The sequence below is a fragment of the Drosophila grimshawi genome, unplaced genomic scaffold (genome assembly GCF_018153295.1).
Source record: "Drosophila grimshawi isolate 15287-2541.00 unplaced genomic scaffold, ASM1815329v1 contig_311, whole genome shotgun sequence".
Taxonomy (NCBI): domain Eukaryota; kingdom Metazoa; phylum Arthropoda; class Insecta; order Diptera; family Drosophilidae; genus Drosophila; species Drosophila grimshawi.
In genome coordinates this window covers 3765513-3837601 of record NW_025063098.1, presented here as the reverse complement: position 1 = coordinate 3837601, position 72089 = coordinate 3765513, and the positions used below count along the sequence as shown (strand labels likewise).

Here is a 72089-nt window from a genome sequence, read left to right as displayed (position 1 = left end):
CAAATAGTTCAAAAATCTACTAATGCGTCCTCTCATTGAGTGATATAGTGCAAATGCCGTTTGTTAGGGCACATTGTCAATGGCAATGGTCGCCGCCTCTTGGCAGTCTAAGCCGCTTTCCAGTTAAGTTCATGAAAGCAAATGCAAAACTTGTTTATTCAGCAGCTAAGTCGCGGCTTGGTCTAAAGTATTATTTGTACTTTGTTGCACGAACAAAAGGCCAGTAGGAAGAGAGCGAGAGAGAGAATGGGGAATGGCATGTTGGACCAGTCATACATTACCTATTTAGACATCGCACTTAAATTTGTCACTCGAATGGGAAGCAGCTTTGATGAGGCTACGCCTTTGGCCGGCGCTGAGGATTCGGCTTCCATTTTGCTGCCATTCGCTCTCATTTAATATGCTAAAATATTGCAAGACGCATCCGCAAGTGCTAAGTCAAAGCACGGCGACCACAAAATGTTTGCCAACCGCAAAAGCGCGAACCGGATATAGAAATTGAGAGAGGGAGAGAGAGAGATAGAGTTGAATCTGGAAATGGTAATGGTAATGGTAATGGAATAGAGAATGGGGCAGCTAAGTAGACAGACCAACAGACAGCATTATAATCCTAAGTAAATAAGGCAGCACACAAATTTCAAGAGGTAGTTACTTTTGTTTTCTCAAAATGTAATTAAATTACGTAAAAGTTGAAAAGCTAGCGACTTTAAGATACGCTGTAGTTTATATGCTTTTACGGGATTATTTGATAGTCAATGAATAACATAAATAATTGAGTTTTGCCATTTTCAGAAATGTAAAAAGCAGCCTCAAAGCAAAAAACATTCTTAACTTATGAGCTTTTTCAATGGGTGTAGCAAAAGCGCCCACGAGTGTCAGTTTATTCAAATGCATATAAATTAAAATTGAAATATAAATGATAGTTCAGACAAAAAAAATAAAAATAAATACAAAATGTTGCAACTTTTTAAATTGTACAACATTTCTCATATGCACAACAGCTCATAAAAAATGCAACAAGAAATTCTCAAAAAAAAAGATAACAAATAATAATAATAATAATAAAATGCGAGCTGAAAACAAATTCAATCGCATTGCAGTCCACAGAAATGTATTTATTTATTTGTGTTTGTATTTTATTTATTTGCAACTTGTTCGCTTGTGTTAAATGCTTACTGCAAGCGTGTTTATTTTTTAAATTGCTCATCTTTTTTTTACGCATTCGGCATATAATTTAATTTTATTTACTACGCAAAAAAAAACATGGTCCACAATGTAGGCGCACGTAATAAATTTTCAATATTTTATACACATTTTTTTTTCTTTTCGCCTTTTTCCATTACGCGCATTTGCATTGATCAATTTTTTATTGCACATGCATCGTTGGCAACGGGGAGGGGTGTGGCAGTTGCCACACTTGCAAATTCGTTATCAATAAAAGTTATTTGTGTGCCACGTAATCTTGTTGCGGGCAGCTCGAGGGGAAATTACTATATGAAATAAGTAAAACAGACATCGCATTCTGCTACAAAACTGTAAAATAATAAATTAACATTATTTTATTTTTTGTTGTGGGTATATTAATTTTGTAGTGAAGTTTGACACGCATTGATTGCGTCAAAACCATCAAGTTTAAAGCACAACTGCCGATTAACTTCTGTATTTTTTGATGTGAACAAAACTGACTTTGTTTTAAAGGTCTCCCACTTGTTATATATTTAACTTTTTGCGTCAATCACTACCAAAAAGCCATCAATCGGTTCGGAAGATGAGATCCATAGATATAAATGTGACCCTTTCTGATATCGGACTGTTTGTCGTTCTATTAAATAGGAGATCGTAGAGTATGTAATTAGTCAGAGAATTTTAAAGTGCGTTAATATTTTGTAGACGGTTTTACACTAATGAGGATTGCAGAAAATCCAAACAGTGTTCTTCATATTCATACATCCTTGATGTTGTAAATTGTGTACAGCATATATTGACTTAATAAAAGATGTACCTCATATATTTCATATTTTTAAACTTGAATTGTTATGCAATACCACTCAACGGAATAGATTCGACACTTCAGCAATAATTAAATGTTTATATTTTTCCAACTTGAAGCTAATCTGATGAGTCAAAAAGATATGCATCATGTTTAGCGAATATAACCATAAAAGCAAAATTCGAATTTTCACGTAAAAGAATAAAGGTTTAAAGACATAAAGCTGAGACATAAGATTGCATATAGAAGCAATATTCGATAGCTTTAAAATGGAACAAATATTCATCTTGCTCATTCACTTATCTTTGTGGAAATGAACGAACTTTGTTATATAAATATTTAAAATGCAAGCTTATATTTATTTAATGCGATTTTAATGTAAACTTTTTCGTATTTAATTACTTTGCTATCTCTTATAGAATATTTGTAGACTCATACCATTCACATTCGCTAAAAAATAAGAAAGTTTCTGTTGCATATGCCATTTGAAACTGTAAATTACTTACACTCCACTGTAAATTACTTACACTCGAATGTAAACATATCTGGGAAAGCACTCGCATGCTTTTGCTCTTACTTCTGCTCCATTAAATATTTACAAAAAAGGGGCGACAAATCAAAGTGACTTCAGTGCAGATTGACAAACTAAGGCCCCGAGGCACTTTTACTGAATTTCGCCTTTCACAAATATTTGCATACCGCCACCGTTGCTTCAGTGTCGCAATGCCTGAATGACTGACTGGCTGACAACTGAAAGAGTTTTCAGTGCCAGTTGGCACTTAGGCACGATTTGCATTACTAACGGCCATTGATAAAGCAGAGATTGTAGATCGACAATTTCCATTCCATCATGCCATCATTGGGCCAAGTAGTAGCTATTGCCAAAGTCTCTTCAAATGGGTTGCCCATCCATTATTTTGTAATTATTTAAGTGCCATTCGTTTGCCAGGTGGTGGTGGGAGTAATGTGGGCGTGGCCCACACCCACCCACATTGAAAGGGTCTAAGCCGGGGCCAATAAGTGAAAAAATCAAAAAGCCATAAAAACTTTACACAATCGGAACGTGCGAAAGTTGCTTTTTGCCAACGCCAGCAGCAGAAAATCATGGAAACCATTTTACATTAAGCTTTGCCGACAGTCAAATACTCTTTAGGCAAAAAATGGGACAGCAAACAAAAATTAAAATCTTTTTCGGTTGAAATCTTTACCTTATAAGGAAGAAAAGTTGAGAATTTATTGCTTTAATCCTGACAGATAAAAGTTATCCTGTTGAAACTCTATTCAAATCGATAATATATAAGTAAATTAAGAAAATTGAAAACTGATTGCATTCAGCCTGACAGACAAAATCCATAGACTTCCGTTCGATAATATATATAGTACTATTATTAATTATTTTGCACATTTAATCGACCAGCTAAAATACTCTCCACAAAAGGGCACACAAAAAATGGCAGACAACAAAATCAAAGTGCGGCATGTGAACTTTTCCTTTTGCTTTCGATTCGTTTCTTTTCTTTTATCTTCTACTACGATACTACTAAGCGAAAATCAACTCGTAAAAAAAGGGAGCGTTGCAAATAAAAAAAGCGCAAGAAAATTACTTTCCGCTCTACAAATTTTGCCGAGGCTTCTTCTCTGTTCGGAGTCAAGCGTGTAAAGTAAGTAAAGTTGCGAATAAAAACCTTTTCCGGCTTTTCGTCTTCGATGACGGCCTTTGAGGCATTATGTACTGACAATTTTCATGATTATGCTGCTTATGCCACGAGTGTCCGTCCAGTTGCAACACTCCCCAAACCACCCGCCCTTACCCACCAGATGGCAGCTCTTTCAGGCGTCTAAACGCAGCTGTTAAGCCTTTTCCGTTTCCGTTTGCCTTTTTTATGTGTGTGAATGTGTATATGTTTATGTGAGTGTGCGGCTTACTTGGACTTGGCGCCTAGAGGGTCGACTTCTATTGATAGCCCATTGACAGCAGCACAAAATCCCCCAACACACACACACACACACACACCCACAATGCGGCTTGGGGCCACCAAAACGGAAATGAACATGGGATTTCATTCAATTTTTATTCCTACATGCTTAACACTGTGTGTGCACAATAGCGTATTTTCTGTTGCTTTTTGCCTAGGGACCAACTTATTTTCCTCACTTTTTTTTGGTTGTCGGTTGTATCAAGGTGTGACACATTGTTAACTATTGCTATTGCTCGCAGTTTGGCAATTTTCTGGTAATTACTGGTTGGTGTCTGAATGCTGTCTGTATGCTGTTCAGATATTAAATGGTCCAATAAAAGGAAATGTAGCTTAAAGGCAAAGCTTTTAGAATTAGGCCCAGTGAAAGTTATTGGATGTAACTAAAAGCTTCTAAGGTTATCTAAATGGTTACTATAATATATACTTACTTCGGGTTTAGCAATCGTCAATTAATTGTAACTAAACCATTTTGTTTTATGAATTTTATATCCCTTACTTACACTTAAGATTTTTAGCTTATTACTCCCATTTGATTTTATATAATTTCATTTGTAACTTTAATTTTAAACTTTTTTTTGTATAGTCTTCTTACGAAATTGTTGATGGCTTTGAGTCCGCATTAAATAAATAAATATTTAAGAAATAAATCTTTTTTTTTCATTATTTTTTTCGGAGGAAAATAGGGAACTTCAATTAATTTAAAATCAATTTCGTGTTAAATTTATAGACTATTTGATACAAAATCTATTTATAGGGAAAAGCACGGCCGTTAAACATTAGTTTTAGAAGAAATGTACTTGAAAAATATGCAAATTGAACACAGAGGTTATTGTCCATAGAGATCTATGAAGAAAAAGATATACTAGCTTAAAACAAAACTGGAATATTATGAGGGATCTGGCTTAAGCACAAATGTTCAAGTACCTAACTAAACAGCTTCAAGAACAAATGATGATGGCTCTAAAAATTAATGATCATTCGCTAAAATTGTAACTAACTGGCTACAAATTAGCAACACTTCCCCACCGCCCCTCGTTGCTGCTGGATCATAACGAGTGATAAGGAGAAATGAAATTAAGATGCCGCAAGTGCTTATTTCATTAATTTGGGAAATACGAACCGAAAGCGCCACATCAAATTGTCATAACTGGCAACTTATTGTGACACTTGCAATAAACAGAGAAAAGCAAAACTGGCAGCTGTGCTTTCCAAACAGTCTGTGTGTGTATGTGTGTGTGTGTGCTTGTGTGTGAATATTGAAGTTCGACTATTTCCAGTTAATTTACTGCGAACACAAAGCGCCCAATATGCAACATAAATAATGTTGAGCATTTGACATAAATAACTAAGGATGGCACACTTGCCAATGCTCCAATACACCCTCCAACCTCCAACCTCCTCCACCCGCTTTTGACACGCCCCATTCAGGAGTAGCTAGCACAGCTGCTGTTGCCGCCGCTGTCGCTGCCTGCAAAACGCTCTGTAACTGTTACAATTAATTAGAAACTAACAAAGTTCCACTTGCCAAGGCGCTAAACTTGTCCCAGCACCAGAACCGAAGACTGTCGCGCACATAAAGCGCTTTTAATTGATTTTTCCGTTACGTGCAATGGCAAATGGCAAATTGTCGTCCTGTGGCAGCCAACTTCGGTCAGCGCCAGCTCGGAGAGTGACACTACCTTGCTGTCGTGACACGCCAACTCACGAATTCACCCATCTGGAGAACAACACAACTGTGTTTTATTTATAAGCTATTTTTCATTTTTATTTCCATTTTTAATTTTCACTTTCCTAAGAACAACTTTTTTGTATATAATCCGACTGAATAAAGATATATATTTGTGTTTATATTATATTTGGTGTCACCTCTAGCCCGTGTCCAACAGCTGCTGCTTTCTTAGCCACTTCTCCCCCGTCTCAGTCACAGTCACAGCCCCCTTCAGTGGCACAGTGGGACTAGTGAGACTGGCAGCTTCTGTAATCGTTCATTCATTCATTCGAATTGTAGTTAATTAATAAATTATTCCATGCGATTGAGCTAACAATGGAAAACTTCAGCTACGTCTGTCGTATCTGGCAACTGGACTTTAATTAGCCCCTCCTGCCACCCTCTATGCTTCTTCTCCTGTGCACCCCTTCCACATTTTGCAGCTTTGTATCTTTTAGCAGCCACACTCGTATAAATTACCATTTTTTGCAATTAAACACATTTTGCTGTTAAATGTGAGAACGAAAATGTTTACGGCCAGCACATGTTGCGTATACGCAATGTGCTAAGCTCGACACTCGTAAATGGAGCGTGCTCGCGTATTCCTTACACTGTGCTTAAGAGATATAAATCGGAGCATTAACATCGTGCCCCTCTCTCTCTCTCTCTCTCACTCTATTTTAGTAGAACTCTGCTCTGTCCTGTTCCGCCCAATAAATTACATTTTCGTTTTATTTTACGTCCACTCTTGGCTTAGGGGACACTGACTCCCCCCACAACGCCCTCTCTTTCTGAATCTCTGCCTCTCTCTCTGCGTGGATCAGGTGTGCCGCACATATTGGGAATTTATTAAAAGCGTAAAATAGCTTCTCGAATTTTTCGCGATTTTGTGGCCCTGTTGAAATTAATTTTGTGGCTTGCAAATGTTGATGGAAGAAATTAAATGCAGAAATAATGCTTTTGTACAAAAATTAAATGGCCAGAGCAGAAATGCTTTATTTTACTGATGCTTTAATGGCTGCTTGTAAAATGTTCAATTTGTAATCAACAAATCCGACTAAGGTTGACCATAAAGGTCATGATAACAAATTATATGATTACATTTAATTTGGCATAACTTGTAGTGTATCTGATTTCAAAAGGCCTAAGTGGGCTATTTAATTGCAGGTAATTTGATACAACTTGAATATTGAATATTTTCATAGGTTTTCGACCTCTTAACACTCATCTCGGCAAGCAAAAGTCAAGCATAAATGAATTATAAATAAATTGTCATTCCATAGGCTTTAAAGGTCCACGCAACTAACTAATGCAAAAACAAAAATATAAATATACAACTATATAAGACATATTGCACAACAGTAAAGCACTCAGTGCGCACAAATTGCATAATACCAAAAGGCACCCAAATGAAAAATACAATTTTCATAAAAAATAATTGAATAATCAACCGCATACTGAAAATAAAATAGCAACAAGCAAAACGAAACAGAAATACAGGCGATTTCATTGCTCGAAAACCGGAGACGAAGTAAAAGGCATTAGCAGCAGATTAGTGTCCAATTCTGAAGTATCTTGGTGCATCGTACAGTATCCTTGCCACACAACTGACTGCATTCCCTTGCAACATCTTGCACTGCATGCTATTTGCTCTGGGACTCGGAGCCTAGAGTCATTAGCAATGTGACCCAGAAATGAACTGAGCCACATAAAATTTTATGCTGTTTGCCCTAATAAATTTAATTAAAAAATCAAATTGACTGAAAGAGCCGACCGAAAAGTCGACTAGACTGTAGTCACAGACACACACGAACATTTTTTCGAGTCTGTCCAGCTTGGAGTGTGTGTGTGTGTGTGCTCTAATGTCCTACAGACACTCATTTCAACTATCTGATTTCATTGCAGTGCATTTTATGCATAGTTGAAATCAAAAATTCACGCCCAAGAAAATTACAAAAAAACAACAAAAATAAAGCAGAAAAAAACGAAAAGGTTTTCAATTAATTTTTCAATCGCGTTTCTTTGCACGAGCCATAAAAATCAATTGCTAAACCCTTTTTCACTTTTTTTTTTGCTATTTTCTTCTTCGACTTTTATGAGCGAGTTACTTGCAGTTAATTAGAGAATAAAAAGTGCACGGCTAATCAACTGAAAGTTGTTCAACTCGCAACGTGCTGTCGATAAGCCAAAGTGAAGCGGAAATGAGAAAAAAAAACGTATAAGAAGAAGAAGAAGAAGAAGAGAAGTCATTGAGGGAGATAATCCCAAATGATTGCCTAGATGATGGCCTTTGTGCTCTTTACGAGGGTTGACCAGACTCCAACACTTCCGGTAAAAGGCAATCGATTAAGTAAAAGTGTGAAAATTAACTCTTGACGTTTCATTTCTTAAAGCACTCGTCAACGGTAAAATCTTATGCACTTAGCTTAAATATACTTGTGGAAACTTCTATGTATATATTATAGTATATTGTAGTTAATATTGTCAAACTGGATTTAGAAGGAAGTTCGCATCTTTTCCAAAAAGTTGTCAATGAATTCAATATCCTTGCAATTGAGACGCTTCGCTTGATAAACGCAATCCTCAAAGTTTTTCTCATCATTGAGGCGCTTATAGGCGCCAGCACGATAAAGCCAAGCGCGTACATATTTCGGATCCAATACCCTTAATATATAGTCACAGTCGATGATGGCGATCTTAAAGTTGCGCAGCCTGAAAACAAAAGAAATTGCTTAACTCAGGCTTGCCTTAAAATCGATTCACAAACTTGATATTGCAGCAGGCGCGATTGATATATAGAACGGGTGTATTGTTAATATATTCCAAGCCTTTGGTGTACATCTCGATTGCATTCTTGAACTGATTCCTGCGATAGGCTGCATTGCCAAGTCTGAAATAAGATAAAGTGCTGTAGCCAAGCGTGACCGACTAGGAAATACCATGATTTCATTAGCAGACTTGCTGAGTGTAGTATATTTTACTTAATAATAATAATTCGCATTTCCATTCCGATTTTAATAAAGATTTTACAGCTGATCAATAAGATTAACATAATATATATCAGTTTGAAATTTAAATTTTTACATTGTCGAAATTGTATAAAAGAAATTATTTTAAAATGTCGCGGCTTGTTCATGCAGAGAGACAAGCAGATATGACGAATTACGACTTCCATTTGTAATGGTTTCAGGGTTAAAGAAGTGAGAACGTTGTAGTTGGAAGTAATCTAATGCGAAATACTCTCATGTAATAATATCAGGAACAATAATACAAAAAACAGGGAAAGCGTGGTCACGAAATTTACCAATTTTGGAAGGAGGTTTAAGTAATCTACCTAACAAGTTTGGTAATTTTAAGCTCTACAATTTCGGGAGATATTGGCTTATCCGATTTTTGGAGGCGTGGCCATACAACTTTCTACCAATTCTTTCTTATATATTCGGTATCACATGTATATGGTATTAATAACATTTAACTTCAAGATACTCTGGGGTCGGAAATCGATATTTATCGATATTTTGTAATTTGAATAAGTTGATCAAAACAAAAAGCCTAGTCTCTGAGATCGACAGACTGAACAGATGGTCGGCAATAAATAAAAATATCAAATAATATAATATCAAATATATCTATATGGCTCTATCGGAAGATCTGTTCTTCTGCATTTTGAACAGTGCTTCGCATTGAATAAAGTATTCAGTTAATTTGTATCTAGCGAATGCTTTAACCAACCTGCGAAAATTGTTTGCGACTCGTTCGCGTTCAATGCGCGTCTTAACACGTTCCTCATCGCTCTGATCGAGTTGGCGCATGAATGTGAACTGATTGGTGTTCGATTTGACCTTGATCTTGGATTTCCTGAACGATGTTGAACCTACAGATAGCGATCGAGTCGTGATAAAATAATTGTCATCTGTAACGTCCGCACTGATGTCCACAGTCGGTTTCGCCTCCTTTTTTTTGCCGTCTCGTTTACCCCTAGAAAAGTGGACATGAATTTTCATAGACTGTGGGTTGCGCGGTCTCACTCCGACCTACTCATCCATTTTGTTGGCAGTAGCCATCATTTGCAGAAATTCCATGGCCTCGACCACCTTCGAGGGTTGCTTAAGAAATTGCTCATCATATTGCGGATGATGATTTGGGTTTGAGTCCATATTGTTGGTTTGCCCAGTTTTGGTTGTTGTTTTTAGTATATTTTTATATTTTGGAGAGTAGAGTTGTATAGATTGTTGTAATCGATGTGATGTGTTTTTTTTGTATAGTCTACTATATTCTAAATTCATATTAACTATGTTTTTCACAAGGTTACTTTTCTAAAAATGCACTTTTTTTTAGTTTACTTGATAATGGCAAAGAATATTTATATTGAACTGATGCAATTATTGTACTTTTTATATAGTACAAATTAAAATAACATTTCTATACACTCTGTTCAATTATTAACAAATATATATTATTATTTTCAATAACATTTTTTGGTCTCTATATCTCCATTATGATCAAAAGAGGAATAAAAACAATTTGTGCCATTTATATATTTAACACAGATAATTTAACTAAGGTAAATAATATTGAGTAAAAAATTCTATTGGAGTTTATCAGATTTATGCAGAAAGTATAATTAAAATCATGTTTAATCAAAACAATTTTTGCCATTTAATTATTTAACATAGATAATTTAACTAAGGTAAATAATATTGAGTAAAAATTTTATTGGAGCTTGTCAGATTTATGCAGAAAGTATAATTAAAATCATGTATAATAAAAACAATTTTTGCCATTTAATTATTTGACATAGATAATTTAACTAAGGTAAATAATATTGAGTAAAAAATTATATTGGAGCTTATCAGATTTATGCAGAAAGTATAATTAAAATCATTTTTGTTGCTGATCAATGCTATTTTCAATTAAACTTGATCAATTTGGCCTATGTTTTATAATTCTTCAATTGAATATCTCTTTAGCAGATTAATTTGCAATCATGAAACAGATGCGGTCTCCTTTTTGGTGCGAGTGATTTTTAATTTGAATTTAAAATGCATCAGTGCGCTGATTTTAATGCACACGATTAAAACAGCAAGTCAGGAAATTGCAAATTCATTTAAAATCCCAGAGAAAATCAGATGAGCGAAATCAATGAGCGATTTCAAATTGCAAATGACAAATTGTGGTGCCAGTCAACAAAAACGATGGCAATAGCAATAGCAACAACAAGAATACCAATACAAATTGTGCGAATTGCAAATATAAGAAACTCTGACGTCACAAACTAATGTGTACTTGTCAACAAGGGACACAAACCCCATACATAGATACATGCATGCAAATGTATGTGAGATGGCTGATGCTTAAAAGTTTTACACGCTAATCGCTAATTGCTTTCAAAGACTGTGTGTAGGGGTCGCGGATGCTGTTGTTTGGGTGGGGAGTGGTGACAATTTCACAGAGGCGTTGAGTATAGAGGGGACGGGTCGTACAGTTGTCACTGTAATTGTCGCTCTTTAAAGTGCGCAATTTGCAATGCAAATGTACGCATTAGTTTTTAGCGAGCACAGCAAACACCCAACTGATGGCGCCAGCTCGCGCAAAAATACTTTTACATCCCTGAGGGGATGAGCGGATCGAATGGTGGCAGCTTTTGCAAAGTGTTTGCCAACAGCTTAGCGAGCAATCAATTAAAATGTTTTATTGGCACTTTTCGCACCGCTAAAAGACAACACACACACAGCACTAAAATCCAGTTTGCAATTTTCGTGCCTGTTTTTTCCAATGGTTGTTGTCACACATTTCATGTTGACTGCACATTTCAGTTCTGTGTAAGGCTGATATTGGTGCACATGTGAAGAATGTGCTTACTTTTCATGCCTTTCGCACATTTATTTCGCTATTTCAACGTTCGTCTGTGCTTTCCATTTAGTAGTACAAGTTTTAGTCATCTGTTAAGATTGTCTTAACATTTATCTTCACTGGCTTGTTAAGTATACATCTAAGCTGAATTTAAGAACTAAAGTTTTACTCTTCAAAATCAGGACCTATTTGGGTCTATGGGTTGCGCATTAATAGACATTAACTCTATCCAAGCTAATCTTAACACCATCATGCGTAAAATCGTTAAGTAGCGGAGATAATCCGTGATAACCATGATAATCCACCTGACAGAACCTTTTGAAGTCGGTGGCTGACGGGATATTTTGTGGTCCAGCACCAGTTAAGAACTCTTCAAAATAAAGTTAAGTTCACCAGCCATTTATTCATACCGGATTCTACCAACGACTATAAACTAAAAAAAGATTTTGCATTGCTTAGAAATAGTTTTTCGTTTTCATTTAAAGATTTTATACCTAATTAAAGTTAATCGCTCCATTTATTTTGTCAAAATAAATAGATTAAAATGACTTAGATGAGTCGGCTGATATCACAAAATAAAACATAGATTTTTTAAAAATTTCCTGCTGGGTAACACAACAACAACAATAAGAAAATCAAACAAACAAATTGTCGCACAAAGTAAATGCAGCAATTAGTTGACTTAACTTCTGTGACACACAATTGGCAATTTATTAAGGCGCAAGAGAAGCATAGCGGCAAGAAAATTGAGTGTCCTTGCCAAAAAGGGATTTATGTATGGTTCATAGATTAAATACTAATTAACACTACGCAACACTAGCAAAGGCCAAACACACACACAAAGTAAAGCATTTGATTTATGCCAAATGAATGCTCAGACTCTCTCTCCCTCTCACTCTCTCTCTCTGTCTCTCTCAGTGATGTGTGTGTGTGTTTGCTGTAAGGATTAGAAGCAGACAGAAATGGAGAGAACCAAAAAAAAATACAACACAAAACATTTGCCTAACGGTTTTGTCTGGTCCATTGACCATTCTTTGGTTGGCTTCGGGCTTGGAAGGGATAAGGGGGGCTAGCCGCTGCCTCTGGTCAGCGCTGCGTATCTTTAGTTAAATGCCATAAATTGTGCTTAAATTATTGGGGTTGGTTAACGCTTACACACACACTCACACACATATACACACACACACACACACACACTCATACTTATGCACATTGCGTCATTTTCTCTTTCATTTTTGTGTATTTATTTTTTGTGCCTCATTTGTTTCACTTTAATATCCTCTTGACCATTTCACTGCAGTTTCAGCTTGCGTATCTGAGTATTCAAATTAAGGACAGCATAAAATTCATGCATGTGTGTATTAGTACACTGCGGCGAATTTGAGGTTAATCGCGTTAAAAGTTTGCTATTTATCAAGATATTGAGTCGAGGGCTTAAATTGTTTACCTTAGTTAAAGACTTTGAAGTCAGAGTTTGAAATTAATATTAACACTGGAATATTTTAAGTTTTTAGTTATACATATTTAACCATTATTTTAATTCCTTGAATCCATTAAAATGGTATTATAAATTATGCGACACGAGAAAGTATGTACATATTATATATATATATGTATATATTCTTGATTAGCACCAACAGTCGAGTCGATTTTGCCTCAATCGTATCTAAGAAAAACCCCTTCTCAGAGACTATAAGTGCTAGAGGCTTTATATGTATTATATAAGTTATCGTATACCATTTTAATTTCATAAATGCAAAATCGATTTTTGATAGCAATAAGAGACTCAATTATACACAAATAGCCGTCCAATTTATATTAAATTTACCTAGACGCATTATTATTTTAAAAAGCTGTATTCCGAATATCTCGAAACGATTATTTTTGGCAGTATTTTAAGTGTTACAAAAAATCTTTTATGCAAAAATGCACAAATCGCTCCGGTTTCTACTTAACTCTCTCTCGGCTGTCTGAGCCGACAAAAACTCGTTCGCACCCAGTATAGAAGGAATGTTGTGTGAGGGAATTGGACAAATCTCAGACCCTGCTAGACTTTCCGCTTTTGTAGCGCTGGCGTTGCATTGTTTTCTACGAGTTTTATATGTATGTATATGCTCAGAGTGCAGTCCTTTTGCTTCGGCTTCGGCATGGCGTTGAGTCTGTAAAATTTATGTGTCTGCGTGTCAGCAGCCCGCGCATAAAAAATGGCACCAGCATCAAAATCTGTCGGGCATAATCAAGCGAGACAATGCGCCAACAATGCCCATAAAGTGTTTTCAATGTCCCCAACTCCCCGATATCAAGGTAGATTGGTTTGAGTTCGTTGATTAACGCCAGCCATGACCCGTCTCTCCTGCGGAAAAGAATAGAGTATCTTCGGGTCGAACTGTGTTGTGATTGTCATTTAAATATTTGGATTTTATTTAATGTGTGCGTCGATTTTAAAGCCAGCTTAACGCTTAATACACCTATTAAAATAAGCTTTACAATCTTTTAAAAATTAATTGAAAAATGCTTAAATCATTGTTTGCGTCGATGTGGCGAGCATCACATTAATAAATCATTTATTTATTCAGTAATTTTATGAACTGCACATGTTAATGAATTATTCTAATCGTAAATCGCAAAATACTTTTTGTAAAATCAAAATGAATTCACTTTGTTATACAAAACAAATAAATATTTAAAAAGATATTGTATTATACTAACCAAATGCATTGCACCCGTTGATCTAATTATTTAAGTGAGTTATCGATATGTAAAATAACATTGATCAAATAAGGCACGCGAGAATCTACATTCAAATTATCGATAAATCGTATAGTTTTTATGATTGACTCTCTCCGATATCCCTATAGACTTTTCAGTACGGAGAATAGGGTAGATTATTGCTATAAAGTTTAGTTTAGTAACATCAGCAAACCCTTAACTCATTAACAATGTGAAAATATGTATATTGAAATTGGCAGAAGGAAGCATTTGCGATCCTATAAAGTTTATATATTCTGTGTATGGGTAACATGTGTGAGAAGGGCACAGTATAATAAAAACCAGGGATATTTTCACAAGTTGAGTTCTGTATTTAGACTGCATTTAAATTTGGAACCGCTTTTCAGGCTCTATATTTATGCTAACATTTTACCCTCATACCTTTGTCAAAAATTAATCAAATTTTAAAAACCATGGCTTTGTAATCATGGTTTTGACTTCTGGAACAATGCTACATTCAAAGTTGTGAACGCATTTCATTCCCATTATTATGTTTATGTAAACGATTTTTAGGCACGATTTTTATGTTAAATGAAACGCTTATTCAATAATAATCTCTGACCATAATGAAGACCTACCAATTACACAACAAAGTTTAATTAATTTTATCAATCAACCATTTCTCGATTATCGATATAAGTCGGATAGGAATAAACTAAACAATTTTAAAGACTTCCAACAGATATATAAAGTTGACAGATATATTATTGATAAACTATTACATTTAAATAAAATAAGATCAGATAAGAACCACAGATAATCAAAACGTATTTTCATATTGAACAAAATAATATCATTAAACCCACAATTAACTAACTAACTAATTAACTATGGACAATGCCTAGTCGAACTCTTTATTCCAATTCAGACCTTCTTCATATCCCTTTTCATTTAAAATCAGAACAAACGATCATTCCTCTTGCATTTTTGCGACTTGATTGAATTGATTCAATTCTATAACAATAAAACGGTAACAAACAAAACTTCTACAGGTCGAATTTAAAAAAAGCTGACCATTCTTAATATAATATGCATATTGAAATTTAATTAGAGAAATCATATCTGTACAATTCTTCCATTTGCTGATCTGAAGCATTTCAGCGCACTTGGAGTTCCTCCATTTTAAGCCCTTTAATCACAAGCACACACACACACACACATTTCCAATTGGACTTCGAGGGTGAGTGTGTGTGTGTGTGCGTGTGTGCATGCAAATATCCCCAATTAAGCAATAATAATAAGCATCATTAATAAATCATCACAAAAATGTGCGAGGCAAATAGTACAAAGAGTATCAATATGGAATTTTATTCAACGGATTGAAAGAAGCCGTTCTCTTTGTGTGTGGGTGTGTGTGTGTATGTGTGTGTGTGTGTATGTGTGTGTGCGCGTGTATGTGTGTATGTGTGTGTGTGTGTGTCTGTGGGCAGTGTATAGTGTAAATATGTGTATACATATATGGTTGCGTAATGTATTCGAGCATTGAGCTATCCAATTAACTTTTTAAAAATCAATGTATGCAATTTTATTTAATATTATCCAGCTATGAAAGGCTCAACTGGACTCATATATTCATTAATAAAGCAGGGAAAATATGCCAAATGGCACTTAAGTCGAGTTTTAACCTCTTTTACAAGCATTTGTACGACAGTCTACCTCCATACACAGATTAATCACTGTCCTACTTATAATCGTAAATTTTGTCTTTTATAAGAAAATGTATGCAACATTTTCAATTATGAGTGTGGTTGTTTTTAAGCACATGTGTAATATATACAATAAGGATTCTTACTGATTTTGACCGAGGCTGAGTTGCTTCATTCAACTTCAATGATCCAAATGAATTTTGTAATCGTTAAAAATGTAAGATATTAAATTAAATTGTTAGCCAAATGTACTTAATTATTAATGTTGAATATCTATTTTAAGTCCAGCTGCTGACCTTCGATGGTAGTCTTCCTATTGGGATCTGTGGCCATAATCACATATCGATGTTAACGATTGTGTTCAGAAGGATTCCAGCGCGTTTGTACATCACCCGAACTATCAAAATTTGAAATAGATTATCCAAACTCAGGGAGCCTTGGAGCTTCTAAAGCTGTTGGGACAAAAATGAGGGCCAAAAAAATTCTTTCTATTCCGGTGAACTTTGCACGTTTGCTCTGTCAACCCAGCTGATAAAATGGTATGCTGACAGGAATGCCCTCAAAGCCTACATTCTTCATTGTTACCATACCAACTCTAAATTTTCACAGAATCGAAGAAAATTTCATAAATTGGATGAATCAGATGAAAAGCAACCGTCATTTAAATGATAACTTTTTATAAATCTGAAATGCCATAAATTATCCATCTTGTCTAAATGTAAAATTATTATTTAGATAAATAGTTTTGAATGAAATTTTGACAAAATAGTTTTTGCTTTATTGAAAATAAATTATCTATAAAATACAATTATTTTTAATAGAATTTATGGCAAAATACTCTTTAGTTTTATTCAAATAAGTGATATTAATTATTATAAAAAGTAATGGCTAAAATAGTTTTATTCAATTTGAAAGACCGCACATTCGAAATGGTCCTTGTCAGTAATCTATCAAGCAATCTGCAGCTGCTGTGAAGTGCATTAAATTCATGTTGGTTACCAGAGTCAATTTCCAAAATTCAATTTAAGCCCTTTTGTCATAACTCATCCGTCATGGCAAGTTTCGACTCAAGTCGCGGAGTTTGCTTGGTTTGTGCAAAAGCAATTAAAACCTTCGTTTGCCCTGTTACTTGGCTGGTTTTCCAATCACTTGACGGTGCGACTAACGACTCTCTTCTCACCATCCCCCCGCGCCTCGTTTTGTCTTTCACTGGACTTGCACAGTTTAGGAAAGTTAAGCGATTTCTTTTCTTGCTATCTCTCTGTTTGTGTGTGTGTGTGTGTGTGTTTGTTGTGCTCTCGTAAATTTTGCTATGGACGTTTTTATGTGTGTTTGGCGGGCACTTCAAATAATTTTGTGCACTAAAAATTTATTGCAATTTTCAGTAATGAGAGTGCAGAGTTCAAAAACCAAAAGGAGGGGACTGGTATCTGTTCCTTAATGTTGTTAGTGTTTGCCTGGTGTGCGGTTTTTCGCTGTTGCTTGTTTGAACTTTGTGGCATTTCCGTTGCATTTCTTTTGTCTGTCTGTGTGTCTGTGTCTGTGTGTGTGTATGTGTATGCTCCCGTAAACGGAAGTTTTTAATGTTGGCCATTGCCGTGAGCCGTTTTTGTTCTCGCTTTTGGACTCCTTGTGGCCTCTTTGGTCGACCAGCATTGTTTTCTTCAAAGAGAGCAACATTAAATGTTTGCAATGGTATACCAAACATGTAGTTGCTGCTTAAAAGCCTTAAACTGGAAATTTACTTCAACTCTCATTGCTAACCACTATAAACTCCTCTTTCGCTTCAACCCCTTGTTGCCGGTTCCGCGGGCACAAAGCGCATTTCGTTGTTTTATTTTTGCTCGTTTTTGGAAGCAACTGCCCGCATTTTTGTTTGCCGCTCTTATGGCAAAAGCCTACCAGGCAGCCAGTTCGCGGCCGTGCAAGATAAACACTCACACACATGTACATGCACATATATAAACACACACATACACATACACACACACACACACACACACACATATACACACGCAAACCCAAACTGAAGTGCGTTTACGATTTACCCAAAATGAACGCCAGTCGTAAATCTTGCGCGTGAAAACATCAGTTTTGTTGTTGTAATTGCTTTGTTGTTACTGGTTCTGGCCGTGTAGTAAGTTTGATGCTGTTGCTATTGTATTACCCAGACTCCAAGCTCTCTCCTTAAATCCTCACCAAATTTAGGCATAAAAAGCCCAACGGTTTCTAAGTGAGGCACAATGTGTTTTTCGCATTAGGTTTGCATTGTGGATTTCCACTGCAATTGTTGAATGCTCTTCAAAATGTTGAATAAAGTATGTCCGAAAACTACTAGTAATAGTTTTTAAAACTGTAGTTATATGTTTAAGTACTATAACTATCAATAATATTAACCACTGAAATGGCTATAACGAAGTAATAAGTAAGTAAGTAACTGTCTTCATCTAGACATGGCATTTTTTCTGTCTATCCTGTCTGTCAAGGATTTGTGATCTCAGAGATTCTCAGAGCTAGAGACTAAGAGTTTTAAATATTTAAGCTTTGTATGCGTTACGTAGATGAGTTCTAGTTCCGAAAATATCGATTCAATTCCCAATAGAAATAACATCAACAATATATAACTGCTAATTCGAAGGCATAATTTTGATAACTGTAAAAATTTGATTGATTTATTTATTTATTGACTGATGATAGGCAATGACTTGGGTTCAGGGTATCTCGCAGTCGAGATCTCTCGAAACTTGAGCATTCTTATCTGCTTATAAATTATATAAGCAGAACACTTAATTTAAAATCAACTGTACTGGAAGTGAGTAGTACAGCTGAATTGCGTATTAAAGTACGCCTAGTTTAGTATATTAGCCATATTTAAATGGGCCTAGTCCATTATTTGCACTGATTGCCAAACTCTCGATTTTATCGGGCGCTTAGCCGCTGAGTGGATAGGAACGCTTGCTGTAGCTGTCAAATACATGCCTAGAAAAATACATGCTAGCCACTTGTGCTGGTTGCACCACAAACAGCTTAAAAATCAGACAGCAGTAGTCCCCATTTACGAGTGGGGGGAGTAGCTCCCTGCTCCCTTCAACCTCTCTAAAAAAAAAAAGAACTTAGAGTATGCCGGATATTGCCTAGCTGACCACTTTCTTTCTATCCTTTTTTTGAGTGTTTGTTTTTTTTTTATACTTTGCTTTTTGGCGGCTTTTGATGTTAGCTGTTTGTTTTGGTTTAATTTTTAATGTTCGCGTCTGGAGCAACCCTGGCGGCGGTAGTCCCCACCTCTGTCATGGGGGTGGGTGCGGTCGGGCACTTCTGCTGTGATATAGAAATTAATTGCGTGGATCGAGAGGCAACAACAGGTTGAGTGCGACAGTGTTGCCAAAATGTTGACGCACGCTAAGCCAGAGACAGAAACACACCCACACACACAGACGCACACACACCCACACACATACAGAAAACACATACGGAGATAGAACCGCAGAGCGACGCAAGTGAGAAACGCAAACACATTTGCCGGACTATCCGCCACATTTTGCATTGGTTTCTGTATTTGTCGCTGTATCTGTGTGTTTGAGCACTTCACGAGCTTTGTTTATTTGTCTATGCGAGCCGACCGTCTGTGGCTAACTGTCTGTGTTTGGATTTAGCCGTCTGCTAAAACAGAAAAAAAAAATCATCAAACCATTAAAGCAAATAAGTGAGAACAATCCCGACTGCGGCATACCCAGATAACTGCAGTTGGAAAGCAACCTTCTTGAGCGGCTTGACCACTTGATGAGATTCTCATTAATCTAATATTTAAATCTGATGACGCCAGTTGGAAAACTGAGGGTGATATAGGGGCTTTACAAGTTTTTAAAGTAGTTTCTTAGTAGTCTGCCATTAAATATAAGTAACTTTAGCACTAACATTGTGGTTCTGAAATTTATAAGCCGATCATGAAAGAACGTCACCACCAATCTTACCTTCAAATTTAATGATTCTAGCTTCAAAATTGTGGCATTTGAGTTGTATCTAAATATAATATCGGCTTACCAATTTTAACTTCCCATTTTTAATTTATACATAGATGCGGGCACAGACGAATATATATTCCAAGTTTTAAGTCTCTAGCTCAGGAGTGTGCGAACAGCGAGATAGACATTGGATAAAATCAATATACTCTTCTCTATTCATTATCAGTATACAAACAGATATGAGTGCATTGAGAAATGAAGACGAAACCCGAACCGAAAAGCAAATCTATTAAATCGTTTTTGTTTTCTGTTGATGCATAAAATTCTCAATGTGGCAGATCCGCAGAAAACTCAAACAGTTCGTCAAATGAGTTTCTAAATGTATTCTGATTTTATTTTGTAAATATCGAGCTAACAGTTAGATAAAAAATGAAACTTAATAACTAAAAATAAATTTTTCAAATTAATTATTTTCTAAATTATAAAGAAATCAAGTCGTGAACTATGAATTAGAATGAGCAACTTTAAGATTTGGCTGCAAATATGTTGGTATAGTGAAATGTAAAATATTGATAAGCTCTTTGATCGTATAAAATTATTTAAATACACACACATTCCTTTAATATTAAAGATAAAATGTGCGTTTAAAATCTTTAAGACATTAATAGTTTTGGCCACGTAGTATGCTAGATTTGCTGATGAACACAGCGAATCAGGGTATATTGGGAGTATAAACAAATATAAATCCAATCAGCACGAAGGTTTGTAATTTGTATACCACATGGAAATTGTATATCATGATGAATATTTTAATTATAATTTGGAGCAAAATGCCGAAGAATTAATATGTGGAAACACATTAAAAGCGAGTGCAATGGATGCCTCTCAATAAAGCATTTTAACTCATATTTCATGCGTTTTCAAATGCAATTAATGAAGTGCAGCATCAGCCACGTGCGAATTTGCAATAAGTTTTGCAATTTCAGTTTTTGATTGAATTTAGCGTTGCATCCTCAACTGGTTCCCTTTGATTGAGTGCGCAATTTGTTAATTCGATTTGTCTCAATTGCTGTCTCGCTCAAACGCATCCCCGCATCCTTGGCAGCTGTGCGGTAGTGCGAGCAGGTAGGCAATTTTAATCTGATTTAATTATTTAATTTGTTGCAAGTTATATGCGATTTTGAACATGAAATGAGCTGAAAGTCTGCATTGAGGTTTATTAAATATGCCAGACAGTGTACTTAATACCCTGCAACCATTAAAATGAGGTATAACAGCATATCGCAGATGTCACAGCCTAAACTTATCATCGATTGCAAAGTATTTATAGTTTTTTAAAAGGCCCCAAGTATCTGCGTCGATAAGAGATATTAATATCATATTTGAAGCTTCGATATTGCTACAGGGTATCAGTGCTCGATAACTCGATTCGCAATATTGTTCTATTTTGTTTTAGCTGTTTGTATTGTGGATAAATTAATAAAAAATCAATTGTTTATATTTATTTCACAATACATTTTTTTGTACATATTTTTGTTTTTATTTATTAATTATTCTCCTTTTTGTTTGTGGTTTCACTATTTATTTTTTTTATTTTTTTTTGCATTAATTTATTAACAATTTTGCGTTTAATGCTTGTTCAATTGACAGTGCATTAATTGATTTTCCTGTATATTTTAAGAATTTTTTAATGATAAAACAATATCTAATGGTGATTTAATTGAAATGCGCTTACACTGAATTGAACAAAATAGTATTATGCCATCAATTTGAAATTTACGCTACATCTGCTGGACAAATTTAAACTTGATTTCTACATTAAATAATAAATTAATTTGGTTTGGACTATTGTCCAAGCTGCTGCCAAGTCTCTGGGTATTTAGTTTCACTGAGACAGAGGACACAGGTGTAGGTAAGGGTCATTAGTACACAGGTGTAGGCACAGGTGAAAATAATGGGGATTAGTAAGTATACAGAAAAATATAGAAATATATGATTACTTCAAGGGTGCCATGACTTTGCCCCGGTTTCTATTTTATCGTCTTTTTAATTGCAACTAAATTGCTGAAATCTTTTATATTTTGGGCAAAAGAGTGGAACAGGCAGAATATAGCAAGCCCGATTCCATTAGGTATATATATTCTTGGTCAGCATGAAGTGTTGATATAGCTATCTCTGCCTGACTGTCTTTCTAAGGATTATAAGGTTTGTATACGCATATATTAAGCTAGGGACTTCAAAGTTTATTTAATTTAATCGATAACGATAACACGTTTCACGTATATCGATATAATTCAGTACAATTTATTGATTTCGTTTCATTCGTAGCAACAAATAGAAAGAGTTCAGGTTTTTGTCGATTTGCGTATATTTCTCAAGGCGTTGACTCCAGCTGCTCCTGCGTGCTGTCTACGCCTCTGACATTGGCGATTAATTTGCGCCCACGTCGCGTAAATATTTATACGCAATTTCATATGTCGAGGAGCTGGGCTGCATTTTCGGCATTTGCTCATTTGTGTAAGTCAACACAATTTCCATAATGCCCAATGCCATAAGCTGAGCACAGCACACCTATACACAAACCCCCCTTGACCTACCAGACCCATCACTCCCCATGCTCTTGATTTGGATTGCCCAGCTGGAGCATTTGGATTTGTTCGGGCTCTCTCTCCTCGCGCTGTTAGCCAGGTTATTTGTGCATTTTGATTTATGCATTTGGCCAGCAGCCTTCTTCTTCGCCATTGCGACGCAATTGGGCTTTGGTTTCTTGGCTAACACCCCTCTTACACCCGCCAACCGTCATTGCTTGCGGCAGTTGCAGTTGCATTATTCAAAAGCCGTGCAAAAGCAACCACCAAGCGTCGAGCTCACCCACGACCCGCACCCGTTGAGTGATTTAGCGTGCGCCTCGACCGTTAACCGCAATGCAATTGTAATTACCCGAACTGCTTCCGTTAGGCACCCTGCCCCCTACTCTATTTGCCACTCCCCTTCATTGTGCTGCAGCTCCGCCTCCATATCCACAGCTGCAGACGCGCCCTGCTGTTTTTTATACCCTATGCAGCAATGATCTGGGAGTCTATAATGACTTGGGACATCAATCGTAAATAGATAAGCACTGGTTCACATTCCATATTCACCCTCCCCCCTTATACATCAGCCCCTATCATGCCACTATAATGTAATAAGGATCGGAGACTGCACACAGAATTTGTAATATTTAATAATATTATTTTGAAAATGAATAACGTTTGACGTAATTGTGTTGAACACTTAGGGGCTGCGTATGGGGTAACTGCTAATCGAGCACTCTCGACTAGATTACCATTACTTGTATTCAGCTGTGCTTACTGGTCTCACAGCGCGCTGCAATTAGTTCCAAATCATAAACGAGGCTTCCGGTTGGTCAACGGCTGCTTCTGCTTCGGCTTGCATCCAAATCTCATTGCGTGTAAATTTAAAATTTTAATCGTTTTTGTGCACGCACTTCGACAACAACAACAATAATAAGAACAACAGCAAATGCGACAACAATAGCATTTTATGTTCAATTTTTGCAGAATGCATATTCAGATATACCATTTGATTGTTGGGAGGCGAAGCTAACCAAAAAGGGATGTTTAAATCGCAGCTGATAGCATTTAATGTTGTAAATTTATGAAAAACAGACTTGCTCACAGATTTTTGATTATATTCATTTATAAATTTATTTCTAATATCTGCTTAACAGAAAAGCATTTTAAAGCCACCCAAAAATTGCTTAGCAATTTTTACATAGAGGAAAAATCAATTAATAAATGAGTATTGAACCAAATAAAAATTGCCTCAACAAATATTTGAATAATTATTGCAAAACTAAACATTCATATTATTTTTTTTGCATGTATTAAAATTATAGTTAAGTAGATTTATTTACGACACATAAAATGTTGCAGTTTATTTGATGGCTGTTTGATTGGATCAGGCTGTAAGAAATGCCGACTGGATTTTTTCTTAAACACTGTATCTGGTTTCAAAAAAAAAAATTAAGATTGATAAGTTATTCTTACTACTACTACTTCTTACTAATATATATTATTTGTCTTATAAAATATAAAATTTAACAAAAATGTTGACTTGTTTCCTGAACTAAAGTTAATTGAACTTTTATAATATTTATGATGAATTCTTACCACGAAACATTTTGACCAATTTTCATGTAGCATTTTTTTTTAAATTATCGAAAGGTAATTTATTGCAAGCACAACCCACGGAGCCGACTCACAACCCACCTGATATAACTAGTGCCTTTTCTGTGCGAGTTCATGCCGTTGCGATTGGGTCTCTATCTGGGTGTTTGAGTGTGCGACTGAGTGCATATCGCATTCATAATTTATACGCATTGTCAGCAAGCGCATGTTGGCTGTACAGCCATGCAGCAGCCCTCCTCTTCTCCCAATACCCATCCACAACTCCATGACCACCCATTCTGCAGGCGTTGCATCAATTCACGCATTGCGCATTCAGTCGTTACATGCGATTGTTTTATGCCTGCCCCATGGAGCACTGTTGCATATTTAGCAATAATAAAATATTTAGTGGTATTGCAATAAATTTATTATCAACCAACACACAAACTCACACCCATACACACACACACAGAACAGGCAGGTTAAATATTATAAATGAGCGTATAAAAATTGCAGCCGCATTTGCTGAGATTTGGCTGCGCATACAGGGCGTATTAAAAATTTCTATGGAATCTGCATTATGCGACTTTCCATCCCCTGTACATGTATACACAGAGAAAAAATTAAGTTAAGTTCATTTATTGACCTGAAAGAAGCAAATTTTATTTGTCGTATTAAATCCTGTAAACAAACAAAAAATTATCCATTATTGTTGTAAAGAGCGTTCTCCAAAAGAGATATCTATGATAAATAAACATTTGTATAAGCTTATTTCATAGAAGATTAGTATTCCGTAGATACGTAAGAAAAGTGCTTTATTTTGAATATAACTTCAAGTAGGTTAAATTCAGCTTCAAGCCAATTTTACTCACAATTGAAAAAATACTACTTTAAAAATATTATGTATTAACTTAACTTGCTTTTATCAGTGTATACATATTTTTAAATATGTGTTTGCACAATAATCAAACAATGAGCAAAAATGTATTGCAGCCAGCTGCCCTCAGCCGCTGCCGACGACCAAAAGCACATTCTGCATTGGAAATGAATGCAGGCGCACACATATGATAAATTGCACACACCTTGCTTCCACACAAAATGGACGGTGTGTAGAGGTGTGTGGCGGGTGGTGGGTGGGAATCGGTTAAATCTCTGCACATTCCGGCTTGCCTTTTGTTGTATTACGCAAATATTTGGCAGGAATCTTAAACACTTCCAAGCAAAGTGCGGTTGAAAGACAAAAGACAAGAATTGTCGCATGTGGAAAGGATAAATTATGGTTGAATTTTGTGTTTAAAAATACATGCATATGATTAAATAATTGATATCCTGCGTAAATATTGAATAATTTATTTATTCACATATTTAACTCTTTTTTTTGTGCATAAATTACCGCTGAATGATAATCATAAAATACATTTTGTCGCTATCGGGATTCATGGGTATTGTATGATAAATGTGCTTAGGGTCGCGTTGAGTGTCAGTTGTGTGAATAAATGTTGAACTGATTTACAGTATTTATGGTCATTGCATGTGTATGTGTCAGTGTGTGTGTGCGTTTGTTATTTTTCTGTGTTTTGTGGCACTTAGTCAAATATATACAGATTCAACATTAAAGTTGTGTCTGCCAGTGCGTAACATGAACAAAATAATTAGATGACTATTGAAAATTATATAAAATTTACATTTCTAAACTCCATTAAGTTATTAATTTAGGTCTGCTTGAAATTATAGTTGTGATTTGTTAAATGTGAAAAATAAAAATCAAAATGTCACAAACTCATCAAACTGCACTCGTCAATCGGGAACTTTTCTCCTATTTGCTTCGAAAATTGTTTCCCACATTTTTGAGTTTATTCTCCTTGCAAGTTGCATATTTCTGTATTATCCAAGCATATAAAAATAAAGAGAATTTCCTTTAGTATTATATTAAAAGTTCCGACAACTTGAGTTCGAGCGTGTAAATTTTTTTCTTAAAGTTTTATTCTCATCAATTGCTGTCGACGCACACAAAGCCCGAACAGTTGTTGGGGAAAAGGACGCAGGAGAAGAAGAAACAGAAACAGAAACAGTACTTGAATACAGGATCATGGCCCTGGACTGCAACTAAGCAGCTCAAGTTGCTTGCATCCTTTTTGATGGAGGCAACATGTCCGGTCCGGCAGTCGGTCAGCTGCAGCACGCAGTTCCTTTTGTTAATGATACTCTTGCTGAACATCAGCAAAAAAGAGGTGGCAGCAGTGTGGAGCAGCAGCAACAGCACCATCAGCACCACCACCATCATCATCATCATCATCATCAAACGGATGCCAGTCACAGTCAGCGCCACATGGGTAAGCGGGGCAACCATTTTGTGGATTTATTGACATTCTGTGATGTTATTAAAGTTGATTGCCAGAGACTGTGCACGTTTTGGCTTAGACGAAGTGCAGGCCTCTCCAAGTGGGCAGCTGTGGTGGCGGGTGAGTGGATGTGGGTATTGGAGTCAGTTGTGACATCAACATGCAGCTCAGCTCCAACTGCAACATCGTGTGTGTGTGTGTGTGTGTGTGTGCGCATTGCAAACGGTTGGGGGCATTTTGCAGTGCGGTCAATTCGAAAGAAACAATGGCCAGGATAACACGAATTTTTGTGTCTTATGTGTGTGTGCGAGGTAAAATGGCAATATTCAAGGAGCCTACACGTACAGAAAAAAACTATGCATTATATCGCCCTAAATAAGAGAAATAACTTTTGTATTTTTTCATATAATATATAAAGTTATGAAATATACAGCATGTATTTTTGGATTTGATTTTTTTTTATATATACTTCGCATCCCGTCAGCTGTCGAGTTTGTTAAATGTAGGAATAGGATTGCATCGACAATTTGTTTCGACAATAAATATTGTTCTGAAAATTCAAAATGCAAGTAATACCCAGCTTTTTAAGAATTTTACACAATCTCTTTTTTTCTTGCTTTATTGCCTTATTTATTCATAGAATTCACAAGGTATAAAACGTAGTTTATAATTTTATGGGATTGGCAGTGCTTTGGCAGTTCACTCACCAAAACATGTATTTTAGCTAAGTGTATACAAGCCGGGTTGTTGTTTTTATTGTAGTTGTACGTTATCATCAAGTCTAATATGCGCATTATTGGTTTTGCTGCTTGGGCCCAGTTGCGGTGCAGCTTATGCCGTAATATGCCCTTCATGTTAATATGCTTGCCCTGTTGTCTGTCACATCCTTCCTGGCCAGAAAGTGCTCTTGCTCCACGCCCAGCATGCAAATATGAAATGCAAATTCTCAGGCACCATATTAAAAACTGACCCTCCCCCCTTTGTCGGCTTATCCATCAACCCACAATCCAGCCTTAATTCAATCCCTGTTGCTCTTGCGCTCACTGCTCGGATTTCTGTGCAAATGTAATAAAAATTTCGTAGCATACAAATCCTTTTGATCCGGATTTTTAATTTTGCATTTTATATATAATTTCTCTCTTGTCTTTTTTATTTTTTTTTTATTTTTTGAACACAACACATGGTGTATTTGGTATAAGTGCTCCAAGCTGCCAACGCAATTTTCTTTTGTGTTTTGGTAATTTTGTAAAAAAAAAATTGAAATTAATTTTCCAAGGGTGTTGTTTTCGTGTTAATTTCTGGGGTTTTTTAATCTCCGAAGTAATGCTTCAAGTCGATTTTAAACTATATTTTTTGTTTTATTTTTTAAATAGCAATAAATGAGTCTTAAAGCTTAATACATACAAAGGATTGTGGATTGCGGTAGGATGATTGTTGAAGCACAAGTGATTATTATTTATTTATTAAGGATAATTACTAAATCGGTTTTATTTCGTTTCCAATTGTCAAATAGTCAAATCAGTTATCAAAGGTGTTGATATTTTAATGACTATTTATGATTGGTACTTTCTAATAAGTTCATTTTCAATGTTAAATTTAATTTCTCAATTTTATGTTTTAATTTTAATTTTGTGTTTATTAAAACCTTTTTAAAAACTGTAGAATATTTGGAGTCCAAATTGAATAAACAAAATAAATATAAGCTACTTCATAACTTGATACACTTTTTTATACAGAAGGTAAATAACATATATTAGAACAGAGCAGAGGATATCTGCTAGTCGATCAGCGCACTTTTACTTGTCGTTCACTGTAATAAACGAGCTTTAAGTCGAGCTACAGTGAGTCAGGAGAACAAATGCCGTTGGCTTGAAACAAATTTCTGGAGATTTCCACTTTTCATATCGCACACACACACGTAAATGCACACACACACACACACACACATCGACACTCGCTTGTACAGTTTGTCAACATGAAAAGGTTAACAAGGTAAATAAAAAACGCTAAAGCAGAAGGTGGCAGCATGAAAAGAAAAGAAAACGCGCAAGAAAGATGGGCCACCAAAGACACAAAAGGCGCGCGCGGACAAAATGTTGCACACAATCTACAATGTAACAGGGATGGGGCAGCAGCGACGACCAAAAAGGTGGCAACTCTGCTGCAGACCAAATCTCAGCCAAGGCAGGCGCCAAGCTCTTTGTGTGTGAGTGTGTGTGTTTGTGTGTGAATAACAACATTTTAAACATGTTTACTTTTTATTTTGTTGCCAGCGCTAACGCTTATGCAATTTATTTTTGCATGTATATATCACACCCTATACACCACCCCACACCCTATACAACCAGCCCGTCTCCTGACTTCATCTTCATCGGTTTCAGCTCTCGCCTTTTTCTCCATTACAAAGCATGCCCAGCGGCTGGGGCAAGTATAATCTTTTGCTTGTCTTTCACCTTGGGAGGCAGCAGACACATCCATTTCCACACTTTGCAAAATATTACCAAGAATTTTCAAAATCATCAAAAGCCGCTTCCTTTCAGGGGTATGGGAAAGTGTTGTGTTTTTTCTTAGCATTTCTTTAAAGCAAGCTGTTCCGATTTGTATATTGCTTAGCAATATATTTCGTACAATTTAAATATAATTTGTATATTTTTATTTAATTTTTTTGTTTTTGCTCAGAGTGCAGACACCAGTTTTGTGCCTGATCTTAGACTATATGGAATCTCAAAATATTTAAGCCTTTTGAAAATTACCATCTTGAGAATTGAAGGAAAATACCGACTGCTTTGAATATATTTAAATATATATAATTTTAAAACCGTGTACATGTTTTTTTCTTTGAGCTTGAGTGATTTGCTTCAGGCTTGATTTAATTGATATATATAGAAGATTATGTAAACATATTTAATTATGCTATAAGAAAGTGCTCTGAATTTATTTGCCTTCTATTTTTTATTTGTCTATTTTTTATTCCATCCCAATAGGGTGAAAAGTCTAGTTAAACCTAACAAAGCTAACTTTAAGTCGTCCTTAACTTTAACCTGAACTTTGCATAGTTTGTGTGTTAAACAAAAGGAAAAGAAGAAAACGAAGAAGAATAAAGTATATGAAATTCTTGGCGCAGTATGCGTAAACTGGGCAGAGTTACAGCAAGCCAGAGATAGTTGGCCAACAGCTAGTATGCCCCCATTCGCGTGGCAGACACGCGTAAGCTGCTTGCTTATGCAGCTCAAGTTGCCTCGCTTGACACATTTCTCTGGAGACTTGGTGCTGGGGCAACTTGTCAACGCAGTCATCAATGTTGGCGTGATGGCATCAACGCCTGGCATTGCGCACTGTTCGCACAAGCATCCAACACGGCCATTTGCAGCGACATGTTGCATGCCGCAGAGTGCGCCCCATAACACGCAGAGTGCCGGATCTACTGGCAGCGACTGCTAACAAATATTAATGAGCCAACGCGTTGCCAGAAGTGGGGCAACATTAATACATAATCGCAATCAGTATTAACGATGGTCACAAAATAAATGCCATAAAGAAAAAAGAAATCGATTAAGAAATTATTATTGAAATCATTAACTAATACAATATTTATATATTTAATGTAAACTAAAAACAGTCCCAATTTAAATTTATAAAGTTACACATTAAATAGTATACATTTAACGGGGAGTAATCCAATTAAAAATTACAAAAAATAATAATAATTAAAATAAGAGATATAATAAATATTTGTTGCAAGAATTTAGGAAACTCAGAAAAAATCACTGAGATAAAAAATTTGTCAAGCGTTAGTAGCTATTTAGGAAACCATAATGGTAAGAAGACAAAGTGAAGGTACAATAAATACTGATGGAGAAAATAAAGAAAAGACGGAAAAATCTTTGAACCTATGGAGTAAAATAAGCTTAATATAATTATGTATGCTCCTAGGTTTCCCGGGGTTTCTGTGTTTTAAAGTCTTTCTTTTATCAGAATCGCATGGACTCGAACACCATATCATTTAGCTGCCATAATCGAAAAGACTCATTAGCTACTAGATAAATAATGAGGTTGTGATTTATATAGAAAGTCGTTGTTGCTTTTTAAATGAACTCTTTATTTGCATGCTTTCAGCGGTTTGGCACAATCCAATCCTCAACGCGACACGATTGACTCAATTGTTAATCTGCTTATTCTTTCAATTTTAGTTATCATGATTAGTTGTCATTGTACCCGTTGGCATATTTCAAATTGTTCTATGATTATTCCCCCTTTTTGAATGTCCTGCGTTGTGAGCGACGCACACACACACAAAAAGAAAAGACACAAACTTTGGCAACTGCAGCACGTGCTGGCCCGTGTATCATGCCCCCAAAAAAGCAGAAGAGTCACGTGTAAAAACTTTCTTAATTTAAAAGAAATTTTCCAACAAACTCAATTAAATAATTTCAGGCGCAAATAAAGATGTGCAAGAATCACCGAAGGCAGGGGACCAAATATATGTGACTTTCGTAATTTTTTATATACACTCTCTCTCTTTCTGTCTCTCTCTCTCTTTTTCTTTATCTTTATCTCTCGCAGTATGTCCCCACATTGTGTTCCGTCGCTCGCTTTCGCAAGATATTTTTAATGCCACAAAATTTTAATTGAGTTAATCCTAAAAACCACATGCTGGCTAACGAGCCATCTGCTTGTCGGGGATTCCCAACCAAGGCTAATTTGCTGCCAGCCACCCAGACACGCTGTGCACAGTGGGCAGAGTGAAAATATGGGGGCAAGTTGCATGCAGCCACATTAAACAGCTGCAGCAAATGATTATTACTGTTCACTAGATTAGCTAAGTTGGCTGTGCAACAATAGATGACCACAGCACCAATCAAATGGTGTACTTCAAATTGAATAAAACGAACGATTTTAACTCGAACAATTCTCAAAAAACAATATTAACGAGGAGAACTTTTTAATAAAACACTCAGTTCCTATCTGAATTGCACAAGGGCAGCAAACTAGTGAAAGTGATTAATTTCTTGATGGGCATCAAAAACACAATTGATGAATTAACGTGTCCCAAAATAAAACTAGACCATAACATATAGCTTTCATTGATAAAACTACAGTGCGGGGGTTACGGTTCTTCATTTCCTGGTTATGAAACGTTGCCAGAACTTACGCAATAAGAGCAAGTTTTCTTTGGAAAATGATGAGTCCTGAAGCAATAACACTTGTGCGTCAGAACGATATTAACCATGAGAAAACAACTACAGCAGCTAACTTCATTTTACTATTCACAAATTGTGGTTGTGGTTGGCTTGTTCACCACTCATAGTCTCACATAGTCTCTGATTCACCAGTTCTCTATGTAAATCGCAGTCTGTGCTTCATCAAGTTTGTATGTAACTCTCTCTGCCTTAGTTCTTTTGTAGTTTATCCAAGTTTATGTAGTTTATTCTAACTGGGTTGAACTACTTATAGGCAACGTGAATGGAAGCGCGCTCTAATTGATTTAGATCATGTGAGACTGAACTCGCTGCAACGAGAGTGGCTTCGAGGAGTGCATCGACAATGCTCGCAGACTGAACAGAGCTGAGGCCAAATATGTTGATTATTTTCTTCTAAAAATGCGTACAGATGTCTGACATTTATATATGTATATATGTAATAATAACATCTTCATTAACATTCTTAACAGAAACTTGTTGCTGTTGTCTCTCAGCTGTGTTCGAGAATTTTCTAATTTTATATTTAAGTAAGCCAGTAGATATTTTGCTGTTCGAACGTTGCCTTCTAGAAGAAGTTCTGCAAAAAGAATATAAAAATCAAATTCCCTTTAGGTCCTTAGGACTTTTGATGCTGATCAAGAGTATATATTTATAAACGCCTTGTCTGTTGCAAACATTTCCACAACTTCATACTACTTTTCTTCTTTTTTTTTTAGCCATTTTTAATGGCTGACGGGCATACAAAAAACAAGCCAAATAAAAACAACTTAAACAACTGTATGTGGCAAATGAAATTTGCAATTTTTGCATAAATTCAATAAAAATTCCAATTGTCATGGGAATATTTGCCAATACAATATGCTTGGTACTCGTTACTCGGTACCCAATGCTCGGCAATAATAGCACAAGCAGAGAGCAGAACTCGATGCCCGCTTTGCTTAACCAGGACTACCAGTGTTCACCTCCCCCTCTTCATTTGCCCCATCAACTGCAATGCTAGCCACGATAAGGGCCACTTATATGCTTCGTTTGGAGAACGCTGTCCCAATGCAGCTACCACAAAAGACTGACACTGCGGTTTGGTCCCGAGTGTGAGGGTAGCAAGTGTCTGTGTGTGTTGGTGGATGTATTTGGCTGGCTACCACAGAGTTTTCAATATGACGCCAACAGCATTTGCATTTGCTTTGGCCAAGCCTGGCAGTTCTACTTCATAATGAAATGCAGTTCCAATGCTCGGGTTACAAACTTTTCTCACAATTCGCCTGGCCGGAGTGGGGGATGGGCAGCGGTTAGGGGTTGACGGTGATGGTATGGCTTGTTGTCGTTACATTGTAAAGTGGCAAACAAACGTAACGGAAGTGCCACAGAAAAGGTTTACATAGTTTGTCAATTGTGTGCGGCCGCCGAGTCGACACCTAAGCCCAGAGCTGGCATGCCACGCGGCATGCCTCCACCCCAACTACCGCCAGAGCGGTAGTGGCTTTGGCCTGGAGGCCATCCGGCTTACAGCATTTCCCTTGACACTACTACACTACTGACATGCTGCATGGCTCTGGTCACACTGACTGCAACAATCTATTGGCATTGCATCTAAGAAATGCAAAAATCCTTGTGGGCTAAACTCTAATCAACAGCAACGCCCACGCTTGTAATCAATGCTGTAAACACTTATTTTTGTGGTTGCAACGTTGCAACTACAACCAATGCCTGTTGGTATGCAATTTGGTGGCACAGTCAAAGTTTGTCGCATGCCTCAACATTGTTCTGGTTGTCATTCCCCAGACTCTGGTGCTAGTCATCGTTGTTCTGGTTTTAGTTGTTATTTTTTTTTTTTTTTGTTAGTGTTGATGTTTTTGTTGTTGCTGTTGTTGGCTGTGCTTGGCGCTTTTTGCAATCAGATGAGGCTCATCCTTGCTATCGGATTTTGCGTGCTGCAACATTGCGGCATTTTATAGGTGTGGCAAAAATGGTAAGCCAGCAACTGGCACTTTTAACACAGTCCTGCGGTTGAGCGTGTGCCCCAACTGGAAATACATAGCTACCTTGTGTACTTGTGAGAACTTGTGGGAATAAACTGGCTGCTTTACAATCAGAACGAATGCGCGTCCAAGCCCATTTCAATATTACTTACTGTTCCTTTTGGTCCTTTGAATACAAGCCTGCTAATTTTGTGAACAACGGGTTCACTGATTGCTTTGTGACAAACAGAAAAGAAATGAAATGTATACATCAAATCGAATATATCAATATTCATTGCTAGCATTATATATATAAATAAATAAATGTTTTGATTTGATGTAAACATTTCAGGCTTTTTTTGTTTGTCGTATGTATATATTTGAATCATAGTTTTAATATTTATCCATCAATTTATTTGCTTTAATTTACAAATATACCTTATTTACGTACTTACAATTTAATATTTCATATTTTATTTTATTTACTTTATTTTATTTTTTATTTATGCATACATGTAAGATAGTTTGTGGGTGGAGGGGTTTTTGATGAAGGAGCATTGGGCTGAGTTCGGACAGGAGGAGCATCTGTGATCAGTGAAAGTTGAATACTATTTTAAAATATGTTCAATAAAAATGTTTGTGCTATGGTTCTATATAGACATAAATAGATTATTTGAGAGACTATTCAATTGCTGATACTAGCTTATAGTTTTTTTTCTATTTATTTTTCGTTGATATATATTTTTCGGATGAGTTTGTCTTTAGTAAAGAGCTTTGGCAAGCTTCAGTTGTTTATGGCTGTTTGATCAATTAAAAAAAAGAAGTATTTTTTGAGTTAAAAGAAAAACTAAGCAAGTAATGACGAAAGACTAAAGTTTTTCACTTCTGTTCATTTTACTTGATATCTTCTTCTCAATGTCGAAAAGCATTTTAATGAAATGGAAATCCAGCTGGCAATTGGTTGATGACAACCTCATCGCACATTACGTAAATCGAATTTCTTTTAGTATTTATTTGAGCTCGATTGAATGATCAGAAAGGCATTGCATTTGAAAACTTGTAATAGTTTTGGCAAAGTTATTTTCCTATATTATGTGAATATATATTAGCATAGTATAGCAAGAATTGTGTAATTATCCGCTTCTCACATTTGTCTCATTTTAAACTGTAATAAACTTAACAAAACATAAGTCTATGAACTTCTTGCCAGCTTCTTGACCATTTTTACGCTTACTTTTATGCGCTGAACTCCGGGGCCGAAAGGTCCTTTGGGAAATACTCCAGCTCAAACTGAAACTTTATAGCAGTAAGCCAGTGTCAACAAACATCTTCATAAATCAGGCTATGGTTGATCTCTGTTTACAAATACCCACCCATGTTGGCCCCCAGAGGTTTTCTCCAGAGGATCACCATAAACCCATTTTCAACACGCATTTAAACTATATTTTAGCATCGCATTTTCAGTCCAGTTGGTTGGTTTCTCAACCCATCCTGTCCCCAAGGCTGCTTGTAAGTTGTCCGGCGCTGTTAGTTTTCAGCTTGCGGTTCGTGGGTTCGCATCTCGGCAACGTCTTGGCCAAAAAAGTAATTTGCTCCTTATCTGTATTGCGGTTTAAACAGCCAGGCCAAGAACCAAACCAACCGCTTGGTTGACATTTGGGAGTTGCGTTCAGTCTTGCCTTTGTTGTAATATGTACTTTTAGTTTTATTTTTTATTTTCTTGTTTCTCAGCATCTCTTCTATTCATACCCTGTACTTACCAAATGGTTTTTTACGGGGGAACACTATAAGTCAACAGTCTAAACCATAGAAGCTATGGCCCTCAAGTTATGTGTCAGCTTCGGCATGACAAGGATATCGAATCCAGAAACTGTAAGCAATTCCGTGTCTATGACATAGCAATTTATTAATATGTCTTGCCAAAATATATACAAGATTTTAGCCAAATTAAGTCAGGTCGAATGCAGTAATTTCTACAGCAGTTTCTTTTTAGGACGTAACTTATAAGCTGTAAGATAGGATTTCGGGAAATTCTCTTCTGTAGATTGGAAAACTGTTCAACTCTATTCGATCGAGCTCAAATATATTCCCGAAAGTCTATTTATAATAGTGACTGTAAATTTAATTTTCGTGCAAAGGACGGAAAATATTTATTCTATTTTCTTTAATGTTATAGTTTTCGATTTAAACTATCAAATGTATCTTATAGTTTTGATGTTTAAAATAGCATAATTCCAAAATTGCTCATATCACATATTGAAAACAATTTCAAAGTTATCCAGAATCACAAAAAGACTCTGTTTGACACATAAAACCTAAAGCAATTAATATTCATTATATACTAAATGATATTTTTATTAAAGACTGTACATTTATTGATAGGGTATTGACTTGTCGAGACGACTGGAGGTATTTATTGTTGGGCGCATTCGGTACTCATTTTGGATTAGCCAAAATTGCACTAAACTTGGCAACTTAAGATTCTTGGGGAAAAGTTGTGTTGTGTTGTGTTTTTCACAATTCGCCAGAAATTGAGCGGAGCTGAGCTGAGCGCCAAGTTTTTCAATAGACGGTCGTTGAACAACATCACTTGACACTGACGCTGTCATTTTGTGGACGGGCAGCTCATTTAAAGTTGTGGCAATCCCGTTTTAATTAGCATACCAGTTGCTTGCACCCTCTCCCGTCTTGGCTCGCCTCAAGTTGACTGACCAGAAATCTATTGACACTTTTGTGCTTTATTAAATGTTTATTTGCTTTGTTGATTTCGATTTTCTCATCGAGTGCGCAACGAATTTGAAATGCAAACAACAACAAGAAAATCCAAGCGAAGGGCTTTTCTTGTGCGTGGCCAAATCGTGGATGAGGGGAGGGAGAGGGTGCTTGTGTGCCTCGCTGGGACTAGCTTAGGGCAAAGGACACAAGAACACAAACACTCAAGCAGAAAGCACAACTTAAGACAGGGCAAAAACTATGAGCACGCCTGCGAGCAATGAACGGTAAATAAGGCAAATCTATTTGGAAGAGAAAAGCAAACTTCGCCCTCTCTCTCTCTCTCTCTCTCTCTCACTCACAGTGTCCCATATATGCCCAGGTATCGGATAGTCAACGAGGGAAGTGATTGCGACGATGACTGGACAGGCAGGCAGACAGACAGACAGCAAACAGTCAAAGCAACGCGTCTGTCTCCGTTACTGTTACCGTTACTATTACAGTCACAGTCACTGTGACTGAATTAGCAATTGACTTTAGTATTTCGTTCCAAGAACTGCGGTTTGGCCATACACTGCAATAAGTATTGTAGTTGCTTCTTAGCTTACAATGTGACTCAACTGAGAAATTTATTGATTGAATGGGAGAAATACAATTCAACATTCAATTGATATTAAAATGGAAAAAATTATAATTTAAATCTTTATATTTTATTTAATATGTTATTTGATATAAGCATTTTTCTTGATTTTTGTAAATATCTCATTTCATATCTGATGCAAAAAATATGTATTTGAAAAATAAAACAATATGTAAATATAATAAACCAATATTATATTGTATACATTATATATTTAGACTCATTATATATATAGACTCAATTTTTTCAGTAGAAATGAATTTTCACATTCTATCAACTTGCTAACATAAAAAATTATTTCGTTTATTTATTCTAAATGAAATTAAATATGTATAAGTTAATTTGTTTATATTGGGTAAACAGCCAAACAATGCGAAAAGTAAATAAACTATTGCGTGTATTTCGCATTACTCGAAAGTTTTTCTATCGTGTACTTGCCCCTCCCTACAGCCACATGCAGCATACCTATTTCACATTTTCACACACACACACACACACACACACACTAACACAATAGCAGCAACTCAGGGGCTTGAAGAAATGTATTCACGTTGCTTTTTCATTATTCATGACAACTTGCTCTTGGCCGTCCTCGTTGCTAGATGTAACTGAGTCAAAGCAAACACCAGACACAAATACAGACAGACAAAAAAAAAACCAAAAAAAAACAAGTAGAATAAGAAAAAATAGGTGGCACACACACACACACTCTCACACACGCTCGGGCTGGTGGTGGGGGAAATAACAAAGATGACAATAAAAAGCAGTGAAACAATTTTTGCTCCCCACGCATAGGGAAAAAGTCAGAAAAACAGCGAGCGCAAAGGAAACTAATATTTTAAGAAAACAAGACACGGCCGGCAGTGGATAGAGGGGTGGATGGAGTGGGTGGATGGAGTGGGTGGGTGTTTATAACAACTCGCATATGTGAATGCGTGTGCCCAAACAAAAAAAATATATATAAATAAAAGACAGGCAACAGTTTTGCTCGTCGTGTGTGATGGGGAGAGGGTTTGGTAGCTTTGCGCAAGTGGCCGTCGTCAAATTCAAGTGACATATTTAGACAGCTAAGCGACTCCCAAGTGTGGCATCCACAGCACAAAGCAAAGGTGAAGTGGCATTGCCACAGCCGCAGCAGCCGGCAGCAATTTTGCAACCACCCAAAAAGTATGCAGCAGCTTTTTTGCTGTTGCTATTCTTGTATCCCTTTTTCTCTACTTCCGTATTTTTTTCTTCTTTTTTTTTTTTGTTATTGCCATGCAGCGCGGGGGTTTCGTATATCAGACAACCAGCAAAAAAATCAACAAAGTCAGGAGTGCCCCACTTGGAGATATCCTGTATGTTCCCATGCTTCTATTTCTTCTCCTCCACTGAATTGAATATTATAATTATTTTAATGTATTAATTTTTAATTAATTTTCATTCCACATTGTTGTCTTCAAGATGAGCAGGCTGATCAATCGAACATAAATAAACTAATAATACACAAAACTACGTTTCGAATTAAACATATACAAACTCATTTTGGGGTCATCTAGGACTTCGCGATAGCCTGTCCAAGTTTTAAAGGGTATGCTGTATATAATAAGCAGGGAGGCCAACCCCACACGACTACGACGACAGTTGCTTTTAATAATAAAATCATTGAGCATCAAAGCATAAAAATCAGTCAAGTGCAACATAAGCTTAAAGACCAATGTCGTATGGGGGATGCTGCTGGCTGGAATCGAAGGTAGCTAAGGTAGTTCCTCTCTCTCCCTCTCGCTCTCTCTCTCTCTCTCTCTCTCTCCAACTCTCTCTTTTGTACACGTGTGCGCTCGATATTGCAAGTGTATTTTGTTTCCCTATAATACTTCTTCTTCTTCTTGTTTATTGCCAAAAAATAAGAAAAAAAAGAAATGAATGTGATTTAATGTTATTTTTACAGCCAAATTAGTTGGCTTTTGATGTGCGTTTAACTTTTGTGGATGCTGCTTTAACTTTAAGTCGCTCCAAGAAGCCGAGCAAAATACAGGAAAGAAGAGCTGACTTTAAAATCGCCGCTGCTTAAATGCCCTCCCCTGCGAAGCCATCATATTTTCAACAAAATTGTTCAAAAAGTAGAGAGCAGGAAACATATACAATTTTTAAATCGAATTTGACATAAATTTGTGAAAATATATTGTTTTGAAAATATGGATTTTGCAAATTTACTTATTATTTCTGAAGTTTTTCGATCGATATTTCCAGTTGCAAGTTCAAATTTATTTTTGATAAACTTTTCGTTAGTTGTAACTTAAATCACAAATAAAAGCAGAATGTTGTATTTGTAAATGTAAATGTCTTTGCTCTAATTCAGTATCAGTGTATATAAACTGGCTTACAAGAAAACTATGAAATGAATTATGTAATATCTATTTAATTTTTAATACTGCCTCTGACAATTATAATTCCCTATTAGAAAGGGTATGCAAGCTGTGGGCAACCGTTTATTGGGCACGCGCTTTGTGCGTAACTTTTCTGCGGGCAGTGGTGGTGGCGGGGTAGGTTGGTGGCTGATGCCACAAAAGGTAGTGCATGCAGCCATAAAGAGATACCGCACCGCCAGTTGTGCCCGCTGCGTGCAGCCATAAAAACTCATAAACTGGATTCAAAGTGTGCGGTTAGTGAAGAGCACACATGTGTGCCAGCAGTGTGCCAGCAGTGTGCACACATGTGTATCTTAAAGATACATTGCCAGTTACTTTAAGCTGTGGCAAGGCAGCAAGTTTATGGCCACACTCATGCGATTGCCAACGGACGGCAAAAGTAAAGGCAAGTGCAATCATTTCAAGCTGCTGCATTCGTAATTACCTCAAGTACTCAAAGTACATGCTCGCAATTCATATGCCTAGCTCCTAATGTGGCAGATGTTGCCATCTAGTCGGCGACTTACATTCAAATGTTGATGATGCTTGAACATGAAACCAATTGATTCAGCTCAGGGAATTTATTTATTAGTTGCTAAAGCCGATGATCATATATATTTACGAATTTTATTCATATTTGGTAAATAGAAAAGATTTGTCCGCCTTCTTCGTTTGTTTCATTGAATTGCAATTCCTATGCTGAGAAACCATTGAGTGTCTGGTTGCAAATAATTTGATAACCAATTTGAATTCAAAGTACTGACAAATAAAATAACATATTTTCAAATGCTACTAAGCACAGACCACTTGACAGTAGGTACTTAAGTTAGTCTAATTTTAAAATGTACACAGCATCAATCATTCATAATATTTAATTGCATACCGAAAACCCTCTTTTGAAATGCCTTACAAACTTCACAACAATCTTATAATATCCGCTGTAAGGATAGACAAATATATACAATTTTATAAAGAGACTTGAGCTCTAAATTGACAGCTGACGGGAGTGATTAACTAACCGACTACATTACACATAAAATAAATATCTACATTTCTATTTGAAAGTTCAATTCATTTACTCTTGCATGAACAACGGAATCAAAACCCCAATTGTAATTGCCTCAAACAAATTGATTTATAATTAAAATTAAATGTTTCTCTAACAGAACAAAGAGACACCCCTCCCAATGGCAAATAGCCTCCAGTAACAAGCCATTTAGCAAAACTTAACGGGGAAGCAGGACGTAACCCTTTAAGCAGTTTTGAAGATTGTCAGTTGAGCTTCCTTCTTCGATCCGCTCTCGCAGTATTTAACAAACCGAGACAGAGGACATTGGAAACGTGACATCTTAATGTCAGTTTGCCTGCTAAAAAGAAGTGAATCGGAGACAAGGAGTTTCACAATTCAGCTGGGGGCCAACTCCATTCAAATCCTTTGTGCTCGTAGTCTCCCTCATAGTTTTTTGCCCCGCCTGTCTGTTTGTTTTTTTGGTTGTGTGGCTCGATTGACATCATTTGCTGTGTACTTGTGAGCTTGTTATTTTCAACAAATTGTTAATTATTTTCATTGCGCTTATTATGAAACTTTTAACCACCGCCCCTCATCTTTTCTTCACCGCGCCCTTCACGAGCTCTATTTCTGCGCTTGTTGTTCTTAAGGATTTTTGGCATTTAATTAAGCGCAATCAAATTGACATTTTCAAACAATTTAAACAAGCAAATAGACGTCGCAATTGCCTCCTTTGCTCCTTAAACAGACATAGAACACACCCCGGGCCCGCCCCACACTCCTCCATCACTCCACCTACCCTGTGAATGCCGCTTTCTCTTTGTTTATATTTTGGCGCATATTGAAACGGTTTTTTGGCCAGAGGCCAATCGCTGTTGCTCCTGAATAGCCCCATGGCCAAACAAAAAATCAATAAATGAGTGGACCTAAACAGACCCCTTGCCACCAGACCCCGCCCCACTCCCAACACTACCCAGCACATGCGTCTATTAATTATGTCTTTTGCCGTTTTGTCGCATTCAAAGGCGACGCAATTAAGTTGCCAGTGAGTTGGCGGCAGGGGAATTGTTGGTTTTGGGGATGGAGGGGCCTGTACGTAATATATACCGGGTATAGAGTCACATAATACGTATCAATGGACACCGATATGGACATGGCCAAGGACATGGGCATGGACATGGGCATGGACATGGACATGGACATGCTTCGTGTCCGTCTCCATTGCCCACTTTGCTACGTGACCGGCACAGTAATTCATATGAAAATTTAATTTGTTAGGCTGTACAAAAGTGAACAAACGGCTAACACTGCGATGGGCGAGAGGAGCAGTCGGTGGCGGTGGGGTCTCGTCGAGTCTGGGCAATGAAACCAAATGGCTTTTACGTTTTCCAACCGCATGTGAAAATAAATATTATTAGGTTGGCCAACAAATATACATACAATTTGGTTAGCTCCACACATATGTGCTCGACTGGAAGTTACTCTGTTTTAAAGTGTCTCTAATCTCCCTCCTATTTGTTATCCTTAACTGCAATGCAATTTATTTGCTGGTTTAAAATCATGCGTAAGTTTGTGCTTGCAAGGCTAAAGCTGAATGCTTTGCAAATGGTCTTAAGAAATTTTAGTTGTTATTGTTGGGGGCCCATCAATTTGTCAATTGACTATATACAAAAGTATAAAAAGAAATCACATCAAATAAACCTTATCTTAGATTATAAAGATTTCAGATAGAGCATCTATCATCATATTTATAATGATAAAGTCAGAGAAATTAAAGTCACCAACTTTTTCAGTTAGGAACAAGGTATACAAAACATGAAATATGAAAAAGTATTGCATATTTGGCACAAACAGGCCAAATGTGGTTTATGTTGTTTTTGCGTTCTCAACACGTGGCCAAAAGCCACAAAGTATGCAATGCACTTTTCCGGCTTTGCGATAATTTTTGTGATTTTGATTGCGTGGACCGCAATTGAAATGATATTTGGTTTTATCGCGGTCAGCACATTCATATATATATATAAATATGTAAATTAAAATTAATTATAGTAAATTTTATTCAAAGTATGCGTTGCTTTATTCAAATAAAGCTTGAGTTCAATTAAGCTAAGCTGAAGATAATTCCATTGCCTTCACTTGATTCTGGATGGAAATAGTCAAATGGTGTCAATCAGCCGCAATGCTATTCACGACTATTTGCAGCTTCGATCACGGGGAATTGCAATGCAAATTGGAAATGTAAGTGGTGCATTAAGCTCATTAGCTCAATAACGCAGAAAATGCCAAGCAGGCAGGCAAGAAGTCTGAAGACAAGTCAGCTGAACAGCTTAGCAAATAAAGACCATTGAAATAATTAGCAGGACAAGGCAGGACCCAGCAAATGCTGCACAATTTCCATGGGCAACGCCACCTGCCAGTTGCATGGTGATTCAGTGGTGGAGGTGGTGGTGGTGTTGGTGGTGTAGGTGTAGATGGTTTGGTTGTGCTGGCCAACTTTGGACAGCGTTTTAAATTTCATTAAATCTGCTCACTTCGTTTGCCAATGCAATCAACATTGCAAAGCGAAATGCAAAAGCTAAAAAAAAAAAAAAAATAACTCAAGAAATGGCAAAGAAAATGGGAAATGGAAGAAGGCCTTTTGGAAGCGCCGCATTTCATTTACAGCGCCTCAAGTGCTTGAAATCTACTTGGAGCCCGTTCAGCTCCTGTTCTATCCGGGTTTCCCCATTGGGGTTCTCCGGCAAGTGGCAGCGCTTAACCCTACGTAATTAACTCGGCTTGCACTTATTTTTCGTTCAGAGGTTTGTCTGCTCTTCTTGAAGAAAGAGCATTTATGATTTCTCTTACACTTTGATTGCATTAAAAAAAACTGTAATTCTCCAACTAATCGATCTGTGCAGATCAAAAGCTATTATTGATTAAGCCCTGCAGTCGTTAGCTGATATTCTTACTTTGATGTAAATTGTTGTATAATATATTTAATTTAACACAAAAAATTAATATTAATAAGGTTAAGCTTGAGTATGGATTGATTTTAAATTCTCAAATATCCGGTTTTTTTTTTATTTATTTAGTTATACATCTATCGAATATGGTTGATTACAGTAATGTTATGTTATTATTGTAATTATATGCAAGCTATTATGCCAATTAATTTGGAAATCACTTAAAAAAAATCTTTTTAGGAATAACCAAAAAGCGGCTAAGAACAATCAAAACATGCCCAGGGCATTTAAGCTTCGTTAGACGCTCTTTGTTTCTACCTCTATCTGTCTCGTTCTTGTTCTCGTTCTCTCGCTCTCACTCTCTTTTTATTTGCCTCTGGTTCTCCAGCATTTTTTTCTTAGTTTGATCCACTTTACGCCAGGATTTTAGTTTAATTTCTTGCAGTTTTTCCCAGTTTTTGTTTTTCAAAAACTAAATAGGTTGAGTTAGTGTTGTGCTTTCGCTTTTCTTTAATTTCTTTACGCTTTTTGCTACATTTTTTTCTAGGTCTCGTTTTTTTTCTACGTTCGTTTTTAGAGCTGCGCCCGCCGCTCGGCGGTCTAAGTGAAAAAGTAAACAGAAATCCATTAGCTCGGCAATCATTGGCGGCGCCGGCAGTGGCAAAGCCACTACTCTCTAAACCCAATGCCACCCACCGTTCCACTGACCGCATTGTGTGTGTGGGTTAGTGTGTGTGTGTGTGTGAGTGGAGTGCATAAGAGTGTCAGAGGCCAGATTGGCTTTTATAAATTGCTGCCATCAGCGCATTTGCTCCACTTTAGCACTCCTGTTTCGCTTTCCGGAGTTTTCGACAGAACGCGACTATCAATTTATGGTGGATTTATATTTGGATTTTGGAGCAAAGACAACATCGGCAAATATATTTAAATAAATAATAAAGTGAAATTTAGTGCTAAAATGGATTATTTGCAACTAATCGATATCAATCTTATAGCCCAGATCGATGGAAGCGCGTATGTGGTCCTTTAGATTGATATAACCGTTGCGTAGGGATTCTTGTGTTAGAAACTCCTTCACCCTGGCCTCGTTCTCACAGAACACCAAATTGTCCGTCAAGTCGATCAGATTCTGCAAATGCGCTGGAAATCTGTAGAGTATCAAAAGTGTCGAGCTGGACGCATCCGATTGGCGGCACAAATCTTTCGACAGCTTCGATATGCCCTGAGCCGCTGTATAATCGAGACCGGTTATCTTGTGGCCATCGATAACGACGGTGATCTTGAAATCGGCCCGAGTGCTGGCCTTCAGCACCAGACCTCGTAGATGATTGATGGCCGGAAAATAGATGCCATTGCCGGGCACCACAGAAATATACTGCATATCGTCCATTTCCTGTATCTTCACCACTATCTCCGGGCGTGCCCACAGGAACAGCAGATGCAGCGCCGTCACAATGATGCTGACAAACAGACCCACCTCCACGCCAAGCAGCACACACACACAGAAGCACAGCACCCAGATGCCAAAGTCCCGTTTCGATTCGCCCCACAGTCGCATCGGTAACTTAAAGTCCAGCAGTGTCATGATCGAGCAAATCAAAATCGCCGCCAATGTCGCCTCCGGTATATAATTGAAGAAGGGACTCAGATAGCTCAGCGCCAACAGCACAATGATGCCTGCATGAATGAAACTCCATCAAAGTCGAACTCTTTGCCAACAAATCACCAACTCATCTGCACCTACCCAGATACATGTTGGCCATTGGCGTCTTGAGGCCACAGGCCGTGCTGATCGCATAGCGCGTAAAGGCGCCCGATGAGGGCATCGCCTGCACACAGGATCCAAATGTGTTGCACAGTCCGAGCGCGAGCAGCTCGTGATTCGTATCCACCAGACCCTTGGGTGCTGCAGGAGAAGAGTAAACGGAATATGTTATCAAGAGTAGTCTTTATGCTTGTATTCTCCTGTAGGCAGTATTGGAATATATGAATTTATTCATCGCCAGGCAAGTCTACATAGCCAAGTCCGCCTATTCCTATGACCGAATTCTTAGTTTCTTATAAGCAAAACTTTATCACTTTTGATGAAACTTGGCATATATATTCGTGTCTTGGATATAGTCTGTACATAGGAAGGAGATGACAAGATCGGATTCCAATATCATGTATAATAATAATAATTGAATTGAAATGGTATCGCTTTACAACATATTTTAAAATCATCTCATTCCAAATATTTAATTCTTTTCACTTCGTTTTCTTCTGACTAACCCATAGGTTCCATTAATTATTAAATACAATCGCCTAACTATTACTATATTATCAAAATACTCAATATTTTCTAGAAATTTGCTAAGCATGATGATTGCTATGTGCCCTAACTATTGTAAGCTATTTTAAATGCTTTGACAACATCGTATGAACATTTTTAAATGAATGGTGGTATTTTAGGTAATAAATGTATATTAACTTAATAATTTGAATTGAATACTCACTCAGTTTTCCAATGGATATATTTGTCAGTATGCCCACAATGGGAATAACAATGATGCCCACCTTGAGCTCATTTAAGATCTCCCAGAAGCTATAGCTACGTTCTGGAGATTCTACAGTCATACTGGGTATTGTAAAATTTGGTAAGCTGGATAGGGCGTTATGGCTGAGGGCGTAGGGCACTGTCTCTGCGTAGCCAAGCCAAATGTAGGAGACAATGCCAGCGATGAGCACAATGAGCGTATTCCTCGACGTGGACAAATAGCGGCAGCAGGTGCGCAAAACCTTGCCGTGTTTATCATCGTGTGCCACTCTTTCCAGCAGCTAAAATGTAGAGCGATGACATTTAAATAAAACATTAGATACATATAAAGCAGTTGAGAAAGTCTGTACACACCTCCAGCAGCAGCAGAAATGTGATGGCACAACTGCCCATTATCAGATCAGCCATGTTGGCTTCACTGATCCGAGAGCTGAGAGTGCTGACTGAGTTGATGAGGCCCGGCACTAAGTACTTGATGCCCAACAGCACTTTGAGCTGGGACTCGATAACCAGCACCGCTGTTGCCGAGGAGAAGGCTTTGATCACCGGCATCGATATAAACTCAAAGATGAATCCTGCAATCAGGGTTTAGTTTATTTATTTACAATAACTAATCGGCAAATAATACTTTTTAATGTTTCACATTTTGCAGAAACTGTGAAACACATACAGAATTAAAATTCTTACACTTCTATATATATTACGCAGCCCAAAAATCTATTAAAATTTCTTCATAAATTACAATCGTGATTCGTGAATGTGAATCGTTTGCTTGTTAAATGAGTAATTAGCGCATTTGTTGGTTTTGGATGATAGGTGCCAATTGAGTGTTAATTGGAATCTTGACACTTATTGAACGAGATCAGGTTTGTTTATTTTCTCGAAATGGAATCAATGAACATTGGCAACTTTGTCTAACTTTGCTTTCAATTCGTAATCAAGTCACAAATTTCGACTTATCATTTTTTTTAATGGATATTATTGCGCTAAAACAGAGTTATCGATACCGTCCGCTAATTCAGCAACCCAATGAACAATTGCCAGCTCGTAACACTCCAACTGCATCTCAATTTGTTTGCATGCCACTTATCATGACTGGAACTGCTAATCAAAACTGTACACCCAAGTTCAGGGTGACTGACGATAATGAAGATGCTGTATACAATGGACATGCGCGTATTTTACACCCAGGCAGACAAAGACAGAGGCCAAGTTACCCACACATACTATGCATAGTATTTATATATCTAGTTGGGGCTATATGATATACAAATATGACATCAGACGCCGGATTATGTGGAGCATCCGCGTTCGAATGACAGCAATTATAAAACATCGCGCTTAAGTCAATTGACAGTGACAAAGAATTGAGATATAGGTATAGGTAAAGCTATAGGTACAAATGTAGATATTGATATAGATATGGACATAAAAATACTTACTGCGAAAAGGTATAAGAATAGTTATAGATATACGAGTATGTATAGACATGAATTGCTAAAAAAAACATTTAATCTGGGTATATCAATGGTTACTGTTACTCACCTAAGCGCATAGAGCCCATAATGATCTGCACAATGCCACTGAGAAATGTGAGCAAAATTGCGAATTCAATGGGTCGCCCAACGGTGAACTGCAGACTGACCAGCGCCACAAGACTAGTGGGTCCAATGATGACCTTGTCAATGGATCCGAATATCAAATAGATGAGTGGTCCAATAATCGCCGAGCAGAGGCCATAGTGACCGGGCAGGCCAGCCAGCAGGGCGCAGGCAATACTCTCGGGTATGATTGTGAGGCCCAGCGTGACGCCAGCTATAAGATCATCGATGCCATATTCCATGTTGTAGGCGGGCAGCCATTGAAACACAGGCACATGACGCAGCAGCGCTCGCTTCCACTTGCTAGGCGGCGGCGCCGTTTTGGTGGCATTGTCGTTGTCGTTGCTGTTCGGACAGGAGGCAGCCTTCGCATCCGTAGTGATGGGCAGCAAACGCACCTTGGTTGCCCGGTCAGTCAGCTCGGGGTCCACTTCCAGTTGCGGATACATAACTACGACTTAGACTACAACGAGGTACGGTCTATTTCCAGCGAGTCGCGGTTTGATAATGATTCCGATAGCCGCGAGCATGTCGCTGATCAGTGCTTACAATCTCAGAAAGCAGCTCGCAGAAAAATTATGACAGATCTCGGTTCAACAAAAGCCCCCCCAAAAACAACTTGTAGTCCGTTTTGTTTGCCTTACAGATCAGAGCGTCGTTCACAGCTCAATTGTGTCCAACAAATGCAGCCAGACTTAGAGATGGAGATAGTGTTATGTATATATGTATACACTATAAATAGATAGATTAAAATACAACTAAAACGAGTGCAAAGAAAATTATAGATACAGATACAGATTTAAACACACAAAAGTGTGTACTCTGTAGATACAATTAAAGCAACGAACACAGATAAAGATGTGAAGATTTTAAAAGATATATATACCATGGGAAAAGACAAAAACAACGACAAATACAGATATAGACACATGGGCGTAGTCACATATGGGCAGAGAGGAGCAGCTGCCCGTCCACATCTTAAATAGATCTTTACATAGATCCAACTTTGTTTACATTCAAAAATGACGAATCGGCTTCCAACTACGAAATTCGATCCCTGCCTGGCTACGCCTTTGTCTAAATACAGCTTAAGCTACAAATATAACCGGCTTGAGCAGTGTTTATGGTATTTGCTTCGGTTATCAGCTGATTTTCGACCAATATCATTCGGAGCTCTCACCGGCTGCGTGGTTTGTTTTCTTTTTGACGCTCTTAAGTTGTTGATCTTATAATTTGATCATGATAGATGCTAACTGTTCCATGTTAGCGTAGCTATCCGTACCAGGGGGCGTACGTTTAATTGTTTGATTCAATGTTGAATCCAAGTTGACACCTTTGTACCACAGTATGCTCCAGAGAACAGCATTTGTGCCGGATGACGTTCGCTTAATCCTATTTGCTAATTAGAGGGTCTGCTGAAAGTCTCCAAACGAAGAAGTCGTTAAGTCAAATATCTCACGGTCTTGTGAGTTTGTGATGGAAAGCTAAATAAGCGAATCAATGTCTTCACACACACAATTTCCAAAATCGGAGATGTGTTTAAAATTAAGACTGCAAAGGACTTATTGTGAATGACGGTCATTGCAAACTGTAAATTAAATAATGGAAAACATATTATTAAGTCCAATCTTTACATACACACTCTAAATATTCTAATAGAGGACGAAACATATGTCTCTGTCTCTTGTCTCTTGTAGCTCAAAGAATATTAATACAATGAAGAGATAGCGATAGACTCTCATTTTTGTATTTAAACTATTGAGTCCGGAAACACAAACCCAATCAACGACAATTGCAATCACAATGTTTGAGAGAACTACACAAATCACATACAAAACAACAGAGAACGTTCCAGTCGTGAGTAACTGAAGTAATAAGTAATACCAGCTGATAACAGGTATTGAATAAAAGTGTGGCTGTAGCCAAGAAATACAGTCCAACTTTGGATTTCAAATTGCGGTAGATATAGGCATCTGAGAATTTTGGGGACTGGTATGGAAGTGGCCGAAAAAAATTTGTTTGGAGAGTTTCCTAGTAACCTTTTTGGAATTTTGAAGGCGGGAATGGGAGTGGCCAACAAAAATGATTGAGGACGTTCTTAGTAATCTACCTTCCAAGTTTGGTAACTGTAGCTCCTAAATTGCGAGAGAAATAGGTTTTTACCGTTTTCGGGGATGGGAGTGGGCGTGGTCTAAAATTTTTGATTCGGATTTTTGAAGGGTGTTATTGGCAATATAATTTTCAAATTTGGTTACTCTAGCTTTTAAATTGTGGGAGATCAATGGTCATATCGATTTAGACTAGAGAGGTGGAGCGGACGTGGCCATAGATTATTTGATCGATCTCTTAGGGGAGTTGCCTGTAAAATACTATCATAATTTGGTCACTCTATCTTTAAAATTGTGGGAGATATGCGGGGTTATCGATTTATGGCAATTATGGGCACAGGTGTGGGCATGGCTATAAAACTTTTTTCGGTTTTTAGAGACGGCTACGAGTAATATACTTACCAAATTTTACTCAAAAACTGAGGAAGATATAGCCATTTACAATTTTTAAGGGCGGGGCATATGTCGATCTTTAAAGGACATCGCCCACAACCTACCAACCAAATTTGGAGACCGCAGCCTTTAAATTTTAGGAGATATATGGCTTTATCGAATTGTAATTATCGATTTTATCGATTTTCTGGCCTTTTTGATAGCAGTCCCATTTCCACACTTCGTCTAACGCGGCCGCAATATATGTTCCAAGTTTCAAGTCTCGATCTCTAAGGGTGTCGAAAAGAGTTGCGTTCATACAGCTAGCTAGCTCTTAATTGTACTTAATTCTCTTTGATTCAGATGCGATACATCTCTTCAATATATTCAATTTTCTTTGGTCGCTGATCAAAACAGTCACCGAAAACTTTTATTGCATTCTTCGTACTTCGTTGTTTCTTTCTTTATAATTGGTGGGCAGATTTTCAATTCAAGTGAAAAAAGAGACAGATAATACAAAAAAAAAAATAAATAACTTGCAAAATTCAGTTATATTTATACATTTGAAGCCACAATTAATTTGACACAGCTATATCTACGGAATGTTTCGACCAATTAATGTAACCACTTTTTGTCATAATATTAACATTAATTTTAAGCCAGAAATGAGTTTTAACTTCGAATCTAGAATCCAAACCATGCCTAAAATGCTATGGTTTTTGAAAATATAATCTATTTTTCAAGGGAATAATTTTACCATGAATTTCAAACTAGAATTATAATTTAAAAATGTACAATGTTGAATTTTCAAATGTGATTTTTGTTGCATGCAAATATATCGAAGCAATTGGGAGCATAACTTTTGGGATAACTTTTCTACACATGTACTAACGAATGCGGAGCATGACTTCAATCTAATTGTTGCCACACATGGCGTATGATTAATATGTATATTTCGTGCTTTTTCATTTAATGCTAACGCCCTTTCTGCGTGTCTATATTTTCAGTTATGCAAATGTGTTTGTACTTTATTTTATTCTGTGCGCAAAAAGTTTGAGTGCAAGTGACGCTTCCTGCCTCGAATCGAGTTTACTTTTGAACAACGAGAGAAAACCAGAACATATATTATATAAATCAAGGACATGGCAAATTTCCAGCATGTGGCGGCCATAAAAAGCCAAATACATTTTTGTATTAATTTTAATGCAAATTAAAATTACAAACTTTTGATTGACTTGAACACAATTTCTTTATTTGTTATTTTTTTATTTTTTTAATTTGTTATTTGTATGTTAAGTGGAAAGTTTATAACAGAAATTGTATAATAATTTTAATGTTACAAGGTTACAAAGAAGATTGAAACAGTTTGCTTAGGAAAGAAACAACTGAAATTAAAATTAACTGAATTTAATATATATTTGCGTATGGAATTCCAGCTTTTGTCGACATATAAAATATTATTCGAGGAGTAACTGTTTTTCTAGTAATATGTGTGCACTAATTTTATATTAAAAAAGCAAGTCAGCTTATATGTTATCATGTGGGGAAAATATCATCTAAAGGTTTTCCATTACTAATTATAGCAAATTTGTTTATATTATTTTCAATTTAGCTATGAGTTTAGTTAATGGAAGAAATGACTCCCAAATGGTATACACGTCCCTGCATATTTATTTTGAGATATTTCATTTAAAATACATTTCGCTACTCTGTCCATTTACAGATTAAAATCTGTTTATGCATTTGCCAGTCAAATCTCTAAAAATCCCATCATTTAATCACAACTCATGCGCCACAGATTTCAGAAAATGGTTATTGAATTTCGTTTATAAATTAGTACATTTCCAAACACAACACAAATCAACACAAGCGGAGCAATTCATTTGGCAGGACGAACAAAAGGCGCAAACAATTACCGCTAAATGCGTAGCCATAGCAATAACAACAAAGTACCGATTATAGATTTATGTTATTTTTGATGGGCAAATAGGAATGCAGAAATGTAAATGCTAATGATATGCTAACTGCATTCTGTTACTTATTTGCACAAAATCAATTAAATTGGAATGCAAAACACCGCAAAATTAACCCCAGAGCGATATGGTTGGTCAAAATGTGGCTCTAACAGTCATAAGTTTGAAATTCTGTATGCGTACTCTGTTTCATTATTCTGTGTGTTGCATTTTATATACTCTGGAAAAGTGGATGGATTACACGGGCTATGAGCTTAAGTAAAATCTGAAACAGTAAAAACAAAAGATGTTTGGGGATGAGGAACATATATTTTGGAGCGTTTTATTTTATTCTAGAAGAACTAGAGTTAAAGTTCAGAATGAGGATTCGCACTAATTTAAATATTATACAAATTATCTTCAATAAGAAATGCTTCAATTCATTCTCCGTATATGATGAAGATTAATTGTAACTTTAATTGCTGAAATATTGAAATAGATTACATCATTAATTACTTAATTAGCGTACCAGAATGAATGTTAACAATGTTTTCTTAATTATAAGTTATAAACTATGTTCTTAAATTTCCGATTTTCCTTCGGCAACCAACCGCAAGGATCTAAGTAAAGTTCCGATGGGGCAGTAGATCTGGATTTGATAGTTGATATTCAGCATTAGTAAGACACTTTTATTTATGAAATTGCAATACGTGTTCCATATCCCTCATAACATTCAAAAGATTGTAAGATCAAAACTACATTCTCGAGAAAGTTGTTTCAATGCAATTTTCTAAATTGCGTTTCAAATGCAAACTGCAACATTTTCGCACGTACTTTTCACCTTCACGAATAAAAGCAACAACAGCAAGGAAAACTTTATAAAATGATGCACTTTAAGTTATTATTTCAGCCGATTATTGCAACTGCCACAACGCACGATTGCACATTTAACGAGGCTCTTATGTGAATGCCACTGCCATATTTAAATGAAATTTTAAGTGCTTGGCATCAGGTATAGCCCAAGCCAGCCGTAGCAAACAGCAGTGTTCGAGACAGAGAGAGAGAGAGCTAGACAAATGGTGAGACAGAGGCAGAGAATAGAGACAGAGACATTGTGTGTGAGTTGAGAGTTGATGTTCAACCTGATTATTATTTCCAGGCACACTTCGTTGTGGCATTATTATAATGACTGTTGCAGCAAAATTCACAACGCACCTGACTGGCATAATATCGTTGAGAGGAAGCTTTACGCTTTGAGCTAATGTCCTGCCAGCTGCTGGCATTCCTCCATTAGTCCAAACACAAACAACAGACAAACAAAACAAACAAACATACAGCAAAACATATCGTGCAAATATACGTTGTTTCTATTTAATTCAGTGCTCAAACAATGACAAAATCTTTAATTTGTATTAAGCAAATTTATTTAAGCGACCCGCAAGCTAGATCCAACTACTTTTGTTCGATACATTTCATTTAACTAAGTTGAATTTGATTAAAATTGAATCTATCACTACAAAAATGTATATTTCATATCGAAGCGTAAGAAGTAGTTTTGTTGATCACTTCCAATGCCTCACAATGCCTTAACAACTCTGCACACCCACAAGAATAAATGCATTTCAATATAAGAAACTCGGCTGTCTACTTAATTCTTAGGTTAGAAATGATAACCTTGAAAATATATTTAGTCCGTAGTTTTTGAAGGCAAGTGAATAAATTAATTTAACCAATTAACAAGTGTAGCAAATGACAGGTCTGAGTACATATTGACTAAGGCATTTGCACTTGAGTTCCTATAAATAAATAATGTACTCGAAAACTTCTGCAAGAAATATAATCATTTTTAAAAGTATTTTAAGCATTCTTTCTCACTGACTTGCTTGCCTTTCGCTTTGAAGATAATACTAATTAAACACATGTATTGTTTAATTAATGGTTTAACTGTTGTCACTTCACTTTCTTGTTTGATTGCTTTAGATTAGAGAGAGTACGAGTCAGCTGCCAACAGGTGATCAGATATGATTCGTTGACTCAATAAAAGCCTTAAGATGCGTCATGCATCGTGTACTTATCTCAATTTCATAAGAGGCTGATAGACAACCGTGTCTGTTGAGTCAGCTTTTATACCCCTGAATCAAATGTGCAATGGTATAGCCATTAATTGGCCAATGATATGAAACATTCTTAGAAACCTGGTAATAATAAGACAAGGAATTACATGATCTAAAATAGCAGTTGATTGAAGTCTTTTTGGGCAAGCATAGAAAACAGTATTAATAAATTAAAAATCATATATATCTTTTCCATAAGCTTTGTATATAGTATGTATGTATACTTTATATATTTAAGTGTGCATCTGTTAAACACCGTGAGATTCTAACATTTCTATATCAGAATAATGCGAATCTCAACTTTGGCTTGGGTAAGTTTCGGCAGATCAAATACTAGAACCCATATTCCGACTTAACACTAAATTCTGTGCAATAATTTACCTTTCGAACGATGTTGGGACTTGTTCACATAATAGCAGACAGACAGCGGACAGACGAACGATAGACATGGCTATATCGATTCAGTTAGTGATCCTGATCACGAGTACAAATACTTTATGAGGCCGGAAGCAACAGCAGACACTGATAAGATTGCTCTTACATTCCCATTCGAGCTTAAATTAGAATTCGGGAAATTGCAAATATTTCGCGCACGAGCGATTATAATTAAAATGTTGTCACGCGTCGCACGGCAGAATCACCTGCGAGATCATAAAAAATATTACGAAATAAATGAAATTTGAAATTAAACGCAATTTTATTTTAAAGTATTTTTATTTTTTTTTTTTGGGTTGTATTTTTATTATTATTGACGCATTTGGCAATTGCCCATATAATAAAAAGCCAAGTAAATATTACGTATACGCTGTGTGTAGACAAACAAAATATTATGCGGCACGTACACAAGTGCCACGCCCACAACCGCCTTTGTAAAAACATACACACACACTCACAAACACTCATGGGGATCCACTCAAATGCGACGCCTTTGATTTTTAGTTAAGGGCAACGAGGCGGCGACGATTTTGCCAATTTTGACAGACGCCACATTATTTCCGCCAGCTGCCATGCCCACCTTGTGTGTGTGGTAAATATTGAAAATTGTACCGCGCGTGTTTGTGTCTATGTGTGTGTGTGTAGGGATGTGGGTTCTATTCCTGCTGCTGCTGGCAAACGTGCCATGGATTTGTAATGAAACGTGCAGTGAAGAGATGAAAATACTCATACGCCGCATGAGCCGAACGCTTTTTACGAGTGTTGTTAGGCGTAATTTTAATGGCTCAAACATGCGGCGCTCCTACCTAGCCACGGATACCAAAAAAGTCTTGCACCTTAACAAAAGGTGGGTAACAACACTTTTTTTTTCACACAATATTGAAAATTATTTGAAAACAAATATTATTACTGGGATTTTTTGACAGCAATAAAATTGTGAGTCCTTTTAGTAGGTTATGGCTTGCCCTTCTCGTATGAATTTGTCAAGAATCGTAACATAAGAGTACCGAGAGTTGCTTAGTAACAAAAAAGAAAGAACTTTTCACACACATTTCTCACTAATCTTTATTCTGTCTGCTTAGATTAATTTGTAATTATTTTTTTTTATGCTTGTAGTAAACATTTTTTTGCTGTGTAGTTAGCCCAAACACACCTGAAGTTGAATGTTGTACCCGGAAATTTAATTGTGTGCGTGCTGGCACAGTGAAATTTTATTCTGCTTGGCATTCCTCTCTGCTCGCTCCTGCTTGAAAACAGGTGTAAAAATAAAAACTAAGCCACTCGGCGGCAGCCATCATTGTGTTTGCATTTTGTGTTATATTTGCGTTTATTTTTATGATCATGTCGCTCGTTAGAAATAATGCCAGCGCCAACACATGACGTCTTTCAGCGGCCAACTAGAGAGCGGGCTTTCCTAGTGGATTTACAGCAATTTGCGCCAGCTACTCGCATTCACATCCACCCAACCTCAATCCCAACCACTCGCTATTGTCTTCTTCTATCTTCGATTGTAATTGGCATTTTAAATGGGGAGGGGACTTCGCCTTGGGTTTGAGCATTTTTCTCTTATTCCATTGTTTTGGGTTTCAGATTGTGAGCTTAATTAATTGTTTTAATTGTTGTGTGCGGTCCTTGTTCAAATGACAGACGCAAAGCTTGGCACTTAATGTCAACATATTCCTTATAGAAATGATTTTATTAATTAATCGAAGGTAAACCCATGTTGCCTTCGACTTAAAGATCTTTAATCACTTTTAGTTTGAGTAAATTTACAATCCTCACATTCACATGCGAAATAATTAATGTTTTCAGTCAAATGAGATATATCATATCAAACGTCCAATAATTCAAAATAGCATCAGTTTAAAAGTTTACCATATATTTAAAAATAATATGGTTATTTGAAAAATAGCTACGTCAATTTATGCGGATAATTTACACACTATTCATTTGAATAAATAAGATTTCCATGAAGATTTTATATATCTATGTCTAGCAAATGACTACACATATTCGTATAAAATTCAACTTCAAAATATTTAGCTTATTGCCGAAAATTCTGAATTAACTAGTAATATTTATAAGTCATTAATGAAGCGTGTAAATTTGCTTCTCTTTTTAATAATGCGGAATGTTATTTTTAAAAATCAATATTCAGATTATTGTTATTGATTGAGATGAGTTACATCTAAATAGTTTCTGCTTCGATTATTTTCTCTTAGACCAATTTGTGTGATTCGCGAGGTCATAAAGTTTAGATCGAGTGACTAATTAAATTTGCTACAGTTTGCAAAGTCCTAATCATCATATCATACAAATATGCTTAGATACATGCCTGTTTGTATTCAGCTCATTGCCAGACCGCAACAAGGTCCGTTAGCAGCTTAGCTGTTCTAATGCCATACAAACAAAGACTTGCCTCCAATCAACGTTAATAGCAATCGTGCTCATATCTCAAAGTGCTTAGAAAACCAAAAGCCAAAATGCTCAAATATCCACACACACACACACACACACACTCAATGCTGGCAGACACACAATCCAGCACCAAGTTGGGTGTTACGGTTTTGCAGATACGAGAGATACTCCCACACACACACACAAACTCAGACAGACTCCCACACAGAGACAAAACTATTAATTAATTTCCTTGGCATAGGCACTGCAGGCCATAGAAATTGACATGGGCGCGGGGCACGGGGCATAGGGCATGACTACCGCATGCCGTTGACATTTGAGTCAAAGGCAAAGCCAATACTCAACCAATTGGAATTGCAGGAGATCAGTGTGCCAACGTATATAGATACTTACTGACAACGACAATGACACCAGATGAAAGTGCCACTCAAAAATCTGATTAATTGATAAGATAATCTCATATGGACGGCCATAGAAATATCGTGAAATGCCTTAAACTTTAACTTGTAGAGTTCAATCCAAATAATCTCGAATGCAGCAATGCTTTATGCTCAGATGTCATATTTAAAACAAAGCAGAAAAATGTAAAATTAAAAATAAATAGATCAGGTAATAAATATATAAGTGCCTCCAAATCGAAATTATCATTTCTGAAGATAGCATCCAGCTCTGATGCTCTTCTGAAAAGCATATAAGTTGTCTATTGGGAAAAATTAGAAATCTTTCAAGATTTGTTTATTTTGTTTTTGTTTTTTTGGTTGAGATTAATCCAACTAACTAAATGAACTACAAATTGGAATTAGCTGACATTGGAAACTTTGTATTGTTGCCAAGGAAATTGGCTCAGACTCGAAGTGCGGAGCCAATCCACAAGTAGCACTCAAGTGCCAGGCTCCAAACGAGTGGAGGTAAGTGGAAAGCGTGTGTGTGTGTGTGTGTGTGTATGTGTGGGAAGAGGGTGGGGGTGTGAGTGCGTGAAGGCTTTTCTATGGCGATGTTATCAAACAAATTGAAATCTTGCAAAATTCTTGCACTAGAGCACTAGATGTTTGTCTTAAGTTGTGATTCCGAAGCCAGTGTTGGTAAGGAAGTGTGTAAGTCTGTGTGTTTGTGTGTGTGTGTGTGTGTGTGTACAAGTGGGTAATTTATGTTGAGCTATCATGCTATGAAAATTGCAGCACTTGACTGAGCATTTGCATAGATTTGACTGTTGCCAAACTGAACACAAAAACACAAATTTGATCTCCAGCAATGGCAAACGCATTTCGTTTAATTGAATGCGTGTGTGGTGGGATTGGTTTGCTCACAGGTGGGGTAATTGAATGAGTCCAGGCTCCAGTCATTTACATTCAATTAACAGTTGTTGCCGCATAACCGCATTGGCATCTATCTAAATATGCATAAGATACTGGATACAGATACAGATACAGATACATATAGATACAGTTACAGATGCAGATACCCACACTTAACTGTTATGGCTTTGCCTCCGGCATAAATATTCATCACAATCGTATAATTTATGCCTGTTGCTGTAATGAAACTAAGCACTCGATTATAAGTAGCTACTGATTAGGGAGCTCAATGTAGATTAGATTGCAGTCATCTATGTTTACTTATTACCAAATTATGAATGCCAATCAACTTGACGCAAAAAAAAGAAGCAAACAAAGTTACTTAAAGGCTCTACAGCTGCTGAGGGTTCCTACTTTTGCATGAAAGTCAAATCCAACTTTAGATTTAACCTCTTAAGAAACTAATTAAGGGTCGTTAAGGGCATGTAATTGGATAACCTTGTAGATCTCAAAAGGAATAATAATATGTATGTAGAGGATAGACTTTCTCGTCCATAGATTCATTCTACATTTAAATTTGACAACGCCAAAAGTGTTTATATTTATTGAAGTTTTCGTAATTGAAAGTGACTGCTTCAATCTATTGTCAGCTTTATAATACGAATTTTGCCTATTTATTTATTTACTGAGTGTGAAAGACAAGTTTTACACGAGTATGAAAGATCAGCTTGCATTTCTATACCTAAGGGTCAATAGAACATAGTTCGCTTTATGTTGGAGATAATCATGTTTTTCTACAAGTCAAAAGCGTCTCGAATTTCTTTGAAGTTGCTGGCTTAAATCATTGAGAATTTACAAGAAGTCAAATTTTTGGGCTTTTGTTATTATTGGCTTTGGTTGGCAAAGATTTTAGTAGCTACTTAATCGCTGTAAACTTGATTTCAATGTACCGGCAACAATAACAACGAAACCAGCAAGAAAAACAAGATGGAACAAGAACAAGAACAAGAACAACATTGAGATTGTAAGCAAACAATGTAAACAAATTGTATCAACAAATATACATAAACAAACGAAGGACCGCAACGAAGCAAATCGAAGACGAAACTGAGGGGCATTTGTGGGAGTTGGGCTGCGGCCTGTGTTTGTTGTAGATGGGCACTTGCCGCGGGTCATGTGGCAACAAAAGAAATCCTACACAAAATAAGTGGGCAACGGAAGCTGAAGGAGCTGCCCAAACTGAATGCGTGCAAATGCCAACCAAAGAAAGTGTTGCGTGATTTAGTTCGGCTACGTTTACTTTTATAGCCCTTTGTGGCTGTACTAATGCGTGTGTGTGTCTGCGTGTGTGTGTGTGTGTTGATTGAATTGAGGCAAATAAGCAAACAAGAAATCAGCAACAGCCACAACAAGCGTTGGTGTACCCTCATCTAAGCGAAAATTGATAAGTGCATAAGATGCCAGACAAGACCAGACAAATGGGGAATGTATCCAAAGGATACGCTCATATCCGGTACGGCATCCCAATTTCAAGTATTTGCCTAATATAAACAATTCTCAGTCGTTGGGTGCTCCTCGCCGTCTCCAAGCTCACTCCAGCCAGTGTTGGCAAGCTAGCTTTAGGTGCAAATCGAGCTCCGAAAAACGTACAATTTTTAACAATGAAAATTTGCTAGTTTATTAATTTAAATATGACTCTTATATATACTTATAGCATTTAAATACAAAATCATATTTAAAGCACAAGATCCTTTTATCAAAATTTTCCAGCAGCTGTATTAAGTGGCCAAATTGGATATGAAAAAAGCTGAATTGTCAACACTGCTACACGCACAATTAAATATCTTTGGAGCACTGTGTGAATTTGTCATCAAGTGGTGCTGCCAACCTGTGTGACATTTGACAAAGTGCCAAGTCAAATGGGTCCTAAGTTTGCTAGGCCAGCCAAGCCCCACCCTTCCCCCATCCCCTCCAGTCAAGTCGATTTCGAAGTAGTTTTGCATCTGACATGACAGTTTGTTTTGTTATCGTTATCAGACAAGTTGAGCCCGATAAAATGCAAACACTCAAACATTCAAGTTCATACAGGTAAACAACTTCAACTCCAACCAACAGCCCTGCAAATGATGATTTCACGGACTCTAATTGTAATTGAGTTGAGTCTGAATACAAATACTTTCATAAGCAGTAAGATCTTATTTCATTTAATTTAGAATTTAATGTTTCATTTAATTCATGTTGTAACATAAATATGTAAAGTATGTGCATTCGAAGTTAGCAATCATTAAAGTTAATAAACCAGTTTCATCTAGTGATGATGATCAAGAAAATATATACTTTATCAGATGGAACACACTTCCCGATAACATTAAAATACCTTCCGTGGAGGTATTTGTAATTCGATAATATTGTTTGTATCCGATTAATGGCACATTGTAACTACCTACTCGACAATCGTAGATACACTTTACGATACAATCAATTTGATTCAATGATAGGAATATTGATAGGCATATAGATCAGCCATGGCACACGTAATGATAGCAATTATTACTCTTGTACGATAAATAGTGGGTGGTGGTCAGGCAACAGAAACTAGGCAAATTAATTGATAGCACACCATAAATATATGTACTTAAATAAAAACACAAATAAAAATCAAAAGACTTGAGTGATTTGACAAATAAATCAACGACAATGCCACAAAATGCGGTTTCGATTTATTTTTTGTTTTGTATTTTTTTTTATCCCTGTCGGTTTGTCGATAAGGATAAGGTTGGCTGGCTGTCGAGGTGAACGCTGCATACATGGGGCGTATGATTGATTTACAACGCACTTGAAAACTATCAATTTGTATGTGCTGCTGTTGCTGCTCAAGCGGCATTTAGTTGGGGGTGACCTGTTTGGGTATCAAATTTTATCTTTTGTACTGTATCCGTTTTTATTATCTTATCTTGACTGCTTTGAACATGTCGCGTACAAATTAAAGCACTGTTTGCTAAAAGCAACAACCACAACAATATTGACAATGAAATCGAAAACAGTACAAAGCACATGAGAGAAATTTGTTTTTAACAGAGTTTTTTGTTGTTGTTTTGTTTATTTTATTTTGCATTTTTGCCTAGATGCGTCAGTTGTTTGTTTTGCTTGTGTTGGCACAGTTTCAATTTTTAAATAAACACTAAAAACTAAATAAAAGTCAAACCAATAATCTAGCTAGCAAGAAAAGAGTTCAAGTGCTAAGCAATTGGACTTCTGTTCATTTTAGTGAGCCTTGATCAGCAGCAGAGCCAGTGCGAGGACGCCAGTAATTAAGGGCACTGACTTGGTGGCCGAGTTCTGGTAGCAACTATAAGATAAAAAGAAAATACAAATATTATTGAGGTGAATCAGTTTTTTGTCTAGTCAAGGAAGCGACTGCTTAACTTTAAAGTAATCAACAAAATTTAACAAATTTGAAGAAAAGAATAAAAACTTATAGAAATAAATATATATATATTAATTTTTTAACATTAGTATTTAACACTACTTTTGATGAATGAATGCAAAATACTAACTTGATTAGTAATTCAATTACGTTTTCGAAAATAAGTATGTAAGAAAAAAATGCCAAATTAAAATTGATATCCGTTGAAATTGAAGGAGTTTTGTTCCTTTTTTCTGGTACAGTCGGCATTTTTTATATATGCATAATCATCAGTATGATCGATAGATTTTGTTCGATTTTAGATGGATTGGTTTGTGATTAACTTACCCATCTTGTTCGATGCTGCCATAGGCGTTATTCTGGAAGTTACTGTACAATGCGGCGGCGTTGTTATTAACTGTCGCAGTAGCAGTTGAATTGTAGTGTCCGGAACGGCCGAGAATGAATCCGTAACTGGTAGATGCATCCGATGCATTGGTATAGCCACAGCCAACGATGAAGTTGTTGTTCTCGACCAACTGAAGCAACTTGATGAAGACAGGCGTCTGTTCAGTATTGTCCGTGATGAAGGTCACCGAATAGCCACTCGTGCCACCGTTCACCAGCTTTACAATGGCCCTTTCTTGAACATTTTGGTATAGCGATGTGCTACTGCTCGAGTGTATGGCACTGATGTTCAGTGTGTTTTGGTCACTTTCCAAATTCGCAGTGATGACCATGCAGGCTTCAGAATTGCCAATGGGAGTGCGGGTCAGCTGCACCCAGGTGTCAAACAGCTGAAACCGAAAATAATATAAATCACTTGGCAACTCGGATTCGAGCTGATTTTGGATCGCGAACACTTACTGCATTATTACTCCAATTGATACTTGAGACAGTTTCACTGCTGCAAGTTTGTGGAGCAGGTGCGGTGGTCGTTGATGGTGATACTGTTGACCCTCCTGTGGTTGATGGTACTGTTGTTGATGTTGCATCCTGGGCACTCGCCAAGGCCAAGGCGGCCACGATCAAAATCACAATTTTGCACATGATCAGTATTTTTTTGTATGTGTATTTGGAATTTGGTTTTAGGTTTGAGAATCACTGCACTTTGTTTTAATGTCCTGGCCGCGCGTTTTCTGGACTTGGTTCGGTTCGATTGAGTTCCCTTTTAAAACTGTCGCTGTGCCCTTTCATGTAGACTCTTTTATAGCCAAATAGATACACATAATTTATCTTTGCGCTTCTTATCAAATACCCAACCGCTCACACACACACGCACACACGCACACACAAAGTGAGTCTTAGTGCAGCTTACTTTTTTGATTCTAGCTGACGTCTCTTATCGTTGTTGTTTTTTCACAACATTTATAGAAGAGTATAGAAATTCGAAATGATTTCGGACATGACCAATCGTATTGGCTTAAGTTATCATTAAGTATACCAAAATGTTCCCCTTTTTTGCACAATTGTAAAGCATTTAAGCCTTAAATTGTCTACATGTGCCTTCAAACCATGATTTTATTCTACGAAAATAGCGTCATTGACTAATTTCGATTCTGTTCAGAAAGCAGCAGCACATCAGTACAATACGTACAGTGCCGGTGGAAAAAATAGTGCTGTTATCAATTAAATGGCTTACAAAATTCCCCTTCGGCTTAGTTTGGCCTTAATGTACGATGTAAGGCAACCATCAAAGGCCGAAAAAATTCTCCAATTTTTTACAAAACGATTAAACACCAAGGTTAATGGTATGTGAGTATCATTCGATTACAGTGCTAATATAGACTGGGAATTGCGACAGCAATTTTAGCTGGTCGTCCGGGAGAGCAAAACGATCACACAGACTATAAGAGAAATACCAGAAATATCACATATATAAAGATATAGCCTTCCAATTGATATATAATGTACCCCAACATATTATTGATCAAATATACAAATTGCATAAGGGTCGTAAATGATCAAATTACTATCAGCAAGCAATACACTTAAGGGTTGGCTTAAGAGAATCTCGACTATAGCATTCGGACTGGTTTCACTTACATATCTAAAAGCTGTTCGAATTGGGCTATTGAGGCCAAAAACCTTTAACAAAGACAGATGCTTATTTTGCTGCTATTTATTTTTCTACTGCTCTAATTAAAAAAATTATATCACAATAAATACTTATGATTTCATGGCTTCTTATCATGCAAACATAATAGATTATATGGAATAAATTGGTTTGTTTATTCTAAGCATTTTAAATATTAAATTATTATACATATACATATACAAACTATCATCAGAAGCCAAGAAAATCATCCTCAAATTGTTGTTGTGCATAGAAATACGATATTTGTGCCAGAGCTACTAAAATATACGTGAGTTCAGTTCGGGCTTGTGAATAAAAAAATTTGGTACCAAAGTTATTTCTTTACCCTTCAGCACCTGTGCCGGAAATGGGAAGTGAGTACACTTGAACACTTGCTTATATTTGAGTGTGCAAAGCGGAAATTTGGCATTTAAATTAGAGTAACAAAAATATTCGGCAGCTGGGTTCAGGCTATCCAGTAGTCGAGCTCACTCGACTACAGCTTTCTTACCTGTGTGCCATATCTTTTAATTTACCTCTTGAAAATATTTTGCAAATAACGAATGAGCTAGTACGCAGTAAGAACTACATTTTATTCTATTAATGGTCGTTTTTTTTATCTATAAAACATGATTTATTGGTATTACTGTAGCCTATCTTGTGTAAATTCTTAATTATAATTGTACGCAGGCTTTGAACTATAGATATAAGTAGATACATATACATATTTACTTTTATCAGTAACATTTCGTGACTCATCAGTGCAGGTACAATAAAAACGAATATAAAGAGCGTTCGTTCTGATAAATTGTAAGCAAACTCAGAAAACTTAAAATTAGACGCTAGCTAAAAACAGAAGTTCTCGAGACAACATAAAAAATAATATGATAGGAAATTGCCACCGTTATCTAGATAATAGGAACAACAGACAATTGCATATGGCAAGGCTATAAACGAAATTAACTTAAACAAATTAAGCATTGTACATCAAGGTTTATAGCAGTAGCCTTTAAATAGAAGTTAAATTCACTTATAGACATAGAAGCCTAGTCCATTATCTTTATAACAAAGCGTGTGAATAACACTGGCACAGAATTAGGTCCATAGATTAGAAGAAAGTTAAGCCACATAATTTTATAAGCACATTAATTAAGTTATCCCAATGAGTTACATATAAAAGTGAGTCAGCTTATTGAAGCAATTTTGATTACCAAACTGGCAAATATGGAATCACTGTAACTAAACTGAAACAAGAAACACAAGCTTAAGAATTTTTTATTTTTCAAAAATACAGATTTTAATGATAATTAAATACTGGTAATGAAGAATTAAAACTCTTTTAGAATTTATACATACCTAAACAAGATTTGTAGAGAATATCAGAATTGTCGGAGTTTTGAAAGTGTGTTCACCAATACTGTTTAACTAGGAACTCATAACATTTATTTGTAATATTGTTTGTATTGTAAAATTGGTTCGAGAACTATTTGGTGTACAGATAGATAACAATTGCAAAAATAGCATAAAGCACCGTTGATGTAGTTGAGGGATCAGCGCCACTATAACAACTGTAAAAGGAATGTATATAGAATATATATATATATATATATATACAGATTCACAGATCAAATCAAGTACTTACGTGCTGCCTTGAGTGGTCAGAGTCATGGTGCCATCAAAGAAATTATCATAAAGAGCCGAACTTTCACTCTCGATGGTATCCAAAACAGTCGGTGCGAGTGTACGATCTCTGGCGATAATCATGCCAAAGGCGGTCGAATTATCGGTGGCATTGGTGTAGCCACAAATCACGGCATACTGCGAATAATCAGTGTCCAAGACCTTGAAGACTGTATGGGGCGTATAATCGGGCGGATTCCAGTAGGTGAAATTGTAACCCTCCGTTGAGCTGATTTTATCAGCTACAGTTAAGGTTGCATTCATGGTCTGATTGACGTACGGATAATCGATCGTATTCGAATAGGTCGTATCAATTAGCACATTATCTTCGGATTTATCTAAAACTGTTACGTTGATCTTTGTGCAGAATATAGAACCAACCGGCTGACGTGTAATCTCCCACCAAATGCCAGAAAACTACATTTGTATGGATATGTGTGAATACTCTAAACATACTTGTACCAGATAATATCATCCTACCTTCTCCAAATCGAGGGCCATGCTCGTGCTCACATTGCAAGCCATCGTATCGTGAACTGATTCTGTTGTGGATATTGCGGGTGTTGTGGATATTGTGGATGTTGTGGTCGTGTCATCTTGTGCATAAATCCCTTGGTTACTGAGCAAGCCCAACAGGAGGCAGACCAGTGCTAATCCCCATTGGTTGCCGCTTAAGGATGGCATTTTTCAAATAAGAAGTTCAGTTTTCCGTACTTTCCAGTTGCGTTCTGTGACCGCACCTGCTGACGATTAGCTGTCCAACTGAACTGTGAATTTGTGAATCACATATTACCATAATTGACAGCTTATTAATCATATGATATCATTACTTCGATAAAAACACATAGACGCATAGTGTTGGTAAACCTTTAAGTACATATGTACATATGTATGTAGATACATAATCAGTTTGCGGAGTGGGTAAATAGATTCACATAGAACACATTGCATCATGTGATGTTGGCCTCCTGAGCTCTTGATACTCCCAACTGCAAATTACTTTCGAGTACCGTTCAATTCAAGTTATGTAATCTCAAATGTCGTTATGAACTTTGGTGATAAATGAATGAGTGATAGGTGACAACTGAAGTGGTCAGCAACCATTTAAGACTTCAAGACCCAAGCGGTATATATATACAAAAAAATGTTATGTGCATTTATTGATAAGTCGCAGCTGGTGACTGTTTCATTACAAAAAATAACGAAATCTGTTCATCAAACTTGTGATTGAAGTTCTACTCAAAAACTATATAATGCATTCTCCTTTTGCTATTTTCAATTGATTTATGTAACTATTTGGTGAACTTGTATTTAGAATTTAAGTACATTTTCAATATAGATGTCATTTAATTTTGAAGACCTTCGCTCACTGAACTGATTTTTGTAGGCACCTAGTTGTGCTCAGTGTTGAACAACACCCCAAGCATGTAGCGCACTAACTGTGAACTGTTAATGGCACCTTGTCGAACACTTGGCACATACATTTTAAAAGACTTACATGTTTTAGTTACAAGATCCGAAAGTGGCACAGTATAGCCAAGAGAGAGCTACAGCGAGTAAGCTAGTTAGAGGAATAAAGACATATATATAGAGAGAGCGAGAGAGGAGAACAACTTTTTGGTACAGTTGACACACACATTCGTGCATCATCGTGCTGTTTCGGTTATAGGCGCCTAAACGGCACCCAAGACGACCCGCAAACTTTGCACACCACACCCACATTTCAGTTACAAGCATGTGCCACGCCCACAACAGCACTGTGGGGGCGGTGAATTTTGTTTCAGGTGTAACACTTCTGCCTGTTATTTAATTAAAAACTATTGCTCGTTTTGCAGTTGTGCTCGAAAAAGTTAATAAAAGTGCTTTTTAGCCCTTGTCTCGCATGTCTTGATTATTTAATTGGGCCATGTGAGAAATTTTAATGAATAGTTGAAACACTCTCAACATAAATCCATATAAACAGCTCCGTATGTCTGCATGCAGTGTGTACACACTGCCACCTTGGTAGCCAAAAGTTTTGATTAAACTAAAGTAGTGGAGTAGAGCATGCAGTAGTGCAACTATCCAAAGATAATCGTAATTGCAATTAAGCAATTTAAACAACATAAAAATGCTTGGCCAAACACCTCCGTATTAATTAACTAAATAATTGAAATTTGCTGTTGTTGCCGTTTAGTGTGGGACTCAGTCCAGAAAATTCTAATTCCTTGAGACAAGACAATTTATAATAAAATGTCAATATGATAAGACATGTGCTTATAACAATTCAAGCACACATGTACCTAATTATATTCTAAGAAAACCCTCTGATAACATTATAATTAGCGAGGGCTTTTCTGAGCGTGTCGTGTCCAAATTCCGATAAATTTGATCGAGGTCGAGCTAAGCAAACGAATTAATCATTGTCTATAAAAATAACTATGATCACAGCAGTTATCTTGTCTGATAAAAATGTTTTTTGAGTTTGAGAAGGCGACACAAACCCTTATAAACCTGCTCCATTCTCGATTTTTCGACGGAGATAATTTTTTAAATTTCACGTGGTCACGTGGCACTTTTGTTGGTGTCTAGGTCAGTTTTTAACTAGAAGCGCTTCGGGGTTTTCCCTGTTTTTGGCTTTGTGGTCGCGCTCCAAGTAACAGCGCTTTTTTGATTTGCTTTGAACTACTCCTTGAAAAGATTTCTTTGTTTACCATTCATGTGAAGTAACTTTTTACACCGTTTTAATGTCAAGTTGCTCTTTTTGTTACAGTTCATACTTTTATTGCCCTTTTAATAGAACTCCATATTTGTAGACATTCGTATTTGCACATTTACATTAATTGAGGTTTCCTCATTCTTAAATGATGAATGAGCAGTCCTCTGCTAGCAAGCTCTGTTCGATAAATATAAAGTCGATCAATAAACATAAAATCACAAAAAGATTGCATACTTTCAGGCCAAATAAAAATCCCACTTGCCGGAAAATAAACAAAATATAATAACATACTTTCGGGCGGAACAATCAAAATGTGAATGAAACCCTATTTCACATGATCTTCAAGCATATTCTTAGGATGAACATTAATATCTATGCAAAATAGTTTAAAAGCAAATGCAAATTTTAATTGCTTCTTAAAAGAAAGTAACTTAAAGTTAGCCAAATCTTTGCAAACTTTTTGGCGATATCCTGCTTTAAAATTCTGGAATATGTATCTTGTGTGTGTGGTCTCTTCAATATCCCCAATTCGTGCAACAAATGTTGGATCATTTTGTATTTAAATACCCCCAGAAATCTTATAAATATTTTTTATTTATTAATTTATATACATATATTTTTTAAATTTTATCTGATATTTAATTTAATTTCAATTTTTCTTACTTGTATTTTTTGTGTCGACTGACTCTAGTTGACATTAAATAAATAAATAAAAATATCAATAGTCAAAGAAAACTTATAAAAATTTCATTCACAGTGGAAAAAAGATATAAGCTGAAAGCACAAAATCATTGTTTCCTTGTGAACTACAGGGACGATTTGGGTGTCCTTAGGGCAGTTGGTAACTGAGGTCCACAGTTCAACAGAGTTATGAGAGAATCCTCGATTTGTCTGATTTTGAATTCTTTTTAATGTGAGTTCTAAAATATGTGTTCTTTTCAGGTGATTAAGGATATAACAAAGTCATGGCTTAAGAGCCCAGGTAATCTTAGCTAAAATAGATCTAAGTCGGTCAAGTCCCAAAAGATTATCGAAGGAAATAGTGTGCTAGGATTGAAAGGAAAGTGTGTTAGGATTCAAGGACTTTATGGTTATATTAGAATCCTTAACTCGCAGCGATATGAATTAGCTTGCTGCAACCAACACAAAACTTTGAGGCCTTCTTTTAGGAGCAATCATGTATTTGTGCTGAGTAGGAAGGATATTGAAATTGTTTGCTAATTGGCACACTTGATATCACAAGCACACAGATAGACACACACACATAGACAGACAGATACACGCACTCTTGCCTAAACTATGTTTGTGTGTGTGAATTTAATTGCACAACAAGCTTTGATGCATTTATTAAGAGCTCTCGCAAAGATGTCGGGTTTGCCTGCAACTGCAACATGCTGAAATGTATCTGAATGCTCTGCCTTTTTTCCCACTGGCAACCGCAGCAGAGTGCGAAGGTGGCAGATACACACACACACACACACACACACACACGCACACAGACTCCTTGAAAATAATTAAGTTGTTTATCTTAATGCAAGCATTTCTCTTGCTGCAAGTAACTGTTAATTACACTCTGAGCGCTTTATGCAAAAAGTACCAAAAAAAAAAAAGTAAATGAGGAAAACACAACGCAAAAGGAGAAGCGCAATGTAAACTTTCTATTAAAGGCAACCTTGCAAGCAACACACACCCACACACATACACAGGCACACCCACACACACACACACCCACACACACACACATACATACACACATACATACACACATACATACACGTGTGCGCACAGTAACTGAGCAATGCTTGTTTTATTCTTATGCCCCGCTCTCTGCTCGCTCCGCCTCCGCCCGCTCAAGTGCGCATTGCGCAAGCCAATTTAAATTTTAAAATAAGCACATTAACTGCATGCCCCCCCACACACCCACCCACACACAACCACACCCACACACACACACACACTTTCGCACACACGCGCGCATATTTAATTTGCTGCAGATTTACGCCTCTTGGCATGCTCCTCTTACAATTGCGTCTCAGGCTGGCATGGGGCATGCGGCATGCGGCATGCGGCATATGGCATCTGTTTTCATTGAGAGCATCAGATCACAGAGTTTGATGCCAGCTTCCGTTTTGGTTGCGGGAATTCCTCTGGAATAGTTAAACACTTTGCATCTGTATTCATAATTCGATTTTAATTATTATCCATATCTGCTTATAGAGAGAAGAACTAATTGTTAATTGCTTTTACAAAAAATGTATAAACTAACTAATTTTTTTTGGTTTCTTTTTTATTTTGGTTGAATTGTTTTTGTTTTTGTTTTTTGCATAATTGCTAATCATTTAATTTAATTGATATAAATGTACGATTAACTGGCGTTTAACATTATAAATTCGATTAAATCGTTTTGCGTTAAAATAGATTTAAGAGCCTCCATTCAATTTGGTTACACAAAAATTAGTTTCTGTATACTTAGGATCCGGCTGGGACCCAATGATGATATGATGTCAAAGTTCTTACACAAAAAGAAACCAACAGAAAACAATAGTTAATATATACAATTAGCATCTATTTTGTCTTTTCTTTTTCCTTTTTTTTTTTAGTTTTTAGTTTAACACAAGTGACTAAAACGTTATCGATTAACAGTAGTGTGTTTTTTAGGTTTTGTTTTTTTTTTTTTTTGGAAGAACTATAGCAATTTGATTTACGAGTTATTATTGACTTGTCATATTTACAGGAAATTTTGATACAAATGATGTCTTCGTTCGAGTTCTTGAGTTCTTGAATGATAGTTTAATTCCGTCTCATTTTGTTTTTTGTTTTTTTTTTTTGTTTTTGTACTGATATTGATAGTATCGGAAACCAGGTGTGCTATATTACATAAGTGCGGGACTCGAACAACGCTCCCAAAAATTGATATGTAATATTCAAAATGAATGCAAAATGATAAAAATTGGCAAATTTGCTTAAGCTGAAATGGAAAATGAAAAGAGTCACAATAATTCGGAAATATACGCGTCTAGTATTTATTCTAAGTTTAGATATTATAGGGTTGTCAGGCTGCTCCAATTATTTAGCTGCTTTGTCACTCGTTCAATGATTGTGCTTCTGCATAATTTTCAATACGTCAATATGGGAAGGTTTATGGTATATTTCTAGTATATATCCAAAAATCACAACAACTTGAACTGTTACAAAAGCATATTCTATGAGGGGAGTTGGGAGGCGGGAGGGAAGCAAAGGACAAGGGATGACTATACTAAATGCTATCAATGTTAACGCTTAGTATTATCGGGCTATAATTCTATATACAGCATAATTATTTTTGGGCTCAATCTCTAGTTTGTCGTATTAATATAATGTATAAACTACTAATTATAGGATACATTGCATTGTGCTCATATTATGTATATGAAAATTGTTACATTCGCATAGTACACTTCCTTAGCATCTCTTTAATCTAATAATGTTTTGTGTGTGGGTGTGTGTGGGAAGGTGGAGGTGGTGGTGGAGAGCGGGGCGGGGTTTTCAAGATATCCTATTGAATGAATTGGGCCTAAGTCGCTGGCTATTTACAGTACTGATACAACCTAGCAAGTGTTTCAAACTGGGGTCGAGGCCATTAACATATGGGGTAGCCCCTCACCTGTGTAGTTCTCTGCGGGTTCACTCGATATACCTAATGGGTGCTTAGTTTCACATAGTTTACAAGCGTTATCAACTAGCTTAATCACTAGGCTATCATTTATTAAACAATTCATTGTATTTATTAGTTTGCTGGCAATACGTCAAATATGTTTGGTATTTAGTTCAATTTCTCAATTGTTGTAATATATGTAAACAGTCTTATGAGAGCCTTTCAATTTGGGGCAAAGGCTACGTTAGATAAATGCATTTTCTTAGCTAACACAAACGAAAGGAGAAAACAGTTTTGTTACCAAAATGTTACACAAAAATGCAAGGAGAATCAGCAGAAATATAAAGCAAATGTTAAACATTCAAAACTATATTAAAAAAAATCAAATTGTTCGCTTTGTGGGTTTCCAATAGAGTTTTTGCGCTCGTTTTAGCTGCTGTCAAGTTTAAAATATCCAAAATGATATTTATCGATAACATTTCGATAACACTTT

General features: G+C 36.6%; 4 protein-coding genes and 1 long non-coding RNA gene across 8 annotated transcripts; all 5 read right to left on the bottom strand.

Moving 5' to 3' along the window:
• Positions 1-8126: 8126 nt before the first annotated feature.
• LOC6563653 (tetratricopeptide repeat protein 12) lies at positions 8127-9885 on the bottom strand. 2 transcript variants are annotated; one of them, XM_001990462.3, is made up of 4 exons: positions 9716-9885; positions 9410-9655; positions 8445-8567; positions 8127-8389 (listed from the first exon to the last, which is right to left on the bottom strand). In XM_001990462.3, the coding sequence occupies exons 1-4, from the start codon at positions 9832-9834 to the stop codon at positions 8173-8175; spliced, it is 705 nt and encodes a 234-aa protein (XP_001990498.1). In that variant the 5' UTR covers positions 9835-9885; the 3' UTR covers positions 8127-8172. The 2 variants fall into 2 exon arrangements, with proteins under 2 accessions (XP_001990498.1, XP_032593227.1); XM_032737336.2 differs by having other exon boundaries at positions 9712-9776.
• A 24710-nt stretch (positions 9886-34595) lies between these two features.
• Positions 34596-35422, bottom strand: LOC116805480. Of its 3 annotated transcripts, none has more exons than XR_004365212.1 (4): positions 35338-35422; positions 34951-35273; positions 34726-34873; positions 34596-34662 (listed from the first exon to the last, which is right to left on the bottom strand). It is a non-coding gene; the product is annotated as an uncharacterized LOC116805480 (long non-coding RNA). The 3 variants fall into 3 exon arrangements; XR_004365214.1 differs by having other exon boundaries at positions 34726-34867; XR_004365213.1 differs by having other exon boundaries at positions 34951-35256.
• An 8032-nt stretch (positions 35423-43454) lies between these two features.
• LOC6563656 (sodium-independent sulfate anion transporter) lies at positions 43455-47888 on the bottom strand. The gene is made up of 5 exons (XM_043214904.1): positions 47352-47888; positions 46161-46381; positions 45766-46087; positions 45015-45176; positions 43455-44947 (listed from the first exon to the last, which is right to left on the bottom strand). The coding sequence occupies exons 1-5, from the start codon at positions 47854-47856 to the stop codon at positions 44244-44246; spliced, it is 1914 nt and encodes a 637-aa protein (XP_043070839.1). The 5' UTR covers positions 47857-47888; the 3' UTR covers positions 43455-44243.
• A 13133-nt stretch (positions 47889-61021) lies between these two features.
• Positions 61022-62708, bottom strand: LOC6563140. The gene is made up of 3 exons (XM_001990466.2): positions 62375-62708; positions 61856-62304; positions 61022-61450 (listed from the first exon to the last, which is right to left on the bottom strand). The coding sequence occupies exons 1-3, from the start codon at positions 62555-62557 to the stop codon at positions 61366-61368; spliced, it is 717 nt and encodes a 238-aa protein (XP_001990502.1). The 5' UTR covers positions 62558-62708; the 3' UTR covers positions 61022-61365.
• A 2267-nt stretch (positions 62709-64975) lies between these two features.
• On the bottom strand, positions 64976-66030 carry LOC6563141. Its single transcript, XM_001990467.3, has 3 exons — positions 65745-66030; positions 65227-65681; positions 64976-65152 (listed from the first exon to the last, which is right to left on the bottom strand). The coding sequence occupies exons 1-3, from the start codon at positions 65946-65948 to the stop codon at positions 65068-65070; spliced, it is 744 nt and encodes a 247-aa protein (XP_001990503.1). The 5' UTR covers positions 65949-66030; the 3' UTR covers positions 64976-65067.
• Between the last annotated feature and the right edge of the window lie 6059 nt (positions 66031-72089).

Coding starts and splice junctions, on each gene's coding strand:
- LOC6563141 (XM_001990467.3), bottom strand. CDS start 65,948: ATGCCATCCTTAAGCGGCAACCAATGGGGATTAGCACTGGTCTGCCTC. Junction 65,682..65,744: donor TGGCCCTCGATTTGGAGAAG/GTAGGATGATAT, acceptor ATACAAATGTAG/TTTTCTGGCATTTGGTGGGA. Junction 65,153..65,226: donor CTGACCACTCAAGGCAGCAC/GTAAGTACTTGA, acceptor TTCCTTTTACAG/TTGTTATAGTGGCGCTGATC.
- LOC6563656 (XM_043214904.1), bottom strand. CDS start 47,856: ATGTATCCGCAACTGGAAGTGGACCCCGAGCTGACTGACCGGGCAACC. Junction 46,088..46,160: donor CATTTCTGCTGCTGCTGGAG/GTGTGTACAGAC, acceptor TCTACATTTTAG/CTGCTGGAAAGAGTGGCACA. Junction 44,948..45,014: donor AATGGCCAACATGTATCTGG/GTAGGTGCAGAT, acceptor TCATTCATGCAG/GCATCATTGTGCTGTTGGCG.
- LOC6563653 (XM_001990462.3), bottom strand. CDS start 9,834: ATGGACTCAAACCCAAATCATCATCCGCAATATGATGAGCAATTTCTT. Junction 8,568..9,409: donor GTCGCAAACAATTTTCGCAG/GTTGGTTAAAGC, acceptor ATCTTATTTCAG/ACTTGGCAATGCAGCCTATC. Junction 8,390..8,444: donor CGCGCCTGCTGCAATATCAA/GTTTGTGAATCG, acceptor TTTTGTTTTCAG/GCTGCGCAACTTTAAGATCG.
- LOC6563140 (XM_001990466.2), bottom strand. CDS start 62,557: ATGTGCAAAATTGTGATTTTGATCGTGGCCGCCTTGGCCTTGGCGAGT. Junction 62,305..62,374: donor TCAATTGGAGTAATAATGCA/GTAAGTGTTCGC, acceptor TTTCGGTTTCAG/CTGTTTGACACCTGGGTGCA. Junction 61,451..61,855: donor GGCAGCATCGAACAAGATGG/GTAAGTTAATCA, acceptor TTTATCTTATAG/TTGCTACCAGAACTCGGCCA.